The 72,089-nt window shown below is 35.8% G+C and overlaps 2 protein-coding genes across 4 annotated transcripts; both read right to left on the minus strand.

The window, feature by feature from the left end:
* Positions 1–11,611: 11,611 nt before the first annotated feature.
* Positions 11,612–40,858, minus strand: CUNH21orf91 (chromosome unknown C21orf91 homolog). Of its 3 annotated transcripts, none has more exons than XM_048803525.1 (5): positions 40,748–40,858; positions 39,572–39,705; positions 19,017–19,553; positions 18,029–18,091; positions 11,612–16,190 (listed from the first exon to the last, which is right to left on the minus strand). In XM_048803525.1, the coding sequence occupies exons 2-5, from the start codon at positions 39,696–39,698 to the stop codon at positions 16,024–16,026; spliced, it is 894 nt and encodes a 297-aa protein (XP_048659482.1). In that variant the 5' UTR covers positions 39,699–39,705; positions 40,748–40,858; the 3' UTR covers positions 11,612–16,023. The 3 variants fall into 3 exon arrangements, with proteins under 3 accessions (XP_048659482.1, XP_015334142.1, XP_048659483.1); XM_015478656.2 differs by lacking the exon at positions 40,748–40,858 and adding an exon at positions 40,319–40,562; XM_048803526.1 differs by lacking the exons at positions 18,029–18,091; positions 40,748–40,858 and adding an exon at positions 40,319–40,567.
* A 28,192-nt stretch (positions 40,859–69,050) lies between these two features.
* Positions 69,051–69,308, minus strand: LOC107136236 (ATP synthase subunit ATP5MJ, mitochondrial-like). Its single transcript, XM_048803241.1, has one exon. The coding sequence runs from the start codon at positions 69,245–69,247 to the stop codon at positions 69,065–69,067; it is 183 nt and encodes a 60-aa protein (XP_048659198.1). The 5' UTR covers positions 69,248–69,308; the 3' UTR covers positions 69,051–69,064.
* Positions 69,309–72,089: the final 2,781 nt, after the last annotated feature.

Consider the following 72,089-nt stretch of genomic DNA (forward strand, 5'->3'; position numbering starts at 1 on the left):
CAATGCTAGGAGATTAGATAAGCAAGATTATCTCTAAAATAAACCTCTATTTTTTAAAATGATCTGTTACTCCAGCCAGTTTAATGGCTATCAAAATTTGGAAAGAGCATATTCATAAATTCACTTCATTCTCTCAGCATTAATTTAATGGCACCCATTAACTACAGTCCCTGTGCAAGGGGTGAGAATATGAAGACTAAGAGATATTGTCCTTGCCTTTAGGGCATTTTCAGTCTTTGACTGAGATGGACCCTAAACAAATATTTGCCAAAATAGAGTTGAAGCAAAGTGTTATAGGAGCATGGAAATTTGGGGAAAACCTTGCCAAGAACATTACTCACTTAAAATAAGTCTTATAAAGAAAAAGAGAATTTCTGGGGAGAGATGAGAGGGAAGGGTATTCTATAAACCTCGATAGAGCTTACATAGGAATAGAGAAGGACTAACGGCATGGTTTGAACAAGTACCTAAATGTTCATATGTTGGAAACGTAATCCTCAAACCCATATGATAACAGTAAAGGAAGACTTTTGGGAGGTACTAAGGGTTAAATGAAGGCATCAATGTAATGGGACATGATGGTGCTATTGGCTTTATAAGAACAGGAAGAGAGACATGAGCTAGCACCCTTGCTCTGTTCTCTGCTACGTTATGATATAGTAAGAAGGACCTTACCAGATGCCAATGGCCATGCTCTTGGACTTCTCAGTCTCCAGAACTGTGAGCTAAATAAACCTCTACACTTTTTACAAATGACCAGGTCTTAGGTATTTTGATATAGCAATGGAAAATGGTTTATGACAGATATATTTGCAGTATTGATTAGAGAGAACATTTCATAGAAAAGTGTGGTCAGAATTGAACATGATGGTACAGAGCTTTGAATACCCTCTGGGAAGTTATGAACCCCATCCTCAGCCAAAAAAGTACCATCACACTTTATTTTATTTTATTTTTGCAGTGCTGGTGATTGAACTCAAGGCATAGTGCATACTAGGCAAATGTAATGCCACTGAGGTACACCTCTACCCCGTACTTTAACTTCTGCCTTACCAGTCTGGTCATAACCCATGTGCTTTTTCAAAGGTGGCCATGAAAAAAGTGGAAGCCCCAAGATTATCTACCCTTACCGTGTGATTTGTAATGCTCTGGAAGGACATGGAACATCTTTTGAAATAAATCTTGATCTATTTTGAGCCTCCCATGAGTTAATGAACTTTTGGGGTTGTGGCTTCACTTAGAATAGAGGATCATAGCTGAGTCTAATTTACATTTTTGGTACAATTTAGGTTTTTTAAACAAGGTCTGAGAAGTCCTTAGGTCTGCACAAACTCCCTCAGGCACCAACTTGGACCCCCTCCTCTGTGTTGGGCTAAGTTTTAAATTCTTTGTACCTCACTTTTTTCATCCATAGAATGGGGATAATAATTGTACCTATCTCATGGAAAAATTGTGAAAAGTAAAATGTGATAAGGCATATAAAACACTAGCAGGGGTGCTCTATAAATATTACCCCTTCCCCCAACATGGGTTGCTGTCTCTCTCTCTCTCTCTCTCTCTCTCTCTCTCTGGATATAGTCTTCATTCTCCTTTGACTGAGTAGCCCTTGGTTTACCCTAAAGGCATCTCTCTCTGAGATCACCCCGACTCCCCATTCTCCCTTGAATATGTATCTACTTCCCTAAATAAGCCACTGTCTATGCCTAAAACAAAAAACCCCAAAACAAAAAAACTCATCTTTCAATAAAACTCTGAATAAAATACTATCTACAAGTAATAAAATAGTATTTTATTACCTATATAATGAATAGTGTGACCAGCAATTTAGAGCTTCTTTCAAATTGTTAACATCTGAAAGTATAGGAATCAATGATTTGTGTTGAAAGCTATTAGGTGATTTTTAAAATTTATTTATTTATTTTTATTCTGTTGTTCTGTATTGAACCCAGGTCCTCTCTCATGCCAGGAAAGTGCTCTACCACAGAGCTTCATCCAAGCTCCATATTTTATTTATATAGACAGTCATGAGTTTACCCCATTATCTTTAGTTCCTGCTAGTCTCATAGGGTTCATTCTAGTTCTCTCCTTTTCTGTATTTGTAACTCTTTGAGGAATGAGAAACCAGGCTTCCATTATCCTTAATATATTTGCTTATTTGATCACCTTCCTGTACATAACCAATCTTTCATGGCGACTTCTGCCCCTTTCCCCCGCACATGCCCTCTTCAGCTCACTGAGGCTCTGACTTAAAAAACCCAGGTCTCCATCTCCCTCTGCTGCCCCCAGGGGTGTTCTCCTAATCCCACTCTGGATCTGACATTCTGCATCAAGCCAACCCTCTCACCTCATGGGAGATCTTGTCTCCTTCATCTCTGGTGACCCTTACCAACAGCCCTATCCCCTATACTCCTTTGGACACCTACTTTGTTAGTTGTACCTAATAGCTCTAAGACTGTATTGTTCCAGAAGGAAATGAGCAGCATAAGTGTTTGGGGTTTTCTTAGGGCATTTTGCTGGTACTATTTCTGACATCTCTAGTAATGACATTTTACCTAGGTCAAGAACTGATCAGAACCACTCAGCACACCCAGCCATGTGGCCAAACTGCAAGAGGCATGCAGACATGAATTCTTGCTTAGCAAGAATTCTCTTCCTGTTCATTAGCACAACAGGAAACCAAGCAGTGGGTAATTAGATAGGTTTTCCTTTCACTTCTAATGAGCATTAAGTTAGTGGTAATGACTAAGAGAAGGGCTACTTACCTAAGATTTTCAGTTTGTGTTTAAAAGTTCTATGTATCTAACTGGGTTTCCATTGCAAATTCATTCATGTATAAGATTGGAATTTGGCTTCTTAATGAGCTTCTTTGTTGCTCCAGCTACCTTAAACTTCTTCTCATTAGTTCCAGGATGCAATATAGAAATATATCATTTCTGCCCAAGAGATGCTTGTATTAATAAAGGACATTTGGGGCTTTTGTACATATCATTGTAATTTCCTTCTGTTGACACAGAAAATCTTAACCACACCATGCACAAGCCTTTGAACATACAACTACAAGAAATAATTGTTGTAGCTCCTCTGTTTTGAAGACTTAGTTAGAAGCAGCAAGGTATGCATTTTCTTTTTTCTTTTTTTTCCCCGCTAGGTAATAGCAATGGACATTCATACACTTTGACATTTCCTTGTTATGAATTTTGCTGAGACTGGCTTTTTGATGTAAGGAGGCACTGCTGTATTCAGGTTCTAATGATTTGACTTGTTCCCATAGTTTTTGCTGTTTGCCTTTCAGAATAAAGACAACTAAGATAATTCTTGATTCAGTACAAAACTTGCACTGCCTCTCTTGGCTATTTCTGTGGTCCATCAGTGTGGAGAAATAGACTACAAGTCCATTAGACAGAAGATCTTGTGTGACAAAAATAAAAACTAGAAACCTAGTTGGAGACGGTCTCATGTCATGGGAGCTCTGGAAATAGAATCAGGAGATTTTGTGATTTTGTCCTTATCTCTGAGACTAACAGTGCAGAATGTTTGAAAGTTTCTTAAGTGACTTAGGCCACCTGACGTATTAAAGTAGATAAGCAATTTAAAACTGTGCTTTGTAGGCACCCAGGGCACTGTAGATCTCTCAGATCTGCCTCAATGGCTTCTGGTGGCAGGTCAGTAAACTGGGAGGATAGTCACTGAGAGGGATATGAATGGGTCCTTGCCCTAGGAATCTCCCTTGTCTTTTAAATAAAGCAGCAGCTTTGTTTTCATATGTATTATGTATTAGTTGGTCCAGAAGGATGTTCTTTTAAGAAAGGCCTCTGTTATAAGAAAATCAAATTGAACCAGTTCAGAACCACAGACTCTGAAAGACCCCTCTAGCTCTAGTTAGTGGTTTCCTGTGATATTTATATATCTCACATGCTGGTTTATTTTATCCTGTGAGATGAGACCAAAGCGTCAATCTGGAACATGAATTCTTTCCATTTTGATGAAAAGCAGTGGTTCCCTGTAGGATGTAGGAATATTGTCCCATATGTGGTTCACACCAGTTATGAAGATGAGAAGAGACAGAAGCAGCTAAAGAAATGTGATTTTGCATGTCACTAGTTCTACTCTCCTGCATTTTCTTTTAAGTGCAGCAAACTTCTTTGATCTCTCGGTAGAGTAGCAGCAGCAGCAACAGCAGCACAAAGGGCCCCCACATTTTTCTGTTGCTTTTGTGCAGAACAGTTTGGAAGCAAGAGTAGAGGGAAACTTAGCAGGAGGTCCAGATGCTGCCTCTTCTAACTTCAGAGCTATCTAATCAGGACTGCAAGGAACAAACGCACCCACAGTAAGACTGCCAGCAGCTTAGTTGTTTACCCAGTGAGACTTGGAGAGTTTTGGAGCTCTTCTAACATCACAGACTATGTACATTTGTTTCAAGGGAATGCGTGCTTTGAGCTGGTGGTGGTGATGAATAGTATCTTTCTGACACAGACTAACTCTCTTATGTATGTCCTTTGTGCGGTGGAGATAAGGAGGAGTAAGAGATGAACATGGCAAACATTCAGTGTGAACAACCTTTGATAATTTACCTAAAATTTTTTGGTATTGAGTCTATTTAGAGCAGTATATTCATTACTTTTTATATAAAACTAGACTTCAAATTAATTTAGTATTGAACATGAGAAAAAAATCAGATAAATGTTTTATTTGTCTTTGTTAATGAAGAACTGTTAAAAAATAACAAGAAGCCCTGTTAGAATATATAAAAAAATCCAGGGTACTATGAGTCTGTTGAATACATTTCCTTCTTTAAAGATTATAAAGTCTGCTGGAGGGTGTGGGGAGTGCTGCTTAGAGACAGCTGTCTAAAATAAATAATGCCAGATCTGTGGTTTACAGACTTGTCAAATTCATGGAGTATTAAAGTTGAAAGGAGAGACTCACTGTCATGGTCAATTTTATGTGTCACGTGGACTATGCTGTGGTGCTGCCTGTTTGGTCAAACACCAGTCTAGATGTGCATGGAAGTATTTTTAAAAGACATGATTAACATTTAAGTCAGTAGACTTAGTAAAGCAGATTTCCCTCCACAATATATGTGAGCCTCATCTAGTTGGTTGAAGACCTCGAGAGAAGAAAACTGAGGTCCCTAAGCAGGAAGGAAGTCTGCCTCCAAACTGTTTTGGACTCAGTATTGCAACATTAATGCTTGCTAGAATCTCCATCTTGCCTGCAGATTTGAGACTTGCCATATGAACCTCTCTTTCTCGATATATATGTGTATATATGTATATGGTGTGTGAGTATGTATACACACACACACACACACACACACACATATAGTCTGTTTCTTTGAAAATTCCTGACACATAGGATCGTGCTTTTAATTTGACCAAGGACTTAAAATTTTTAAAAAATCTAAAACAGCAAATAATAAACCAAATAAAAAAATATGAAGACCTATCATCCATTGTCATCTTCCCTATAATAGGAAAGATGTAATCTCAGAATAAAGGAAAACTCTGTTGATTAAATAAAGTATGTTCTAGTAAACAGTTACCACACCACCTTCACACTTCTCATTTTCCGTGCACAGGTGGAAATGTCACTTAACCAGCCATTAGGAATTGGGTTCTTGGGGACCCATCTTCTGATGGTGTGTCAGAACCATCCATGCCACTGTTAGTCCTGAGAGAGCATCACTCCAAATAGTTTCCCCTGATATAAGAATGTAGAAGAATAACAAGTTGTCAAAACTTTTATAGTGCTTTTTCTTCCCTTTCTGCAACCTACATGCTCAAAAATAGTATGTGGAGAATTGTGTAGCTTATGTACTAGGTTGACCCAGCTGTCTTTTTTGCTATAGCTGATAATAGAAAGATCTTGCTGTAACAAGCTTCTTCAAGGAAACCACACTTCCTTTGTGCCTAGTGGCTCAGTACTGCTGTTTCTGCAGGTGCTGGGGTGATTTTCCACTGCAAATTTCTTAACATTCATATTATCTGTAGAATGTGATTGCCGGAAGTTCCCCTAAGGATCAAGTTCACTTCCATTTTCAGCAGATGAGAGCACAGAAGGGAAAAGAGGTAGAAAGGTGCCCAGTGTGGCAGAGAAGGATTAGAACTGAACTTCCTGAGTGTGAGGCTGGCAATCCCCTTGCTCATTAGAACTTCCTTTTCTGCCTTCCTTACTTTTCAATTCAATTGCTCTTTTCCCCTAAAATGGCATGCCTCCTTTTACATTGCCTTTTCTTTGCTTTGAAGTTATAGATCTGAAACTCTGAGGTTGGCTGTGTCTTGGCTTTCATCCACATTCTGTATGCTGACCTATAATCTTACAATCTTCTCCAATTTAGGTCAAGTTTTTCCAGAATTTTATTTGGTAAATCTTGATACTTAACTGACCTATAAGGGCTTGGCCTTTGAAACAGTCTTAGTTCACTTTTGTCTCTATAGCGGGCAAATGAAATTATTACTTGAAATGAATTAAGTTAAAGCTACAGAATTCTGATTTTTCTCCACACACCATTTATACTAGCTCTTCAAATTTCTCATTTTTCCAGCACTTGCAATTTCATCTATTGAGTAGGGTTTCTGTGGATATTCTCGAGCCACACATTTATCTGAGTCTCAGTTTAGTTTACTCCAATTAAAAATATACAACAAAATATGAACGCAAATTTAGAGAACTTCATCCATTGGTGATTCATAGACCTTAGTTCCCACCTTTTCTGAACAGTCCAGCAAATTTCCTGTGGTAATCTGGGCTCCTCTCACTACTCCGGAAGAAACTGTGAAGCCCTTCACCATTTCCCTGAGCCTCTGACTCCATTAGCTCTTCCTTTTCTGCCACAGAAAATAAAGGCAATCAAGTAAGGATTTTCTCAACCTTCTCTCCAATGAATTTCCTTCAAATACACTCATCTGCAGTTTTACCTTCTTCTCAATGTCAAAGCCTGAGGTGATCCTAAACCTCATTCAAAGACAAGTCATTCTAGGGGGGATGTCCAACTCTGGCTCTTCAGGTCTTGATTCTTTTTAACTATTGCGACCTCTTCATCTTTAGCCTTTCTGCTATATCTGTCATCTTAGTATTTACTCATGCTTAAGTACTTTCCAACTTAAAAAAACAAACAAACAAAAAACTTGGACCCACATCCCGACTGCCTGAACTTTACTTTGGCTAAACTTCTTAAAAGAGATCCTACCCCAAATCCAGAGAGATCATCTGTACCCACAATTAAAAAAAAATATATAGTTGTAGATGAATGGCATGCCTTTAGTTTATTTCCTTAGTTTTGGTGCTGAGGATTGAACCCAGTGCCTCACACTTGCTAGGCAAGCGTTCTGCTTTTGAATCCCAGCCCCAGCACCCACACTTCTATCCATTGTGATCCAATTTTGTTCCCAGAGATCTTTTAAACTGTTCTTAGTAAATTCTTGGTTGATAAATCCAATGTACATTTTTCAATTGTGATTTTTTTTATTTGTAATTTTTTGGTGGGATCCTTTAGTTGACCAACAATCTTATTGGCTTCTATGTCCCCTGGATCCAAAATTTGTAGGGTTTGGTGGAGTGCCTGGCACATAATGCTTTGATGAATCGAAATGGAAAAAAAAATATGGATCAGATGGCATAGGCTATAATATCTTGCTTGAAAGATCTTTGAATAGAAAAGCAGTATCACATTCTTTTGGAAAGTGAACTATAGGGCAATGGATGGTTTGAAGCACTGGTTTGCTAAGTGCTGTGTGGAACCAATTAAAGGAAAAATTCTTGGACTTCACTCCTGACCTACTGATTCAGAAAATCTGGAGGTGAGGCCCATTAATGTGCATATTTGATGAAACACAAAATTTAGGGAATCACTGGTTTAGAGGAGAAATGAAAACAGCTATTAAAAGCTATAAAGTCTGGAAGGTGAAATAGAGTGAGGTACGTGCAGAGAATATGTAGTAGTTAACCACTTACTGAAAGGGGGCTCAGACATTTTGGGGGATTGGGGTTGGGGAGCTACTGATTTAGAGGACAGGAAGCCCCCGTACTATCTATGAAATCTGTCATTCACTCATTCATTCAATAGATGGTTACTGGAAGGCTTGGTATTACCAAAATCCCAGGCCGAACCCTGCATGATCATCACTGTTCTATTAGACCACTCCTTCCAAGATCCTTGTAGATAGAAACTGAGCAATTTTAGTTATTAGTAGCAGACAGTGGGGTTTCTCTAAGACACATCTCCTGTGAACACAGAATACTCAACAACCAAACTTAACATCTGCCATTACCAAGAGGTTTAATTTTTCTTCACAAAAAGTTTCAGCTGATCCAATAGGCAGTCATGAGGCCCTGAAGGAGTTTAGATATCCAGTGGCTCTCAGTAGTACAGTTCTACAAACCAGTTTCCTAAGATCTCCGAGGTAGGAGTGTACTAGATATAGAATAGAACTCTTGATTGTAAGCTAGAGAAAGCCAACTAGTTGATTTAGGCTGAAAAGAAATGTAATCAATGGACAAAAACCAATCAGAAAGCTGGGAAACCACAGGAAAAATGGCACCTAATCAGTTAGGTTCATAGTCAAATATACACATAGCAATGGCTACTATTCAACACCAGATGCCAGCTCACCTATGGCCTCACTGAATGTGGATAGTGGCTATTGTGCCCTATTGATAATTAGAACTGATGCTTTCAACATAGACTCCTGCTTATCCAGTTTTTTTTTCTTTCCCTCTTCACTAGACAGAGAATGATGTCCCATATGCAAAGGAGGTTGGGATAGCAAATTTTTGCTTCTAGAGGTGGTTTGGTGGATTGTGCCATCCAACCTATGGGATGGGATTCATATGTGGAGGAATGATTATTATTATTATTATTAATTAAGAAAGAAAATCCACTGATGTAAACCTGCAGGTCATAAGCAATTTTCAAGTTAGAAGGAACTTAGCACATCATTTAGATCAGACTCCAAAAGTAAACCCCCTTAAAATGCTTTTTAAAAACCAATATCAGTAAATTATATAAAAGGGCATTTTTTTCTGTCTATAGCTGCCCCCTCCTATTTTATTCAAACTTACACTTGCTTGTCATCCTCTAAGATACCTACAAAAAAAATCTGAGTTCTATTGTGACATTAAACAAATGAAAAAAACAAACTATTTTAATAGTTTTAAAAATTTCTAGAAGGCTGAGCAACTGAGCAGGAACAAAATTTAGTGAATCCAAGCTTAGAAAAGTCTAGCTGAATTTCCTTTAATGTCACAGAGTAGTTAGAGCTAAATAGGAGAACTTTGTGGTCTGCTATCAACATTTTTTTTTTTTTCAAACCAGACTCTTGGTCTCCATTTCCTGAAAAACAAAGTACTACGACTTAAAAGTTTGAAGAGATTTTCCAGGGTTAAGATTCTTCTAGCAAGAAAACATAGGGGAAACACTTGATTGGCATAGGTAATGATTAACTGGATAGGAACTTTTGGGCAGGCACAGTGTGTCTGGAGGTGGATCACTGGGGGCATCCCTTTGGGGTTTATATTTTGTCTATGGTGAGCAGAGCTGTTTCTTGGTGGCCATGTCCTGAGCTGCTTTCATCCCCCATGCCCTTCTGCCTTGATCTGTCCCAGAGCAGTGGAGTTGGCCCTCTAGGGACTGAGATCTCTGAAACTATGAGCCCTTAATAAACTTTTCTCCTCTAATTGTTCCTGTCAGGTCTTTTGGTCATAGTAATGAAAAAGCTTACTAAAACATGATCTGAATAGATACTTCTCAAAAGTATAAATGGTCAATAAAAATATATAAAAAAATGCTCCATATTTTTAGCTGTCAGGGAATGTGAGTCAAAAACTGTACTGAGATTCCAACCTACTACAGTTAGAATGGCTATTACGAGAACTAGAACTGCCCCCCAACCCCCAAATCACAAATGCTGATAAGGGTGTGGAGAAAAATGCTTATATACTGTTGGTGAGAATGGGAGTATGATAATTAGTACATGCACTATGGGGAACAGTATTGGGGTTCCTCAAAAACTAAAAGTATAACTACCACATGATCCAGTTATTCTACTCCCTGGTTACATATCCAAAGGAAATGAAGTCAGCATATAAAAGCAATACCCATATACCCATGTTTATTGTGTTACTATTCACAGTGGCCAAGATCAGCAATCAGCCTTCTTGTCCATTAGATGAACAAATAAAGAAAATAAGGTATATATATAAACAATGATGTACAACTCATCATAAAGAATGAAATCCTGCCATTTGCAGGCAAATGGATAGAATTGGAAGACATGTTAAGTGAAATAAACCAGGGCGAGTTTTGCATGTTTTCTTTCCCAAAACAACAATCAATTAATCAAAAAGACCTGAAAGCAGCAAAGGGACTCTTAGGTTAGGAAAGGGGTATAGGAGAGGGTAGAAGGGAGGGTAGACACGAAAAAAACATGATATATGCTTATATGGAAATGCCACAGTTAAACCTATTAATTTGTATAATTAATCTCTGTTAATAATTACAATTTTTTTTTCTATTAAATGTTTCAATTCTCAAATATTTATTCATAATCTGCCTCTGATCTTTTGAAGATTTACCTAGTTTTAAATTGTTACCACAAACACATCATATAAAAATAACTTGAAGTATTATTAAAAGGGCAATTTGTTATATCCAGATTCATAATGCTAATACCACACAAAGAATATTAAAAATAGATCAAGATCTCAAATATTTTATTTTCCTATTTTTAATATTCTTTAAAAATCCAGTTAAAAAAAATTCCTAACAGTTTTATTCTTAGTAGTTCAAAGTGGAAACAACCCAAACACATCCATGAACTTCAGAGTGGAGAGAGGATAAACAGACTGATTTCAATACATTCATACAAAGGAACACCAGTCAGCAAAAAATGGGAATGCACTATTGATCTAACATGCACTACACTGAGCTAACATGAATGAATTTTAAGTGTACTTATACAGTATGTACTCTTTTGCCTCTGACTTTTTTCACTCATCTGTATGCTTTTGAAATTCATTCAAAGTCAGAGGCAAAGTACACTTAAAATTCTAAGGCAGGCACAGGAAAATTATGGTGATAGAGATCAGAACTATAGGCGGAGATGGAGTGAAACAATTAGAAAGGGGAGCAAAGGTAGTAATAACTGAATACCTATATACATTTGTTAAAACTCAAAACAATGTCCTTAAAACATCACACACTAATTTATTTATTTTGCAGTTTGTACTTGCCTAACACATTATTAGGCAAATACTCTCCACTGAACTTCTCCCCTAGCCCTGCACTCCAATTTAAAAAATTACACATATATCCAGTAAGTCACAGGAATCCTTTGAATCTTTATTTCCTGCTTCTGAAATCTTGGGACACAGGGACTATCAAGTATCAAAGACAATGTAGAAAGAAAAAATATAATGTAAGAGTCTCATAAGCCTTATTTTTTGGGCACAGGAGTTGGGGATGGAGCCCATGGCCTTGCACATGCCAGATAAGCACTCTAATGTTGAACTATGTCTCCAGCAAGACAATTCTAAGTTAGACTCCCTAAACATGAAACATAACTCTCATTACAAGTCAACTTTTAAAAAAATAGGCACTCTTAAATACATGCGCTGAAGGTAGCAGATAACAAAATATTTATTTTATTGTAAAATTAAAAATAGTAGACAAGCATATATACAGTTCCAAAGCAGAATACAAATATATAAATTATTGCAATTTTCAAAGAAAATATAACAAATAATGTCTAAATAAACTTTTTTGAAACAAACCTAGTTTTAACCATAGCAGTTTCATTTTCTTTTTTCAAATGTCTCAGCACAATTTTGTAAAATATATTTGTAACATCAAGCAAGATTAGCTCAATGATCATAGTATATGTTACTCAGATTTAAAGCAAGATTTATACATACAGACACATTATAAAAGTAGAAATGGCATTCAACAGCAATTACTACCAAATACTTTCTAAATTGCCTCTTTTGAAAGTAGTAGGATAGGGAAAAAAAATTAGACAAGTTTGAACGAATCTAAACCACTCTTTAGTGCACTTGGGGGAAGTTTAATTAACACTTTTTTTTGGGAAAGGGTAATATTCATCTCCATGATTTTTTGTTGTTGCACTTTGGTAAGTTTAAAATTCAAAATCAGTGAGATGCACTTCTAATATGAACTAAACTAAAAACAGCAGAGAAAGTTATGTTATAAACTAGGTGTTAAAAAAATTAATGGTACCAACTTGCAATAATATGATTCACAGCAAAGTAATCATATAACCATAGCCTGAAGTTGCTTAATAGGTTAGCCTACACCATAACAATGACAAATGTGAAAGGCAAATATGGAGATGCAAGATGGAACCTCAATACCCCAAACACAGAATTGTAGCCCTCCTCCTTTGTGCCAAATCCCATTATCTTATTACTCTGGTAAATAAATGCTCCTTTATCCCATTACCACTTAACTTCACAAACATAACTTGTTGAGAGCTTTATCTCTTACTAAGTTTTACCACAGATTTCCTCAAATAATCATTTCCACAAATCTGAAGTGAAAAATGCAATCATATACTGAAATCAAATCAGTTATGTTTGCTTTACAGTCACATCTGAACAGATGGTATCTGAAAATCTTATAGAATATTAAACTCAATATGTACTTAAAATACTCAAATATCTTATTTTAGCATAAGCAATAATAATATGTCTATAAATGAACTGGCAAAAGTCATAAAATATAACACTACAAGGATTTTACACAATATTCCATTTAAAAGTTTTCATGTACATCTAACTTTACAGTTATTAAACTGAACCTAATAGACTATACAAATAGTTTAAAATTTCTACTTAACTTTAGAGCTCATACATTTTTTATGACATTTTACAATGTTAACAATGAAAGCAGACTTCCTCTAAAATGAAACAATAAAATCAAAATAGGTAAACTTTAACACAAAAATAGATCTAAAAAACTTATTTAAAAAAACTAGCAAAAACTGATAAGTCTCAACAGTGTAAACACCAAGGTAAACAATTATTTAAAAAAACCCAAAACACTTTAAACCATTTTCAATGGCAGAAATACTGTAAAACAAAACCAAGAAATCTAACAAGATGACAATAAAATATATTTCGATTATATTTTTTAATAATTTTCCAACATGAACTTTCTATTTAAAAATAACTCTTAAATGCATATAAAAATGGGCACTTTATGGTAAAATGAACACGTACTTTGAAAAACTAAGAACATCTCTTTGCTCTGATATCAGCATATGGGAAAGAAACTACATAATGGAATAGAACATCATTTGGCTGCCTGAATCATGTTATTGGTATCTCAAGTGCATGTCTTTTTAAGGACTTAGATATTAATACCAGGATCAATGGATAAGATGATGAATCTCAAAAGTAAATATTACAACAATTTAAACACTTTATTTAGTTACTCATCTTTTTGTGATGCTGGGTATCAAATCCAAGGCCTTACCACATTTGACTTCCAGTTTTCTAAAACTCAATTTGTCTAATTATGAAACTAATACAAAAAAAAAAAAGCTCTGAAAATGTCAGTAATGTCTCACTAGCAGTGTTTTTTTTTTTTTTTGCCATTTTTGAAACTGAAGCCATACGTGAGATATTTTTCTAAACTTTCTCAAAATGTACTAACAACTGTACAAAGCAGCCAAATATGGAATTTGTGATTTCATGTTCTCTCAAGTTATAATTCAACTCTGTTCCTGAACCTTATTTTAGCATACAATACTTGCATATTCAATCAACAAAGGATGAGAATATATAAGTTTACCAAATATTTGGATAGACTGCTATGCAAAATATTTCAAAATTTTTTTCCTAGAAGTTCATCTGAGTAAGTACTAGTGTGAATACCAGCACCATAGACAGTTTAGGAGCACCCTTCCCTTGAAAACAAGCTTAAGCTGAACTATCTAAATGGAATAAATAGAAGTCCTCAATTAAACCTTAGTACATGCACAATCCTACCCAAACATTCTGAACTCATTAGTAAAAGCTATGTATTTGCCAAAAAACTCTAAGGGATAAGCAAACATTTCCTTTGGATAACACTACTGTATTTAGGACTGTACCATATGGCTCATATTCTGGAAATATGCTACTACTGATATGAAATGCAACACATCCCAAACTTTCATGACTGTCCCAAAGTTATCTAAACAGAAGCCCATATATGTGCAACTACTCAGGCTGGTAACATTCTTAATGAATTATGCCAAAAAAGAGTAAAGTCAAATTTAAAAATGTAACCATAATAACTAAGCACTAAAATACTAACTGGCATAATCAGCACAAGTCTTTAGTCAACGTATACATTTGGATATTTTCATATTGCACATATTCAATTTAAAGCTTATTAAAACTAAGGCAATGCATCCACATTCCTACTCCCTGGATTTTAAATTCATTCTGGATGACTCAAAGAATTGAGAGAAACTGAAAGAATATTTCAAGAGCTCCCTATAAAAAGCTTGACAGTTATGTCATATTTTAAAGAAAAATAAAATCAATGAGATTAGCAATTATTATCCTCAGTCCAGTTTCATACATCTTAGCATTATAGAAAGTTCCCTTCAATGAGACTGAAGAATATCTTTGTGTACTTAAATACTGTTTGTGTTTAAGACTAAAATCTGACCCAACCTAGGATAAGCTGCCAAATTTAAGCAGAAGTCATTCATATCTTTATGTATGAGGCTGCTGAGTGAATAGACAGACTTCTCTGTAGATTCTTTCAACCAAAGGATCTACCTCATAAATACATTCTAAGCACCAGCTGAAAATAGAATTTAGAATCCACTGGTATTTTGCATTGATGATAGTATTTGCTGTAATACATTATTAAAACTATCTAGCTGCTTGATAGTTTTAACTTAACATCTATTAGTTAACAACTCTTTGGAAACATCATAGGCAGCTTATAAGCATAACCTTCTAAACATGGGATTATTGAATTAGAAGCTTTATTTTTCTAATGTCAAGCAATGTTATCTTAGATTCTAAAATTTAGAAAAACACCTTACAAAGCTTTCTTGGAACACTAATTTCAATGACACTGATAACAGAATTCGGACAATTTAAGAATTCTTGAAATTATGTGAAGTGGGAAATAAGTTTTTTCCAAAACAGCACACTTTCAAATTGAAGATATTACTTTTGACTTGGAAGTGAGGCTTGACTTACTCTTATCTAAATTTTAACACAATGAAGTCATTAGAATGAAAGTAATAATAAAGTAGAAAAGGTTTTCACTTCTATGGAGGCAAAATTAGATTAGTATTTTCTTCCTAAGCCATCTCAGAACTACTTTTGTTAGAAAATAATAATGTATTTTATATACTTGGATATTTATTTTAAAAAGTTATTCTTATTTTCATAAGTTATTAGAAGTTAAAACAACTCAATTAGATAGATTTCTACTCCAAAATACATTTATCTTTGGAAGGAAAGATAACAACTGTAAAAACATCATATTTAAGAGAATAAAATGAAGTGATCTGAAATATAGGTGAGCATATTCACACATATAAGTGTAAATACACAAAGCCATTCAAATACACATTTACAAAGAGAATGAAAATAGCATTTTTATATATAAAAATTTTTATATTAAAATATTGCTCATAGTAAATAAGAGGTGCTTATTATGAATTCCATTTCCCTTTTAAAATTATCTTTAGTAATTCAGGCTAATATATGGAGTTTGTTAATCTATTGTTTTGACAATAAAATCACACTGTAACAGTATATTTAAACATACACGTGATAAAAGTTAGGGAGAGGCATTTAGTGATTATGAGAAAGATTCCCAAAATGAAGCCAAATGATTATCCTAGAAGACTAGGTTATAATGATCTGCTTTATTAGACAAAGATGTTAAATACTGTGCCTTAAGCTTTGCAAATTTAATGACCATAAAAAAATGGACCGTAACCTTCTTTAAAACTTCAAGTTGCATTCTTGGCAGACTGATAAAAAATAATTAGTTCAGTTGTTTATGGGTAGGTGTGTCTTCATTCCTGTTCGTCCTACTTGTAGGCATGGTAACTTGGAATAGTTCTTGAGGAGCTGTTCAATGGCGACATGACGCACATGGAGCTCTGAAGATAAAGAATCTTTTTCTTGTACTTGATGTGTTAACTCTTCAAATACTTCTGTAGAGATTTTAAAAAATTGCCTTTTTAGTACACAGAAAACTAAAGCTAATCCTATGACTTATATTTTCAAAATATATAAGTACTCTGAAAGGAATGCATTGGGAAAATTTAAGCAATGAAATTGAATTGACTTCAAGGAAAGAGCTGGGTTCTCAAAGATTATTTAGTTCTGATCATCCTTGGAAGTCTCTGTAGTTTGAAACTTAAAAGAGTCATAAGCAATAACTACAGACCCACACAGCAGAAATGGTGGTTACCATTATAGCTGAGCCACTTCTCAATTAGGATCTCTAAATAGGTTTCACCAATACGCAATAAAATTTATGTGTGCATAGAAAGTGCCCATTAATAACCAGGTCTGGAAACTTCTCTAAGAGGCTTTGGAATCAGATTATCTAAATTTTCAAATTCTTAGTCCTACTATTATGTACCTCAAGCAAGTAATTTACAGCTTTCTATTTCAAATTTCTTTTATGTTTAAGATTGAAAATAATAGTGCTGGGGCACTGTGGCTTATGCCTGTAACCCTAGCAGCTCAGGAGACTGAGACAGGAACATTGCAAGTTCAAAGCCAGCCTCACCAACTTAGTGAGACCCTGTATCAAAATAAAAAATAAAATGGGCTGGGGATGGTTAAGTGCCCTCGGTTCAATTCCTCATTAAAAAAAAAAAGAAAGTAAACACTAAACAGGGTTACTGCCAGGATGAAATGAGATCATATTTGTAAAATACACAGAATAAGTACTTGATGAATACAAATTGCTATTACTATCATCATCATCATAATCACTCTCAGTCTATAGTTAAGACTATTAGCTTTGGAGTTAAAAATGGTTTAGAATCCTTGATCTGTTACTGATTGAATGGCATAACTTTGTAAAAAATGGCTGAAAGTCTCCAAAGTGCAATATCCTCACCTAAATGGGAACAAATTATAAAGAAAAAAAGAGGGAGATAATTGGGTAATTAGAGCTTTATTAACTCTTGGTGTTAACATCATATTTGATGATGGTAAGGAATTATTAGCATTTTTAAAAGGTATGAGATAATAAGATTGTAGGGTTTTTCTTCTTTAATAAAAGTCATCTTTTAGGGAAAATCCTGGAGTGTTTATGGACAAACAATATGTTTTCTGGGACTTATTTTTAAAATAATCCACGCTGGAGAGGAAGTGGGGCAAGAGGAATGGATACAGTAGAAATGAAGAAAAATTAGCTATGCATTGATAATAGCTGAAGCTGGTAAAGATGGGTAAAATTTCACTATGCTGGTGTCACTACATTTATATGTTTTAAAAATTGTTCATAATTAAAATAAAACAAGCCAGGCACTGTGGCACATTTCTGTAATCTCAGGGGCTTGGGAGACTGAGACAGAAGAATTGCTAGTTCAAAGCCAGCTTAAACAACATAGGAGGGCCCTAAGCAACTTGGTGAGATCCTATCTCCAAAAAAGGGAAGGGGATGTGGCTGAGTGGTTAAGCACCCTGGGTTCAATCCCTGGTATCCAAAACAAAACAAAAATCAGGGCTAATATTATCTGCCTTAAAGAACTATCAGGGAGCACATCCACAATCCCTGGCACAGTAGTTCATAATCAGTAAAATGTTAGTAACAGGTTAACTCTAGTCTCCATTTTTAATTAGAAAAGAAAAGGACCTATTTCCCCTGCAGTTCATAAAGAAGTTGTTTTCTTATTCTCTTTGCTCTGTAAACTAAAAAATTTAAATTTCTATTTTCCAAATATAAATGCTGCTAAAGCCAATGGTGTCTTGTCACAGAGGATTTCTGATTCAAAATTTTCATGTGAAAAAACATTTAAGAATGATTCTTTACCCTGGATTTGTTGCCGGAGCTTTGCATTCAGTTGCTCTACCTCATCAAGAGTCATCAAATTCACTGAAACATGAAAATACATTCATTGTTACCACTACAATATAATTTGCCTAATATAATAATATTAGTTGCCTAATTAGTTGCCTAATACGGTATCCTATTTTAAAAAATTGCAGTTATCTGCCAACGTAACATTAAAGAGTACCCCAGGATTCATTCATTAGCTCTTATAATATGGAGAACTTTTCAAATACACCTACCAGCAAAAACCACATTTGACATCTGTAGCAGTAACAACCCCTCCAGCAGAAGCAAAAGTTTCACAAAAAATATTTAATAGTAGGTCTGTTGAATTGTGGTATCTCCAATTCTATTTTAGGTTTTAAAAAGTGCTAGTCTTTACCCATCAAGTCCCTTCTGACTCTAAGTATCTGATTCAAAGTCAATTAATATTACCTTAGTTTCTGTGATTTTTATTCATATAAATAGTTACTTTTTCTAATTTTTAAATAAATGCATACATTATTTTTTAGCCTTTAGTAAAAATGTCATATTTTTGCTTTTAAATGCCACCCCCAGTCAGTCTGGTATTGATTAGCAATGTGACAATGTGTATTAGCCAATAGTTGAGGCTATACTTCTGAACTATATGAACCCTGAACTTGCCAATTGAGTTTGCTGATTCCATTCAATTTAATCATTAAAATAGCAAAACAAATGATAGAGAACTCCCAAACATCAACATGTGAGACATACACATGACTATTCTAAAGCATAGTGTTTTATAAGCTGCTTTAAATACAAATCATTTTTGCTAAGGTGAATCTTTTATTAAATACTATGCTTAACCAATCTGTGGTTCTAAATCAAAATTCTTGACACATCCCTCATTTATAAAACTGCAAAAACCCAAACAAAACCCCTCCAAAACAACCAAACAATACATCCACCCCAAACTTCTGTTTACCTTTCTTCCCATTTCACTTACATTCCTCTCTGCTGTAATGTAGACTCTGGGTCTGGCCATTAGCGTCTGGACTTGAGAGAGTCTCTTCTTTTTTTTGTGCCTGGTTGTGACTGTGAGGCCATAACACGCTGTCATGGCATAAGGTGGCACCTGAATCTTGTAACACAGCAAGGCCAAAGTCTGTATTTTCCCTCTGCTCCAAAATTGTTTGTGTACAATTTGAGATGGCACCTGTACTTCCATCTATCCATTTTGCAGAATATTTTGGTACTTGAGAGTCAAACTGTGGGAGTAATTTTTTATCTGTTTTATGCCTAAAATTAAACAGATGATGTTGGGGATTTTTAGAACATTCGGAATCTGATTCCAGGTCTTTATTCTGTGCATACTGTACAATCCAGTTTATCTTCTTACTCAAAATAGTTTTAACTCCTTCATAAGTACTTTTGGTAAGTTTAGATCGAGAACAATCCTGGTTTGCAATTAAATGGTATTTTTCAAAGCAGTCTTTATGGCCCCTTAATGACTTGGTGTGCAAAAGATTAGATTTTGGTACTCCTATAGGAAAAAAAGAAAGAAACGTTTATGTTTATAAGCTACTTTAAATACAAATCTTAGTAAAACAGTCCCTTATAGCTTATAAATTAGAGGAAAAATGCTACAGAATATTGGCATTAATAATATAAAATGTGGCCTAATAACTTGTGTTTCAATTTAACTATATATTCAGTAATATTCTTATTAAAAAAACAATGTCTTCCTAAGAACTTAATGATTCAATTTTAATCCTAGTCCACCAAGAGTCATTACAAAAAACATTACTGAACCCAGAAGTTTATTCTTCTTTTGGGTGTAGGGTACTGGAGATTGAACTCAGGGGTACTTAACCACTGAGCCACATCCCTAGCACTTTTCTGTATTTTATTTAGAGATAGGGTCTTGCTGAGTTGCTTAGGGCCTCTTTAAGTTGCTGAGGCTGGTTTTGAACTAGTGATCCTACTGCCTCAGCCTCCTAAGCTGCTGGAATTACAGGTGTGTGCCACTGTGCATGGCCAGAACTTTATTCTCATTGACTCCTGGCCTTTTCATCAATGCTTTCCTTACAAATCTTCCTGAAGTGCACACCTGCAAAAGTTTCTTTTATAAGGCTCAATATCAGAAATGCTCAAGCCCCTCCTCCCCCAAACAAAAGGTAAATCATGTTCTTAAATTACTAGTTCTGTTTTTATTGGAGAGATAACCAGAACCAGAAAATATACAATAAAAGTCTTAAAAAGTTAATAAACTGTTTGTCAAGTTAAAAAAAAAAGAAAGAAAAATGAAAGCATATTAATATTATAATATTAATATTTTCACATTTTCATTTTATAGTAAAACTTTCAAGATAATTTTATCTTCAAGAAGAAATGCATTATACACAATTATTATTTATATAGCTGTAAGCTCAATCAGCCAAGATTCAGTAACCAGTACAATTCAATTCACAAAAATTCATTATATACCATAAATAATGAAGTTATTTATATTATATACCATAAATAATGAAATTATTTATATTCCACTTTATATTTCCTAATAAACTATTCTAACTTGATTTTTAAAATTTAGAATACATTTTCAAACATATAACAAATACATAATCATATGCTAAATTATCTATCAGTTCCTTCAAAAGTTATCTTAAGCTATGTGAGCATACCTCCTGAACATTAATATTATAGCCACATATGAACAGCTGTTCTCATGAGGTACATTCAAACATCCGAACTTTGTTTTTTCCAATGTGCATAAAAATTGTTAAATAATTTCATAAGACTTTCCTACTTATTCGGTAAGCACAAGTTTTATTTACTACTTTGCTGGTGACGATGTGGGGAAAAAGATACACTCATACATTGCTGGTAGGACTACAAATTAATACAACCACATTCCATAAAGCTGTATGAGGATTCCTCAAAAGATTAGGAATAGAACCACCATATGATCCAGCTATCCCACTTGTGGGTATTTATCCAAAAGAACTAAAATGAGCATACTACGGTGATACAGGCACATCAATGTTTAAAGCAGTGCAATTCATAATAGCCAAGTCATGGAACCAGTCCAGGTGTCTATGAACAGATGAATGGATTATGAAAATGTGGCATATATACACAATGGATTTTTATTAGCCATAAAGAAGAATGAAATTATAGCATTTGCTAGTAAATGGATGGAAAAGGAGAACATCATGCCAAATGAAATAAACCAGATCCAGAAAGTTAAGGGTTGAATGTTTTCTCTATTATGGGGAAGCTAGAACAAAATAAGGGAAAACAGTGGGGGCAGGAAGGACAGAGCCCAAAGAAATTAGAAGGGAGATCAGTGAGGCAGAGGAAGGGGATCCAAAGGAGGCATGAGGTATAGGAAAAAATGAGCACTTGTGAAATGAAACTGACCAACTTGTACTCTGTATCTATATGAACGTACCACAGTGAATTACACATTATATCTCTAGAGGAAGAAGAATAGCGTGTGGGAAGTAAGGCAAGTATTGAGGACAGAAATGGAGCAATTATATTCCACAAATATATGATTATGTCCAAATGATCCCCAATATATGACTATAATGCATCAATAAACTTTTTTCTATTTTTAAAATTTTATTTATTCTAATTTTTTATATATGAATGCAATTCAATTCATAGTACACACACATACAGAGGACAATTTTTCATGTCTCTGGTTGTACACAAAGTAGAGTCACACCACTCGTATCTTCATACGTGTACTTGGGGTAATGACGTCCATCTCATTCCACCAACTTTCCTACTACACCCATGCCCCCTCCCTTCTCCTCCTTTCCCTTTGCACTATTTAAAGTTCCTCCATTCCTCTGATCCAACCCCCCAATCCCATTATGGCTCAGTATCCTCATATCAGAGAAAACACTCAGCTGTTGAGAGCCACAGCCGAAGGGGCCCCAGCAAACTTCCAGCTGCCGGCTGATGATTGGCTCACAGCGGCCCCAGCAACATCTAGCTGATTGGCTCCTCTGCGGTGATGCTCATTGGGCTGTTTCCCTGCCCTTTCAGACCACGGAGCTGCTCATTGGGGGACTTTTTTGGCTCCGCCCACGTGACCCAGCCAATCGGCCTCAAGAGCAGGAGGATTGTGGGAGGTGGGGAGAAGCTTGTGTGGGAGAGAGAGGCTTGTGGAAAGCTGGTGGTGGCAGTTGAGGCTCTGAGGGTTTTTCCTGAGAGGCTGTTTTGTTTGGCGTGTGTGGTTCTAAAAATAAAGTTAGTTTCTTTTGACAAGTGGCTCCTGATTGTGCCCAGCCAGACTGCGGCACTCAGCATTTGGTTTTTTGAGATTGGCTTACTTCACTTGGCATTATATTCTCCAATTCCACTCATTTACCTGCAAATGCCATGATTTTATTCTTTTAATGCTGAATAATATTCCATTGTGTATAAATACCACATTTTCTTTATCCATTAATCTACTGAATACAGAATAGAGAACACAGAGACTAACCCACATAATTATAGTTATCTTATATTAGACAAAGGCACTAAAAATGCTCATTGGAGAAAAGATAGCCTCTTTAACAAATGGTGCTGGAAAACTGGAAATCCATATGCAACAAAATGAAATTAAGCCCCTGTCTCTCACCATACACAAAACTCAACTCAAACTGGACCAAGGACCTAGGAATTAAACCAGAGATCCTGCATCTAATAGAAGAAAAAGTAGGTCCAAATCTCCATCATGTCAGATTGGGCCCTGACATCCTTAATAAGACTCCTATAGTGCAAGAATTAAAATCAAGAATCAATAAGTGGGATGGATTCAAACTAAAAAGCTTCTCAGAAAAAGAAACAATCAGTGAGGTGAACAGAAAGCCTACAGAATGGGAGCAAATTTTTACCACATGCACATCAGATAGAGCACTAATCTCTAGGATATATAAAGAACTCAAAAAAACACCAAAAAAAAAAAAAAAACCCAATCAATAAATGGGCCAAAGAACTGAACAGATACTTCTCAAAAGATGATATACAATCAACAAATATATGAAAAAATGTTTAACATCTTTAGCAATTAGAGAAACGCAAATCAAAACTACTCTAAGATTCTATTTCACTCCAGTCAGAATGGCAGCTATTAAGAATACGAACAACAATAAGTGTTGGCGAGGATGTGGGGAAAAAGGCACACTCATACATTGGTGGTGGGACTGCAAACTGGTGCAGCCAATATGGAAAGAAGTATGGAGATTCCTTGGAAAACTGGGAATGGAACCACCATTTGACCCAGCTATCCCACTCCTTGGTCTATACCCAAGGGAGCATGCTACAGGGATGCAGTACATCAATGTTCATAGCAGCACAATTTACACTAACTAAATTGTAGGTCCAATATGAAAATTTTAAAAGATGTTTTTCTATCTACCTTAATAGATTTTTCTCCCATAAACCTAGCAATTACAACATCTTAAATCATTCAATTCCTCCATTCCCTGCAAATTGGAGTCATCATCATCATCTGTCTAGTTCCCACCTTCTCTAAGAATCCTTCTCTAACCAATACATCTTGGATAGTTTATTTAACAACTGCCTCTTTATTAGAGTTATCTCTTGTTACTAGGAAAGTTCTGTTTAAGAGGGGACCATATCTATTTTCCACATATGCATTCTCAGTGTTATTGTGTCTGGCACATAGCAGGTACTCAAGAAAAAGCAACTGTATTAGAAAAAAATTAAAACTATGTTTTAAAAAATCCCAAACAAACCTTATTACCAATTATCATTTACGGTCTACTACAATGAAGTTTTGCCAGTACTAGGAAGAATGTGCAGTTCTACCAGGCTGCTCAGAGAATAATTAAGAGCATCTTTAAGTAAAGGTACACCTATGTTTAAGCTGACATATTTTTAAATAGAAATTTACAGACAGTGCAAATATAAAGAGGGCTGTTTAAAAATGTACACTGTAATTCATTCTTTGAGATTTGCACCTCTAACTTCTTTAGCTATATCAATTATACTAACGTTTTCAAACAACTTAATTTTAAAGTTCAATTTGGACATGTTTGTTTTCTAAATATACTTTAAAATATCCCATGCAGTAGAGAAAACAAAAGAAAAAATTTTAAAAATACACTACTTCATATAACAAATTACTTTTTAGTCTAAAAAAATAATGTAAGTTCAATTTACAACAGTAATATACATGTCACTTTTTAAATTGAATTCTTGAAGCTATATTTTTTCCACTTCATCATTTCAAATTAATATGGGAGAAACAACCATTGCTATTATTAGAGATCTCAGTGAGTTTCTCAACTCACTTTTCTATTTTAATTGCATTTACAAGTGTAAATAGCTCTCAGCACTAATTTGTTTCTTAAGCAGCTTTTGAAAAGGAATGAATTTAAATGTAATTAAATGAATGGATACTTTTGAGGAACTGAATTATAAGGAATTTCCAAACAGTTCAAAGATTTCTTTACAATAAAAATTCTGAAGGCCAATGTCACATAGTAATTATTATGAAAATTTCCTTAAAACATGCCTGAAAGATACCCATGTCACTTTTTTGGTGAAAAGGTCATTACTATTAGAGAACCAATACCTTACTTGGCAACCATACTGATGTATTTTTTTTTAAGGTACTAGGTTCTTCTGGATAAAAGATTTTAGAAATTTCTGTATGAACAGTGGCATTTTACAAAGTTAAGCTGTTCATATTGAACAGTTATTTTTTCTCAGATTTTTTTTATATAAACCACTTATATACTTTGAAAACCCTCCCACTAACCCATCTGGCATGCTATCCCCACATTGGTATTCTTTAACTCTTTAAGGTAATTCTTTTATGTAAACTTAGTTAAACCCAGAGAAACTCAAAGGCTACTAAAATGTAAATAATTATCTTTAATTACCACTGTTACTCTTAAAATTAAGAGTATTTCTATACTTATATTTAATATGCCTATTGCAGTAATGCAACTTTTTTTCCTAATAAAGATGATACTCCAAATAGCACAAAAAAGTCATAAATACAAAAACACTTAAAAACTTCTATCAGATATCCTATTATCCTCTGTCTTTTATCCCTAATCTCCCGAAGATCTTATTTAAAATATGGAGGTAATAAAGTAAGCAAATGTAATCTTTCCTGATGGTTCACCAGCTAGTCCTGTCAATGGCACTCTCAGCACTGTCTCTACACTGATGCTGCATAGTTTTATACTTCACATTCCTGAATCACACCATCTGACTGCCTTATGCATGTTTAGTTGTTATCAACCAGACTTTATTTTGAATTTAATTATTCTATCTTCCAATCAAAGGAATGGTCTTATATACTTTGGTGCTCCACAGGTAGACTGAATATGAACAGTAGCTGGTTGTAAAGTTGTAAGATACATGTATCACAGCATGTCAACTTTAACCTCAAACTCTGAGCAGAATTAGAGAATTGGCAGCATGGGTTTTCCAAATGGTGGGTTTGTATGTTCTTCCTTGATGTTTAAACATGGCAAGAAAATTAAGTTGTGATTTAAGTTTGTTAACATGCTGCGAAAAAGTTTTAAGTATACTGCCATCAAATATCATAAACATTTGTACAATTTATGTAGAAATAAACTGCTTCAAAATCTTTTATATGGAAATTCACATTTTACCCAGCTGAAATAATTTCCCAAGATGTGAAGTGTTTTTCTTTTTGTGATAATCTTAGTTCCTAAGAAAGGGAATATAAGCATCTGCATTTACAGGAGTTGCCCATATTAAGAAGTATTATTGTGCTTCTTTAAACAAGCATTGTTTATAAAAATGGGAGGAGGGCCAAACAGTTACAGTAGGAAAGACTAAAAGCACTAAAAGATTACTTTATTCTCTTGAGCAAATAACCATTTCTTATAAAAGGAATATAGGAAAAGCCCTATTAGGTATAGGTGGCACACTCACAGCCTATGGACTGGATCCATACTGCAGACAAGTTTTGTTTGGCCTCCACGTGTCTTAAAGAAAATAAACATTAGGTTCATATACAATTCTCAGTTTTTTGTTTTATCTTTATAATCAAAATCAGAGATCTGGCAGCCAATAGGTTGTACTAAAGAGCGCTACCAAAAGAAAATAGAGCAAGTGTTCTTCAATTCAAAACAGTTCTTATCACTCTCTTAATAAATGTCATATAACTAATTTCATGGGCTCTTGAGCCACGCCAGGCCACCTGTCCTGTACTAGGACTATATATTGATATCTCTATGGATTGCTGCAGTTAAATACTGCTTGTATGAGTGATGCTTTGATACCCAGTTTGACGAAACTACTATGCATCTGATGAGCAAGCAATAGCCATGCCATGATTCAGGAAAAGCTCTCACCATCTTATCTATTGCCAATAACTAACTGTTAGTGGGATGATGTTCAAATTGTCTATCCTATCATGGAACTAAATATGGTAGACCAAAAGTGGGAAGGCAAGATTGGAATGCCTACTTCTGAATCCAAAATAGGATAGATTTATGCTTCTTGGAAAATTTTATCAGCTGTTCTATGCAATTTAGAGAGTACTACAGTAAAGGAGTGCCACATTCTTTTCCCTCCAGACCTTTACTAACTCAAGAGCCACTTAAATGACTAAATAGAGTCTGCCATGTTCAAGTACCCAACATACTGTTTGAAAGTAAAAGGTAATTGTTTATTTCTGCCCTAGTAGCAGATGGAATTATTGGCAAGCACACCAAGCCAATAAACAGATGGGTCCAGCAACTTGCTTTTCCACATGTGAGAAGTATTGCCTTAAAGAAAGATATGCCAACAAGTGGTCACTAGACAGAAGATTTCAGCTTAGGGATGTCTGTAGGGATGTTCAAGTTTCTGTATATGTTATGAGAAGGATCAAATAGTTAATCAAATCAGCTTAATCCAATAAATGAATTGGAAGGGCCATTGTCAGTGAGCTAAGAATTCAGACAGATAATATTAAAAAGAAAAACCTTAATCTCAAATAACCAAGAAAGCCGTAGAACTGGGTTATTTTATTGACAGGATATATAAACTTCAAATGACTTGTTAAAACAATAACAACAAAAAACATCTATCTCGGTGAATTCTACTTTTTTATTCTAACAGTTGGAAAGTTGAGGAAACAAACCTACATAACAACTGTTTATTATTAAAACGGTATAAAAAAATAACAATTCATACTCAAGTCTACTCCCTAATTTAGCTACCCGTTTTTAAACTAGCAACATCCAAAAGAGCTTTATGTGATGATGGACATGACATATTCTATATCTGAGCTAACCAATAAAGTAGCTTGCAGTCACAAGTGACTATTAGCATTTGAAATACAGTGCATATGACTTAGGAACTCAAGTTTTAATTTAATTTAAATAACCACATCCTGGCTAGGCTACTAAATCGGACAGGGCAGCTCGTATATAGTTAACTGATAAACAAAAGGCTATTGGAAAGCGAACATGGATGTAAACCATTACCATGTCTTTAATATAAGATTAATATAAGATACTAAGCTCTTAGCAACACAGAATATAAAAGGCTAAATATTTTTTGCAGTATTAAAATACATCATATTTAGACTATAATTTTTTAAGTAGCACAATAATTTAAATTATACTACAAAAATTTTAAGCCAATAATTCAATTGACCTAAGTAACCTTCTCTATAATTCACTTTTCCATTATGCAGCTTTAATTCAGTGCACTGATACTTATTCTAAAATAATTTTAACATGAAGTTGTTATAAAAGACTCCTAAAAAAGCTACTCAAATTAACTATGATAGGATTGATTTATTAGTTATAAATATCCACTTAAATGTGACATACAGAGACACTAACTACACTGTAGGAAAAACAAGAGTTTATTAATGGTAAATAAAGTCAAAGACAAATGTTATTTAAACAAAACATAGCCCTAAAAATACCTCATAATAATATGATGAATGGAGGTGAACCATTATGACAATGTAAATTTACGGGTTCCAAATCAAGAAATGTGATAATTGGATTAATTCTTTGCCTTTCATCTCCTCAACTGCTATCTGCTCAGTTAATATTCTGAGAAACTGAGAAACTGATTTTCTTATAGATAAGAGAAACAAAAGGAAAAGCTGATCCAAAACTATTAATTCAACTTCTTCACATATATAATCACTTATCCTGAAATTCTAGGTAAATGTTCTTCAGGATAAGTATTTTATAACAGCATTTAATAAAGAGATAAGTGAATTTTAGCTAGTGAAGTTGAGGTACTTCTAATTCAATTACTATTCTAGGTAATAAATAGTAAAAATTAAAGCTAATTTGAAAAAAATCATTACAACTTACCAATCACTAGTAAGAAAACTAAGCTAAAACGAGAAAAAGAAATAACCAAGGAATCATTGCAAAAAGATAAAATAGAAATAAGAAATTGCAGTGCAGGTCAAAGTGAACTACATAAATGTAATGATATAACAACATACACTTTAGCTGATCTTTATTTCAATCATATTTTTATAAGCATTTCTTTTAATTACACTAACTATACACAAAGACAAGGATTTGAAACTATTATTGGGGCAAGAATATACTGATTCATAACCAGGAATCTGAATTCTACTTTTAATTGGCATTAATATCCTTAAATACTGTGATTCTTTTGTCATAAATATCATAGCAATTCTAGAGTAAAAAGAACTTTGATCTAAATACGGGGATTACAAAATTAAGATGAAGTATTTCTGATAACAGAATAGCTTTTTTTTTCTAATTTTTTACTGTTATATTACAATTATACATAAAAGTGAATTCATTATGCCATACTTGTACATGCACATAATTTTATCCCTCTCCTTCTCCCTCCCCATCCACTCTACTGTTTTCCCTTCTATTATTATTATTATTTCAATTAGTGCTTAATTTTATGGGTGTATATATATGTATGCGTGCAAGATTCATTGTGCTATATTCATATGTGGGCAAAGATAATTAATTAGTAGATTTGCAATGAATCCTTTTGTAAACAACAGATTACATGCTATCAATTTAGTAGTAATAGAAGACATTAAAACAAATGATGCTTGTAAAATGGGACATGACTGACCTATAAGCTTAGTTGTGGATATTTAAGCCACAACACAATAGGAATTTAACCAGACAAGCAAAAAAATACCATGTAAGAAAGTTTTAGTACTGGTAAATTGGAAGTATAAACTAAACAGTCATCACAAATGATATACTGTTAAACGAATTATGAATGAGATTCAACCTTAAAAAAAAACTGATGTAAAATTTTATCTACTGACATGAAAAAGATGTTCCTTAGATATTAAATGAAAAAGCTGGTTATTTAGTGGCATAAATGCTTAATTTTATTTTTTAAATACAATTTACCTTCTCTTTACATGCCCTATTGCCAAAAATTTAGAAGCAGAACACACCAAAAATATTGAGATCATTAGTAAGTATGTATGATTAGGAGTCTCTATATTCATTTTGCATCCTATATTTTGATTGTCATGTAATAGGTATACTTTGTGTTTTCAATGAAATAAAGAAACTTTATTTTGGGAAAACAAAATTTTTATCATTTTAAGTAGTGAAAGTGAAAATTTAAAACATTACTAAGGTGCCCATGAAGAAATACATTTTGGTTTGGAAAAAAACAAATTGTTCCTTAGTCCAAGAGAAACTAGACTTTAGGTACTATACTGTGTGTTCCAGTGAATTAAGTGAACCAAAAATTAAGAAACTGAATCAGAGAAGATTCACCCTAAAAAAACTTAAAATATCTTAAAAATCTGAATTTTTTTTGATTGTGAAAATTTGTTTAGACTAACAATGTGTCTAGCAAAGAAAAGTATTTAACCCTCAAATGAAAGCTGTCCCCCTCCTTCAAAGTAAACTCATAAACACAGTAGGGCTTTATTTGCCAATTCTTGTTGGATACACAAATACTGCAGGAGTATTATAGAACGCTTTTTGCTGTAGTAAAGAAGAAACAGGAAAACTGAGGGAATTTCCCCCATTTAATAAAGTACATCAGTAGCGGCTGATTGAACACACAAACTGGTAATGGTAATCTTTTAAATAAATTCCTCAGTAAAGTCCAGAGTACGCAAGGAACTGAATCTCAAGGGTTTTTCTCATTTGTGGGTGTGCTTGTGTAGGGGAAAGATGTTAAATGAACACAATGCATTGCACGATTAAAAAACTGGTGAAAGCACTTGGTAGGTACCTGGTACAGAAGGAAAATGAAGGAAGCCAGAGAAGAAAAACCTACTGAAAACCACAGAAGGGCTAACTCAACATCAATTTAAACCTCCTCAGTGTCTAATACTTGTTAATGGAGAAGTTGTTCAATATATCATCCAAATAATAGCAATACCTTCAGTAATATTTCACCTTTTCAGACAAGATGAAAAGCCTCTGTACTTCGATTTGAATACTAACATTTGCCTCACATCCTATATATATATATATGTATATTTATATAGTTCCTATAGTCATCATTTTTTCTTATCTCTACAGCAGCCCTGTGACATAGGCAATGGTCTTATTTATGATTCTTTCTTTTTCAATAACATACTCCAAAAGCAAGCAGTTGCATATGAGGAGGAAGGAAAAGAGAGGGAACTAGATAATCAAAGTAGAGAAGTCAGAACGAAGGGAAAGGAAAGAGCAGAGCATGAATGGCTTGTAGAGCGTCTTTCTAGGGGATGATAAATAATGAAGATGGTCTCTTTAGGGAGTTAATAGCTTAAACTGAAGAAAATGGTAAGAAAAATAAATGTCATGATCAGATTTTTATTTTAAGACCTTTCTGATTATAGTGAGAGGACCTAAATATGTGAGGTAGGGATAAGGGATAGAGGATAAAGTCAGTGAAAGCAATAAGCGGTTTTGTAGGAAACACTGGTAAGAAGGAATAACCCTGTACTGAGGTATAGCAGAAGGAATAACAGACAAGGAACAGATTGGAGAGAATCAAGAGTCAGAGACAGATTACATGGAGAGGGTAAGGGGGAAGGAAAGAGTGAGGGTGACAGGGCTGCTGCTAGTCCATATCATTTTGCAAACTGGAAAACTATCCTCTGTCAATGTATACAGCTTGAAAAGCACAGCTTAGACTAGATGTCAGTGCTACTCAACTCATCACTACACCTACACAACTCAACGTGTTAAGTCTTTAAGAACCTGGTCCATATATCACCTGCATTTAAGTGTCTGCTGGGATTCCTGTTAAAATGTAAATTCCTAAAGTTAACTCTAGATTTCAAATGAATCAAAATCTCTGGGAGATGGGGCTCCATGTGAACTGATGATAATGGAAATAAAAAATGAGAGCAGGTATAGAAGTAAGGAGATACATTTAGTTTAAGAAATTTAAATTTAAGATACCTCCAAATATCTACTTGGAGAGGTCTAGCAGTAAGTTGCATATAAAACTCTGGTGCCTAGATGAACTATTTGCCTGGCAAAACAAGTTTGTGGCATTTCAGCTAACTTCACCAAGCTTGCAAATGTATAGTTGAAGACATGGCAGTAAAAGAAATATATTACTACAGGATAGGGACAGAATTCAAAGAAGGACCTAAAGTAGGAAATGAATGTAGGAAAATAACAGAAAAGTGGGGAGAAATAGAGTTCAGAGTTACTTTATCATGGAATCCATGGAGTCCAGTATTTCAAGAAAGAGCAAAATGTTAAATGTCAGACTTTGAAAACTGCAAGAACATGAAAAGTATTTATGGTGTTGATAGCTAGGAGATTACCAAAGCAAGAGACTGGCAAATTATAGGAGGCTGATGACTAAGTTGGAAGGAGAGAAAGAAGATACTGAACAATGCTCTTTCAAGTTTTATGGTTTGAGGGAGGAAAAGGAAGATTTTTTTCTTTTCTTTTAAATATGGGATACGTGAGCATTTTTGCTACTCTAATCATCCTTTTGAGCAATATGCTAGGTTATATAGAAGATTCTCGCAGATAAACTGTTTACTTAGATTATAATCTATATGGAAACCACATCACACTCTTGAGGTCATTCAAAACAAATTTTTTGGATATTCCATAGAATGTATATTAATTAAATAACTGCACAGGTAGAATTATTTTAAAATTATGTATCTCTAACGATCCAAATTTTGTTCCTTACTTCACTGTAATTCATTTTCAATTTTGCCTAGACTTTATTTCTGAAATTCTTGAGAGTCCATGAAATTTTCTTTGGGAACAGAAATGATTTAAGTCCTTTGGCTTTCTGCAATCAAGAGACTCTGAGTTTGAACATCTAAACTATAATTTTGGACTAGTTCTACACTTTCCTTATTCATGAAATTGGGATAACATAGCACCTGTCTCATATAATTGTATTAAAAATGAAATAAAATAATGCATATAAAGTATATAATACATGGCCAACAATACCTCACTATGATTTGGATAAGGCATTTATCTAAAGTACAAATTCCTTCAGTATTTATTTAGAACAGATTAGAAGTACCTTCTCCCAACTAGAGGGTGGGACCTCACTTCTATAAGAGATAAACCTCTTTGTCTTCTTTCTTCAGGGGCCATTGTCATTTACATGTGCTTGAGAAATTACTTTTTACTCCTGAGCAGCTTATTTCTCTTTGTCAATTCTCCAGGAACAGTATTATAAATCATTTCAATCATGAAAAATGTATCCTTTGCTGGGAATAATTCTGTCTCAAGTATTAAAGCCTTTCAATCTTGATATAATCTGTTTTCATATCTCACAAAACAGTTTTTTTCATTTTCTGTCATTTACTGGGATGAATAAACTGTGACTTTGAACCAGAATGTCATTTTTATACATTCAATAAATCCTTTATTTAAAATTATGATATTCTTATTAACACCTATTCTGGGTTATATGTTCTGCATACTTGTTTTAACTTTATACTACTCTACTGTGGTGTCCAGAAATAGTTACAGTGTATCAAATGAATCTAGAAAACTCATTCTAAAGATAGCCCTGCCAAAATTATTTGCTCTATGTTTGGGGCAAAATGCTGTTTTTTATTCTCCTGATTAAATAAGGTAACCAGATATCACTACTGGTATCAATACTGGCTATTATTATATTTCTCTTCTGATTATGAGATAAAACTCTTCCACTAGTAAGGTTCACAAAACTTAATAGATTCTAGAAAGATCTCATGGGATTTGGTAAATGAACGAAAGAATTTCACAGTGGACAAGTTTAAAGGAAGAAACTCAAAATGGCAGTTCTCTAAAGTCTCCTTTAGATTAATTCATTTATCAAATAGTCTTTCATTACTCTCTGACAGTCCTAGCACCATGGCTGATCATATACTAGTAAATAAAATAAACTCTAATCCATAGTCTTATGGAACTGCAAACACCAGAGGGGACAGTGTATTAAATGAACATGTAAGAAAATTACTATGTGTTAGACAGCCCTTTACCTTCTCTTCTCCATACATCATTTTTAACCTCAATATGGAATGAGTAGAATAATAATGTCTATTTAGATATGCAGTTTGAGGTACTCATGGACTACACAAGATGTCTACATCTTGATAGCTTGAGAAGGAGATGAAGTAGAAGGTGATCTACTAGATACTATATATAGACAGGGTCACAAAAGACCAGGGAGAGTGAGTCTGGAAGACCAGGACAGAACATGCCATGCCAATACTACCTTTTCTTTCTTTCTTTTTATTTTTTTTGGAAACCAGGAGTAATCAGAGGCATTGGGAAAACCAAGGTGGTTTACAACTTTATTTATCTGAGTGCCTTCATTTTACCATATATAAATGAGGATGATAATATTCTTTCTTACTTCTTATCCCTGATGGGAGAGCTCTATATATTAGCTATGATAAATGATCAATTATACTTAAAAATCAGTTTTTAAGGTAAGGTTTTCAACCTTCCTGTTTATCTCTACAGGCATTTTTGCTATATGTTATCATTTCCTGTTGAAAACTTAGATGGGCCAACCTGACTGAATAATGCATGTAAGTAACTTGCTCAACATCACACAGTAAATGGGGAATCAAATAGGAGAGCTCTATATATTAGCTATGAAGAGATTTTCTAATTTTATAAAATATGAGAACTTAATTATGCTTAATTACACAAGTTTCTGACAATAAAGAAAGGGGGTTCTCTTTATGGGCAGTAGCATTAATCATTACATTTATGTACTGAGATGGGTTAAAAATTTAAAATTTGACCCAACTTTCTGGCAACAAGTCCACTCAAGGTCTGTTTGCATGCTCTTTCTCAGAATATAATCCCTTATTTTGCTAAGATCACTTTCCGTTCAAACAGTAAAAATAAAGATTCATCAGAGCACTTATGGTTGGTCTTAGTTGTAGCTCAAATAGTTTGCCTCCAATGTAAGATATCCTTTAATTACTAAAAAGGCCTCTTTGTCGCCAATTTCGTGAGTGCCCTACTCAATATCCATTGTTCCTTTCTTAGTAAAACACTGATTTAATTTGGAGCAGCTTCTCTTGTATTAAGAGCAGTGAAATGGGGAATTACAAGGGACTTTAAGGAAAAGCTTCTTTTAGATACAGGAGTGAATGTGTTATCTCTTTTTTTTTTTTTTGGAATAAGGAAGCAATGGCTAGAGTTCCAGTAGCCAGTAACCTGAAAGATCGAAATCGGGTATTAAAGGAAGGTAGAAGAGAAAAAAATATATGTATTTCTTACATAAGAAATACAAATATTCATTTTTTTCCATTATATTTGGATTTCCTGTTACATACTGACCTAATTCCTAACAGATATATCTTCAAAACCAAAATTTGTGTATGATTTAAACTTGTTTTTACCAGATTTTGTTAGCTTATTTTCAATTACTTTTCTTTTAAAATATTTTAATTTAATAATAATTTAAACTTATCACCAATTCAGCCCATGTTCCACTTTTATCCCTTCTGTCCAAATAATCAAGTTTTACTATTAGAACCATTTAAAAAGTACTCAAATGTATTTAAAGTGACAATCAGAGGCATTTAAGGAGAAAAATAAACCTTTCAGTATTTAATTCCAAGTATATAAAAGAAAACCAAGATAAAGGTCAGAATTTGTTAGGCTTCATATTTAAAATGCTACTTTAAGTTAAAATATGATGTTGTCATTATATGATGAGAAACAAGAGAAAGACTGAATTTGCTATTTACAGTTTAGGGTGGGCCCTTTTACTTACATGCAAAGATGATATGTCAGAAGTAGGACACAGAGAAAGACTCACAGATCTTAATCAGTAAATAACCAGTTCTGACTTCCAAATTAAGTCAAATTTAACACTAAGATTCAAACTGATTCCTGACTATTAACCATGACCAGTATACAGTCAAAATCAGAGAAGTAAGGAAGAATAAAAGCCACTAGGTGCGGTGGTGCATACCAGTATTCCCAGAGACTCAGGAGGCTGAGGCAGAAAGATCACAAGTTGCAGATCAGCCTTAACTTATCTCAAAATAAAAAAATAAAAGAATGAGGACACAGCTTAGTGGAAAAGTGCCCCTGGGTTCAATCCACAGCACTGCCAAAAAAATAAAATAAAAAAAAATAATAATAAAAAGTGTGTTTACCTGTGCCTTAAACAAGAGAAAACACCTACAAATTTGTATTGCTGAAAAGATTACTAAGGAGCTGAATTTGCTTCTGCTTCCTGGAAAGAACACTTAGAATGAAAGAAGTCCAAGATGGACTACACAGAGAGTGGCCAGAAATATGCTAGCTCATCAACTAGCAAGGTCAACTTACACTGAAAACTTTGTTTGCTTGATATAATAGGAATCAGTCCAATCTTCTAAAAGAGATTTTCTCCATAGAAAAGAAAGCAAGTTAATTATCAGAAAAAGTAAAAATGATCTTAGAACTATTTGCATAATTTTCTGACACAAAATGAAAGTAGAAAATATGAAGTTACAGTATTAAACCCTGGATTTTCCCCCTCTGGTCTCTCTCATTTCTGACTGTTACATTATATTTGAGTTTATTATTGGCTGCTGACTATTCTAGGCTGCCTTGCTCTCTGCCTCAGCTAAGGGAATAGTAGTGAATAGCTTCAGAGATTTTACCACGGTGATCTAGATGTGTATATGGTCATTAACATGTATGAAAAAATGTGGTGTCTCATGTCAAGATTAGCCCATAGGTAATAGGAAGTTTAGAGTGTCTTAGTGCCAAGGTTAGGCCACAGGGATTAGAAAGTTTATGCATCTGTCTCCTCATCTTAAAAGTTGACAAATTACGCTAATAATGAATTATAGGCTTAAAAAAAAATCAACTTTGAGAACATTTAAAAACATTTGTCAAAATCCATTTTTTAGATCCTTGAAACATATCATCTATGGTTGGAAGTACATAAAAGTTAGATACCCCATTCCTTTTAACTACTGTGAAGTCACAGAAAAAAAAGACAACTTAGAGCCATGCCCAGAATACAGAATCTCTGCAATAAGATCAGACTGTCTTTTGTTGTTACTCTTTTCTTCCTTTGTTTTGGCTTCATAAACCTATGCAAACACATAGCTTTTAAACAAGAAGCCAGTTGATTAGTAGGAGACTGGTGTAATTTGATGTAAATCCAAAAAGTATAAACTATTATTTTTATTTATTACAAATGTGTGGACTCAAAACTATCTTAACTGTTAACATTCCTCAAAATAATTTATTTTTACTAAGCCTCATTGTGGAAAAAACGAAAAGCAGAATTATTTAGCTCAAACTTAGCAGTTATTAAACCACAAAACCAGGTGACTATGGTATTACCATACTACAAAGAAAATTATACCAAATTACTAGTTAAATGTCATGTTTTAAGAGCGAGAGTGACTTTTGACTGGCATTGTGTTGAGAATTTAGCAGTTGAAAAAACTCTTTGAAAAGGTATTCTAGGAGCGTTTTTTGGTTTTGTTTTGTTTTGTGGTGCTGGAGTCTTGAGCAAGCTAGGCAAATGCTCTACCACTGAGCCACATTCCAAGCCCCCCAAAAGTTTTCCTAATGAAGAATATAAGCAATAATAATCTGGTATGTGATTGCTTTACCACTCTTTTTCTAATTTTTAAAAACCTGTAAACTGATATAAAAAGTGAAAATCCACAAAATATAGAGCTGGAAACAAACACTAGATACCTTGAGAAGAAATTTAAACTATTTTTTCCTCACAAAAGTTAAACTGGCATTTTAATACACAATATCTAAAATACACATAGAATATCAAATGAAGTAGTTTAAGTTCAAAATGAGAATGGTTTTTGTCTTTCAAACTGTAACAGTATTACTTCAAAAACATAGGACTTATGCTTACATATCAAAAGCTGAAATGTTTACAAAGATGACACCTGAGGATAGTTTGTATATTTTCTATATAATGATTGAGAACCAGTTAAAAGGCATATTTAAAAAGGCTAGAAAATCAATTATGAAAATTTAGGTTTTGCAAAAAAGTTTTAATATAATGTGAACCCCTCTAATGATGACTTAGCAGGAAGCACTGGTTAGGAAAAGCTGGCAGAACAAACAGCAAGTATAACGAACTGTAATTCAGAAGGACAGGTTTCTAACATCAGTCTTAAAATTAAAATAACTATTGATAGTAAATAAATGGATTATATACACTAGAACCAGATGGCCATGCATCAAAGCCCAGGACTGTCAATTATTAGCTGTATGACTTCAAAGTCCATTTCTTAGGTCTCTAAGGTTCAGTTCCATCACATTTAAAAAGAATAATCACAGTAGTCATTCCAGAGCTATTCTGAGCAAGATAATCCATGTAAGGTGCTTAGTATAATACCTGGTACAGAAGTTTTCAAAGTAAATGCCTGACATAAAACAATAGCCTACCATCACCACTACAATAATCTTTAGCAGTTCCAACTGTCTTGCCCTCAGTTTCCTCAGATGTAAAACACGGGGTTTGGGCTGGATAATTTCTAATGTCTCTGCTTATCTAAATGTGAAATTCTACAACACATTGGTATATCCAGGGCCAACTCTATTTCCAAAGAATATTAATTTTATATCTTTTACTCTACTATGATTAAGAAAATAGTAATTTAAATGCTATAGAACACTACTTTTACATCATCCTTTTGAAATTAGTTATAATTACTACATTCATTAAAGCCAAAGTTATAGGTATTCTATATAACTCACAGGAAATCATGATGCTCATCACATACTATTTGGTGACTACACCATTTCTGAATAACAAGTCCTAACAGGAATTTCAAGGTACATAATCATAGTGTGTGTGTGTGTGTGTGTGTGGTGTGTGTTCACTATAAGAACATTTCAGGGTTGGGGTTGTGGAACACTGGTCTAGCATGTGTGAGGCACTGGGTTCGATTCTCAGCACCACATAAAAATAAAAGTCTAGCAACAACTAATAAAATATTTTTTTTAAAGGGAGAGAGAGAGAGATAGGGAATTTTAATATTTATTTTATTTAGTTTTCAGCAGACACAACATGTTTATTTGTATGTGAAGCTGAGGACCGAACCCAGGATGCATGCATGCCAGGCGAGCGCACTACCGCTTGAGCCACATCCCCAGCCCCTAATAAAATATTAAAAAAAAAAAATTTTCATATCTCTTAATAAACAGAAGAAATAAAGATTAGGAAAAATTTCAACAGTCCAGGAAAAAGGAACTGCTAATATTTAGAAATAGTCCACACACAATCTAAAGGTCTAATAAAAATCCTCCTACTGATAATCTATCGGTTAAAAGTCAAAATTTAAATTTTAGGGAAATTTTTATTTTTGCAGGAATATTAATTTTTTTTTTTAGTGCAACTAAAAAATATCTAAAAGGATTGAAAGTTTTAATATAACAATGTCAAGATTAAGGAAACATATCTCACGTTTCCTGGAAGCAAATGATTGATATCCATAGACACATTAATTGTGGACCAATACAAATACCTTCAATAAGAGATTTTTTAAATCTCTAGAGAACTTTTTTCTCAGGTATCTAAGTAATATTATTAAGAAATTTTATAAACCTTTTTAATTTTTAAAAATTACCAAGTGTGTGTGTGTGTGTGTGTGTGTGATCACTGAAAAGAGTTTATCAAAAATTTCAGAAACAGGGTGCATGAATACAAATGGCAACAAACTAAAAAAAAAAAAAAAAGAAACATTTTTCCAGATGATGGAAACACTAAGGGAAGAGTTCGAGCTCACTTCTTTCAGGTACTAGCATGGTAGGACCTAATTACATTAGCTCATCAATTAAATGGTATGCTAGTTCTTAATACACACAAGGGAATGCACACACACATTTAATAAGATCTCAACCAGAAAACATGTTTAGGAGGCAACATCCATACCTTGCTTTTATATTGACAAAGAGGGGACTGGTATGCAGGTGTTTAAAAACAAAGCTCTCTCTTACATTCATCATTTCAGCTTCATTTCCCTTTTAATCTCCACACTTTATACTTAGCACAATTTCCAATCATTCAATAAATGTTAATTTTACCTTATAACCAGTTCAGCATAAAGTAGTTGTGTAAAATTCATGTCACAAATTTAAATCTATACTATGTTCTTACCTTCAATATTTAGCTCAAAACAAATGTGGCAAAAGGAGAGTGTTTCTTTGTCTGTTCCCAGTTTACAAACGCTGCAAATATTGTCATCATCCAAATCAATGTTTACAAACTGCTCCTCTTCGTTCATACTGCCCCTATTAAGAAACAGGAAAGTTATACAATTTCGAGAACTTGACATTATGGCATGCAATATCTGACAACTTCTAGGAAACAAGAAAGGTGCTCTCCCCAACAGCCCCATCACACAAGCATCGCCATACTTGTAGTTCAATATCATACTTTTAATGTGGAAAACCACAAAGCCAAGTAAAAGCCTGGCCACAGGTGACACTACATCCATCCATCCACCCACCCCCTTCCCATATTTCACTGGGCTATGGGGATCTAAAGGCAAAAGCTCTGCGGGTATTCTAGTCCTCCCTCTTCGTCCCCAGACCTTGAATAATCATACTTAGCGCGGTCTTTCAGCCCGCGTTCTGTCAACCAACTTAACCCTGTTAAAAGCAGAAAAAGGACCCTGCTCCAGGCACTGCTTTGCTAACTTCATTGTGGGAACCTTAGAGGCGTTTTGCTAACTCGGCGTAGCGAGGCTTCCCATCGAAGGTCTGCGGCAGGGAAAGGCACGTGGGAAGGTGAATACCCGGGGAAGACGGGCCCCGTCCCGGATGCTCGCACCCAAAGTCTGACGGCGACCAGTGAGGCACGGCAGAAGGGACCCTAGTTGGGGTCAGGGCGGGAGAAGGGTACCGGAGCCCGGCTGCCGGGAGCGCCTGTCCACTCGCCCCGGGTTTCCTCCCACTCGGAAGGCTTCCGAGGGCCACAGCAGCCCGTCCGTCAGTCTCAGCGTCTCGGGAACCGGGTCACCATCCGGCCTCCAGCACTGGGGGCGCACGCCCGTCCCTCAGACAGCCTGGACCCACGTCGGTCTTTCGGTCCTTAGGGGCACTCGGCGCGCAGCAGCGATAGGGGCTATGGGACGAGGGGCTCGAAGGAGGCAGGACGACCCGGGAGNCCGGCGCCATGCGGGGCATGCTGCGGGGAAGAACGGCGTGACGCGGGGTAAAGCCCTGCGCTCGCAGGAGGGCCGCTGGCCAGCTGCTCCCATGCTACACCGACGACACACCTTTGACTCGAGTTTTATAGTGGTCGTAGGTCTGCTTGCCGGGGTCTCCTTACCGTTCAAAGGAAAGTGGCTCCTCACACACCCCTCTTCGAAGTGCATAGATAGATAAGCCCGTTACTACCTCCCCCTTCAGCGTAGTGGAAACTACTGCCCTGGGGCGCGGGCTGCCGCGGTGGGGGCCTGGAAAGTGATGGGTGAGTGGGAGAAAGGGACCGAGATGCGTGGGTTGTGGCACTTGAATTGAAATCAGGAGACTAAAGCGAAATACTACCACTGAACTTCCAATTAGATGCCCGTTAACTTACATAACGAGGGAAAACTTCATATTTTACGTATCTTGATTTAAGCGTAGTTTAAGTACAGAAGCTTCTTCGTTGAATATTCATTTTTGATGGGGCGCCCCTTTCCCGTAATATGGTACATTCCTTTCAAACCCCCGGGAGTAATCCCGAAGCCCCAACTCTCTCATGTTTAGGTCCTGCCTCTTTCTCAAACTCTGCTGGACTTTTAAATTCTTTCTTCTTTTTTTTTTTTTTTTAAGGTTACAGTTCTTGTAATACTTTGGCGTATGTTTTCTATTGTGTGTTCACAACAGCCTAGGAAGGAAAAAACGGGAACTGTTTTCTCATTTTGCAGCCTACAGTGACTAACCCAAGTCGTCACCGTTACAAACTGAGCTAGGATTTGAACTCAAACTCAAGACCACTGCTTTCCACAGCATCATAAGCACCTGTTTCGTTTATATTCACCAAAGGAAAGGGAGCTGGGTTGACAATTTACATGTAAATATTCTTGAACTGGTAGAGAGTGGATTCCATACATCTTAGAAACTTATGGACTAAACAGCGCTTGATGACAGGGCTCGAATACCTCAGGAAATGATCTGCTACTAGAGTGTAGTCAATAAAACAACATGGACATCACCAGATATCCTGTTACAAATGCAGAATCTTAGGTCCTACCCCAAATTTCTTCAATCAGAACCTTCAGTTTAACAAGATTCCCAGGTTATTCCTATGCTTATTGAAGTCTGAGATACACTAACTGAAAGAGAAACATCTATGTTATTTTTATTTGAATTTCTCATTGTAGGTTAGTGTGACTATAAATCTTTCATGGTTTTAAAAAAAGTGATTCAGTAAAAATTTTCCAAAATTATTAGTAATTTACTTATATTGAAGTTTTTGATTCTTAGTTATGTTTGTACAGTTTACTTGCTCTCTTTAAAACTCTTTTTTTAAAAAAAGCATATAATAAATTTACAGAAGTAAAATTTTCACATTTTGAAAACACAGTTTGATGAGTTTTGACAAAAGAATACACTACTGTAATCACAACCACAATCAAAATATAGAACATTTATACAATCCAGAAATTCCTTTCTCCCCCTTCCTATCAAACTCCCCCAACAGAGAATCTAATTTGTATCACTAAAATTTTTTAACCTGTTCTAAAATTTCATATATATAAGTTAAACTGTGGGTGGGGGGAGGGAGAGGGAGTCGGAGCAGGATTGAGAAAGTAAGTTTTTGGACTAGAACTGCTATGAACTTTCATGTACAAATCTTTTTATGTACTTAATTTCTTTTTCTCTTGGGTAAATAACTAGGAGAGCTATTGATAGGTCATGTGGTAAGTTTATGTTTAATTTTACCTTCTTTTTTTACAATGCTGGGTATTAAACTCAGGGTTTCGCATTTGCTAGACAATGGCTTTGCCCAACCCTATATGTTCACTTTCAAACTGCCAAACTCTTTTCTAAAGTGGTTATATCAATTTATACATTGATTGTTAATGTCTTCCCAATTAATTGATCTGTTGTTCCTAAAAATGAAAAATAAATTATCTCTGGTAACATTCCTTCTCCTGAAATCTACTTTCTCTGATATTAATATAGATACTTCTGCTTTCTTATGATTGGTGTTTACTTATGTATTTTGCTATTCTTTTTAGCTTTACCCCCAGGTGTCCTTTCATTAATGTATATTAATGTATATATTTTTGTAGACAACATAGTTTCATCTTGGTTTTTGTTTGTTTATTTGTTTGTTTTCTCAGTTCTGGGAATCCAACCCTAGGGCCTCACACATACTAGGCAAGTGCTGTAAGTACTGTTCCACTGAGCTAGCTACACATCCAGATCTGATTTTTTTTTTTTTTTTAAAGAATGGGTCATACAGGGCTGGGACTATAGCTCAGTTGTAGAACGCTTGTCTTGCAGGTGTGAGGCCCTAGGTTTGATCTTTGGCACCACATGAAAATATTAAATAAATAAAGATAGTGTGTCCATCTACAACTAAAAAAGAAAAAAAAAGGCGGGGGGGGGGTCTTATTTCAGCTGCCAAGGATGGCCTTGAACTAAAGACTCAAGTGATACTTCTGCCTCAGGCTCCCAGGTAACTGGAGACTATAGGCATTTTGTTTTATTTTGGTTTTGTTTGTTAGTTTTTTAGGCAGTACTGGGAATTTTATCAAGGGTTACTTTACTACAGAGCCACATCCCCAGTTGTTTTTTGAAAAAAATATTTTGGAAAGGGCCTATGTTATTGAGGCTGGCCTCAAATTTATGATCGTCCTTCCTTAGCCTCTCCAGTTGCTGAGATTACAAGAGTGTGCCACTGTGCCTGGCTCCTTTCCTCTCTTTGCCTTCTTTAGATTAGTGCCGCAGTCTGGCTGGGCACAAATCACCAGCCACTGAAGCAGGAACAAACTTTATTTTTAAACTGCAGGAAAACACTTCACACAGCTCCCGGGGAATCCTCCCGAACGCCACGAGGCTTGTCCAGGAACCCCCAGCCGGAAAATTCTCTCCCGGAAATCCCTCCTCCTGCACTTCCCCAACCAATGGGAACTCTCAGGGAATCCCCGGAAATCCCCATGAGAACTCCAAAATAGTGCGAGAACTCAAAAGTTGCGGCAGAGGAGGATAGTAATGTCTCGCCTGTCAATCAATACTGTTGGCAGAATGCCAGGGGCCATATAGACTCGGCCGTGGCTCTCAGCAGATTAGCTGAGATTTTTTCTTCTTAGTATTTTCTCTCCTTTTTAAAGTATTATATATACATATTTACATATATATATATATATATATATATATATATATATAATACTACATATAATATACATGTATAAATGTATCCATTTATTTTTGGTTTATTATAGGGTTTAATCCATTTTTACAAAAATTTATCACAGCTTACCTGAAATAATACAACACTTCATGTAAAATATAATAACATTCTTATTTTCTCCACTCTCCTCATTTATTGTCATGTTTCACTTTACATATTATAGACTCCAAATATATTATTATATTTTCTTAATTGACTGTCTTTTAAGTAAATTTTAAAAGAGAATGAAATATCTTTTATATTTACCCATATATTACCAGTTCCAGTGTTCTTCATTCCTTTGTATATATTCAGATTGATCTGTTATCATTTTCTTTCACCCAAAGGGCTTCCTTTATCATTTCTTGTATCATCAAGGTTTTCTCAGATAAGCAGAAACTGAAATAAATTATTACTAGTAGAAATAATAAATTCTTTTAGCTTCTGTCATCTGAAAGACCTTGATTTCACCTTTGTTTTCAAAGGCTACATCATCTAACTATAGAATTCTAGGAATATAGTCCCCACCCCTTTAACCTTTTAATAATGTCATTCCGTCTTTTTGGGGTTTGCACTGTTTCTGATGAGAAGTCAACAGTAGTTCTTAACTTTTCCCCTTGTATTTGTCCCTTTTTTTTTTGTCTGTCTACTTGAAGATTTTCCTTTTCATCATTATTATTGCTAATTTCATTATGATGCATTTTGAATTGTTTTCTAGTATTTATCTTATTTGAGGTTTATTGAACCTCTTAGATATAGGCTTTTTTTTTTAATCAAGCCTAAGAATATTTTTATTTTACTTTATTTTAGTTTGGGATTTCAGTTACACATATGTTTGTGACCAACTCAGAGATTACTCAAGATTTGTTTTATTTCTCAGTATTTCCTCTCTATACTTCAGTGACTGATCTTTAATTCTATAGTTATACTTTTCAAAAATAGAAATTCCGTTTATTTCTATTTGTTAGTTTTAATTTCTTTCTTCAGCACCTTCATGTTTTTCTTTAAACCATGACATACATTTAAAATAGCTATTTTGGAATCCTTATCTGCAAATTCCATCATCTTCAATGCTGTTGCCTATTTCTGTGGATAGATTTGTTTTACCTACTGGTTATTGGTATATTTTTCTGCTGCTTATCTGGTATGCTTTGATGGATACTCACGTTGTAAATGTGACATTGGTGTCCAAAAAGATCATACCCCTATCTCTGCTTCCTGTGAATATGTTTATAACATATTAAAAGGTAGGTGAAAGCCCAGTCTAATCATATGAATTCTTAAAGGCAGAGATTTTTTTCTCCTCTAACCAAGCTCAGAGAGCAGCAGTAGAAGCTAAGTCAAAGCAACTGGAAACATTAGAGGGAATTGATCCTTTATTACTCTGTGACAAAGATTAGCCTCTACCTTGGAGAAAGACTTGCATCTACACCTTAGGCAAAGACTGACTCTACCCAACAGTCAGAAAAGTTCCACCTCAGTTCTAAAACTGCAAGGAAATGAATTCAATCCACAATGTGAAAGGGGTAGGAAACTAATTCCAACACTCTTCCAACACCTTGATTTTGGCCTTGTGAAATTCTGTTTATTTTATTTATTTTTTGGTACTGGGGATTGAACTCAGGGGCACACAACCACTGAATCACATCCTCAGCCCTATTTTGTATTTTATTTAGAGACAGGATTCACTGATTGCTTAGAGCCTTGTGTTTTGCTGAGGCTGTCTTTGAATTCAATCCTCCTGCCCCAGCCTCCCAAGCTGCTGGGATTACAGGTGTGAGCCACTATGCCTTGTGAAATTCTGAACATAAAATTAAACTTAACCACTCTATACTACATTTCTTAGCTACAGAACTGTGAAATAATAAGCAGGTTGTTTTAAGTCAAAATTGTGTTTGTTATGGCAGCATTAAAAGAGGGCTAGGCTTTGTTTTCGAGGCTATTATTCTACTAGTGATGAGCTTGAACCCTTCAAGGCTTGTTTTTATTTTTATTTTACTTATTTATTTATGCTAAGCGGCTCAGTCTACCACGGAGCCACATCCCCACTTCTTCAGCCTGTTTATAAATTTAGTTTGTAAAGATCTAGACTGTTGTGTTGTTGTAAGGGTATTTTAGTCCTATCCTTAAGGAGTGGCTTCCTGGGCTCTCTATTGTGTGTCACAGATGTTCAATAAAGATTCTATGCAGATTCTACACTCTTGCTGAATAAAACTCAAGTGACTCATGCTCCTGTGGGTTTTGGTAGGTGTTCAGTTCACAGTTCCCCAGTAATTGTCCTTTCCCTTGTGGTTAATTTTTGCCTACCTTCTTGGAGTCTCTCACCCCACACATGCATAGTTCAGTCTTTCAGTGAAAGTCTTAAAATTCTGAAAGTTTCTATGTATAGTTCTTCCTTTCTAGTGCTATGTATTGCAAATTCCAGTTACTTCATACTCTCCAAGCTGAACCTTTTTGTCCTTAGCTCATATGTCCTTATATGGACCAGAGTCTGAAAATACCTCCAGGCATAACAAAAAGGCAATTGTAAGATATATCTCATTTGTTCCTTTCTATTAAGAATCACATGTTCCTATGGCCTATGCTTTGGTGTCAAAAATAGGTGTTTCGGGCTGGGGATGTGGCTCAAGTGGTAGCGCGCTCGCCTGGCATGCGTGTGGCCCAGGTTTGATCCTCAGCACCACATACAAACAAAGATGTTGTGCCCGCCGATAACTAAAACAAAATAAATATTAAAATTCTCTCTCTCTCTCTTTCTTCCTCTCTCACTCTCTCTTAAAAAAAAAAAATAGGTGTTTCATATATTTTGACCAGTTTTCTTTTCTGGTACTCCTTACTCCATTCTGGCTGGAATCCCCTGATCTTATGTAAATTGATCTTTTATCTGTTTTTAAGTCCATCCCTCAGAGTCTGCATCTGAAACAAATGCAGATGACATACTCTTCTAAAAAAATCATGATGGCCTTGTGCCCTTCTCATAACAGTAATAACATAAATCTATTTAGCATCTAGGCAGTTATAGATAGCTTTCAAGTTTACTGTTGTTTTGGTGAAGCCTCATTTATTTACTTGTATAGTCAAAAATTGTATCTTTAACCACAGTCCTTTCTAATCTAATTATTCAGTGCAGTGTGCAAAAAAAAAAGTGTGTTCTCAAAAAGTGAGGCAGTATACAGGGGCTGGGGATGTGGCTCAAGTGGTAGTGCGCTCACCTGGCATGTGTGCAGCCTGGGTTCGATCCTCAGGACCACATACAAACAAAGATGTTGTGTCCGCCAAAAAACTAGAAAATAAATATTAAAAAAAAAATTCTCTCTTTCTCTCTCTCTCTCTCTCTCTTATACAAAGATTACAAAAATTAGTTCTTGACTTAAAAAAAACTTTACCTTACCTTTTGGTTTAATTCAGCTAGGAATCCTTTCAGATAGATGTAAGTCAACAGAAAAATCAGCAGTATCTGAATCAAATGAGGGTTTATTTGTTTCACAGAACAAGATCAAGGGAACCAAATGCTGTCAGTTGTCATTGTTGTCAAGACTACCCTCTCTGCAACCTATCTTGTCTTTCCTTCCAGGTCACTGTCCTACAATTAGGCAGCATATTTTCTTCCAGGGCAGAAAACAGGAATAGAAGATCTGAGAAAAGCAGGGAGGGGAAGCTGTATCTCCCCCTTTGCCAGGAAGGAAAGGCTTTCCTAAGAGACACTAGTAGATTTTTGCTTATATATGATCACTGAAACTGTTTGACCTTTGGTGACAATGGGCTTTGGGAAAATGAGTATCTTTTTCAGCCACCATGACAGAAAGCAAGAGATTTTGCAAATAAGCTATCCGTGTATGCTGGAGAGGTCATACAATTTTCATGTTTACTTGTGTGATGGTGAATATCATTTTCATCATCAAAAGTCCAAATCAAATGAATGAGTGCTACAAAAATTTCTCCAACTTTCCTACTTTTCTGGATTTCCATAACTTGCTGATGCTGCTACTATTTATTTTTTATGGCAGGGTTCCATTTTTAAATAAAAGACTTTAGTATATTCAATATCTCCATTTACTTATTTCTTTGCTTCATGTGTTATCTCATCCTTTTGTGTTGGGAGATGTACTGCTTCCATTTAGCTAGGAAGATTGGCATATACAGAACCAGGCTTACAGTCTTCAGTTACTATGACCTTAAAACTATGGAAAACTCAAGGTGTTTGGAAAATCAGTTGCATTATTATTTCCACTTCCTTATTCTCTATCATGTGATCTTATAGCTAATTAAAGTGAAAAGAACATATTACCTTATTCAGGAGGGATAGTAAGTGACATAGTAATGAACAGAGACCTTAAATGTATTGTATAGTTTAGCTTGGATTCTTTTGCCCCTGTTGCCTATCAAGAACTTTACCAAGGTATTTGCTGGTCCAAGGCAGATGGGATATATGTGGGAAGGACCAGGGCCCAATCTGTAGCTTAAGGCTATGTAGACCTAGCTGACTTTTAGAGCTACAATAGATGTTTGCTGTTGAAGCACTGAATTGTGGGTTATTTACTGCACCAACAACTGAATGATACAGTGAGATTCTGAGAGGCTAAATTAATTTATTTAATTCATATGCTTATCCCTGAATCAATTTTAGTGATTCTGACTTTAATTGGCCAGGTTTGATTATTTTTCCATCTCTGCCCCTGTCCCCAAATATCTGAAGTTGGATCAGGAATGGATGTATAGAGATTAAAGTTCAATATTTTCATGTGGAAGAAGAGTGGACATTGTTACCAGAGAAAGTATGTTGGTTTGAAATGTAGTAAGTGGGAAAAAAAAAATCTATGTGTCATAATCTACACCAGTGGTGTAGCCACATTAATTTTCATTATTCAATTTTAAGTTGGATGTGCAACAATTGTGTTATTAATTTGCATTAATTTTAATACTTACTTAGTATCTCATAATTTTGGGTTGCATCATTAGGTTTTATGGTTTGCATCTGGAATTGCCCCAAAGGCTCGTATATTGAAGGCTTTGTCCTCAATGTGGCAATATTCAAAGATGGAGTGATTGGATCATGAGGGTTGTGACCTCATCAGTGGATGAATTCATTGATAGCTAAATGAACTACTAGGAGACAGTGGATGCTTTGGAGAAGAGTCCCAGTTGGAGGAAGTAAGTCACTGGGGACATGTCCTGGAAGGGTATTTCTTGGGCCCTGCCCCTTCCTGACTGTCTCTGTGCTTTCTGGCTGTCATGAGCTGAGCAGCTTTCCTTCATGACACCGTTTAGTCATAATGTTCTGCTTTGTGATCAGTCCATCATGGATGGAAGCCTCTGAAAACATGAGGTAAAATAACTTTTTCCAGTTGAGTGTGGTGACACCTGTAATCGCAGTGGCTAGGGAGGCTAAGGCAGGAGGATGGTGAGTTCAAAGCCAGCCTCAGCAAAAGCAAGGCGATAGATAAGCAACTCAGCAAGACTCTGTCTCTAAATAAAGTACAAAATAGAGGTGGGAATAAAAAACAACAATAACAATTTTTTTCTCTCTGAGTTACCCCCCCCCCTCAGGTATTTATAACAGTGACAAAAACCTGACTAAAACATTAGGATTAGGTTTTGCTGCAATTAATATAAAACCCCCAAATAACAGTGACTTAAAGAGATAGGATTTATTTATTTGTTGTTCAGGGATCTAATCCAGGCGTGTTCTACCTCAGAGGTACATCTCCAGCCCTTTTTATTTCTTACTTTGAAACAGGTGTTGCTAATTTGCTGAAGCTGACCTCAGATTTGTGATCCTGTTGCTTCAGTCTCCTGAGAAGCTGGGATTACAGGCATGAACAATTGTACCCATCCAAGTCGTTATTTTTTTCTCTTGCTTTAAGTCTAGGTGTGGGCAGTCTGGGCAGGTTTGCTCTGGTCCACAAAGTTCTCAGGTATATTTGTTGCTTCTAGTTTTCTCATGGCCATCCCTAGTTTTGTGAGTCTCATTTTTTAATGCAAGTAGTTCCTTTCATTAGAACTGTTTTCTTAACAGCAGTGGGTCGGGGGACTGGGAAACTGAGAATATATACCAGTTGCCTTTAAGGATACTTCTCATAAGCTTTCACATAATTTCTCTGGGTAGTTGAAAAGGAGACTTGAAGATCATGCCTTTATTCCAGGCATCCATATGTCCAGCTAAAAATCATGGATATTGAAAGAGACTACAAGCAATCTCTGTTGCGGTGCTCGATAAATAGTTTTCAAATGAAGGTGTGAGTGATTGAATCAATATTAAAATTAAAATTGGTTAATAAAAAATGAAGACTTAATTTTCAATCATAGATTCAAAATCACCTTAATAAATTTGAGGTTAAAATACCTATTTAAACACTCTCATTTTTAATAAGCAAGAAAGCAGTAACTATTTGTTTTAGAATTTTTTTATTTCCAGTTGACTTGAACAGTGTGGTAGGCTTATTTCAATTTTGTTGATCCATTTTCTAAAAATCTAATCCTTTCAGGATTCTATACAGGGAGTCAAGTGCTGCTCTTTTGAAATCCTTAATGCTAAAGAAAATATCACTGTTAAAATTATGACTTTTGTTAAGCTTAGACAAGCATCACTTGGAAAGTTAGGGATACAAATATTTGCATTAAAGGGACTTACCATCTATAGTTTTCGTAATGCTGATATTATGAGTAGGCTGTCTGCTGATCCATTATTCTGTTGTATAAGCAGAACAAACCAAACCTATTTCCAGGCTCTGGATAAATTCTGTGTTGGCATTTCCAGGTAAAGATTGGGAGTTAACTGCCTTGCTATTGATTTCTTTCTTTTCCCACTGGGGACCAAATCCAGTCTTTAATAATGTACACGATTTCCACTGTTCAATTCAAGGTGATAAAAGGGAAGTTTAGGGTTGATGTAGCTGAAGTTAGAAGGGGGTCTGTTTCATAATATTTTACCAGAGGTTTATTTTCCATTTCTTTGTATAAATATCAAATGTCTGGGTGTGAATACTTAAACTAGAAATTGAAATCCAGACATATTTCAGAGTTAACTATTGGTGTGTGCCCATTGAGCTAGGCATAAAATTTAAGGTTTCATTGTAGTTCAGAAAGAGTTGTTGGTGAGAGAAGATAACATTAAAGGGTAAGTGAAAAAGAATACAATGTTTTTGTTTTTTTGAATTTCTAGAACAATTAATACCTTTTCAAAAATTAAATAAATTAAAATCTAAATAATTTCCCTCAAGAAATCATATATTAAATGTATAAATGTGAGATACTGTGCCAGGTGTTATTTATAAAGTAAAAAGCAAAGCAGAATTTATTTTATAGAGAAATTTACCATTTTTTTTGTAAGTGACAGGTATTAAGTAATGGCATTTGGAATGGAGTTTTTAATGGCACTGAAATATATTTGCATTTCAATTGCTGTACCACTGTAAAGATGTCTAGTACCACATTGGCAAGTAACATTGTTATTTCCTGTTTTTTTTTCAGTGTTTTGTTAAATCTTACATGTTAAGTATAGAGATAATTTATTATCTATAATATGGGAAGAGGTGATCAATGAATAGCATAGCTAAATAGAAGTAAGAAGTTCTGATGTGTTATTGCAGAGCAGCATGACTAAAGACAACAATATATTATGTTTAAAAAAGCTAGAAGAAAGGATTTTTAAAGAAAAAAAAAAAGAAAGGATTTTTAAAGTTTCCATCATAAAGATATGGTAAATGATTGAGGAGATAAGTATGTTTAACCTGACTTACCATTACACAGTGTATGCATGTATCAAAGCATCACATGGTACTCCATGAATATGTACAATTTTCATGTTTTTATGTATGAGTTAAAATACATTTAATTTAAATTTTAAAGGGAGGGGTTCTATCATAATATTTTTAAAAAGCCTAGAAAAATGTAAGGTTTAAGAACTAAAATCTCTTAAGCTATTTTTTGGGGAAAAAAAAAACTTTCTAAAGAGTATTTCTAAAGAGTATTATATTTTTTTTTTTGCCATCTTTAAACATACAGAAGACAATTTCTGCAGTAGCCAAATTTTATGTTAGTAAATATGTTTTTATAAACAAAGTCTTAGAAAATCAGTGACTTAATGAACAAGGAGATGATTTCTTGGTTAAGGACCGATGCTCCAGGTTATTAGCAGCTCTACATGGTGATTTAAGGGTTCATCCTTCAACCAGCTTGTGGCTCTTTTGTCTCCTAGGACTCTGGTCTCAAGTTCAAGTCTAGGCCATTATATTCATATTTCAGCCAGTGTAAAGGAGAAAAGTTGGAGGAGGCAAAACTCTCTTAAAGTTTTCAGTCTTGAAGAGGTGGGGCACATATCACATTCAGGTTTCATTGCTGAGCATTTAATCACATGATTACATAAGTCTACAAGGGAGACCAGGAAATGCTCCCTAATTATGTGCCAGGAATGAAAAGCAAATGAATTTTGGTGGATGTTCAGCCATCTCTTCCATTGTCTACAATTCTGGCCATCAAGTTTCTATGTGTGTCTTTCTTCTCACACTTTTTTTTTTCTCCAAGCAAGACATAAATGAAACTTTCCCCCTTTCCCCCAAAAGAAACAACTCAAAGTTCCGTCTCCTTGGTGTATCTAGCTCAAAGTCCACAATCCCTGGGTAATGTTCATTCCTCTCACTGAGGTTCCCGATGGAGCTCCTAGTTGTCTGGTAACCTATTAACTGAAGGTAAGATACCTTCCCCTCCATGTCACTCCTCTCCCTCCACTAGAATAAATGGTGGATTAGGCACAGTATAATTATAACTAATGCTCTTATTCAGAAAAGGCAAGAATAAGAAATGTAGCACTCACTTGTCCATATCACTGATAGAAACCAGCTCTAAGACGTTAGTCTCAAAGACCTCCATCCTGGAAGTGGAAGACATTTCTTGAATGGATCCTGTTTCTGTTCTCTGAAAGGACATTTTTTGTCTTAACCACATCTGAAAAGGGGTTTGGGATTTGTTACCCTTAGGGGCTACATATTTTGCAGCTCTTTTTGCAGGCGTAGGGTCATTGCTATATTATTCTTACGCTCTTAGAGTTTTTAACAACAGTTTCCTCAGTTATAGTATGCTCCTACTTATTTATTTCCATTGGACTTTTAAGTATAACCCAAATTCTTTCTGGATATCTTCTACACAGCATTTCAGTTTGTGACTTCATGTTCTTTTCCCATCATGCTCTTTCATTTTAATGGTGGATATCTGAATAATTCAGCTTGGCTAATTAGCAATAGCCCAACTTTTCCTTATTCAGAATCCAGGCCCAGTCAGCTTTTTAGAGGGAGGAATGCTTAATCTTTGGCATTTTCCTCTTCATTATCATTATTTTCTTAGGACATCTTTCCTTATCACTCCATATAAAACTTCCATTTGGATTCTTACCTTATCCTGATTTTCTTGAATAACACACACACACACACACACACACACACACACACACCCCTAATTATTTATTATACTTAATGTGTATTATCTGACTTCCTCCTCTGGAATGTAAATTCACTGAGGTTTAGAAGTTTTATTTTATTTTCTGAAATCTCCCAAAGAAAGAGAACTGTGACTATTGTGTAGAGTATGGTAGAGTCTCAACAAATATTTCTTGAATTAATGATTTCAGAAAGTGCTACATATGGTGTAAGTTAACCATGCAAATACTGCAGGTTATAGCCTTTGATTTCTCTCCCTTGTAAATAGAATTCCCACTTTGTTCATATTGTAGAGTAGGGCAAAGGAACTGTATCTTTTATACCTAGTACTAGAAGGGAAGCTGAATGTACCCAGCTCTTATTTATTTATTTATTTATTTATTTTATAATTTAAGGTCAAATGAAAAATGCTCAGGATGAATCTTAATCTCTTAAAAGTATGTCATTTAATATTAGATTTACTGGCCTCTTTTTAAATACTAGGTTTATCTAGAGAAAAGTTTTATCTAAAAACTTAAGAAAAAGTAGTGACATAGGGTAGTACTGTGATTTCTGACAAACTTACCAAGTACATGAATTTATATGTCCATTGAAACTGTTCAGGAGCAATTTTTTATTTGCTTTATGTATTTAAAGTTTGTGTCAAATACTTTTAACTCTGTCTCTACTTTGTCTCTCTGTTGAAAAATGATTTTGGCATTTCCATTCTTTGTTTCTCTCTATGCTGTGATTACCAAGTTCTCTTATGGCATTTGAACATTTCCTTTGTTAGCTTTAGATTTGTGAAATTATGACATATGATGGCTACAGGGAATTAATCAGATAGAGGGGAGAAATTATGATTTTCACCTTTGATACATGTAAACCATTAGTTTAGAAAGGGTAACCATTTATGTATATATTTGTAGGGAAAAACCCCCAAAGATTGTGAAAAATGCAGAGGAAATAATACTAGCAGCCCTACCTGTACTAAAGCATATTTTTTATTTTTGTAGTGCTTTCCTCTAAGGAGATCAAAGATACTTTAAATATTCCTTATGTTAATTCTTGCTATTGTATTAGAGCAGATGACATCTCCACTCTATACTGTGGCATTGAAAAGTGACTTAGAGTAAAACTCATCCATGGTGACAGAGATAAACATGACTCTAACAGCAGTGAATGTCCTATCAATCATGAAAGGCAAATTCATTCACTACCACTCTGTATTAGGCATTTGTGTTGTGTACAGACTTATTGCAATGCTCAACAGGGTGTCTCTAAAAATTCTGACTCACAGGACTTCCATAGGGCATATTTGACATCAGATTCTATTAGAAGGTTATAGGGCAGCATCAGGCATTCCCCCTCAGCAAGACTTCATGCAGGAGTCCTCATGCCAGGCGGCTAATCTCTGGCTGCCAAGTGGACAGTTCAGGTGCAAGAAGATGAGACACATATATGTAGTCCATCTTTCTCAAACAGGAAAGTTTATGTCTTATAACAACATTTGAAGTGTCAATTCCAGAGTCCTTGCAAGCAGCCTTGCTATGAGGGTCATTGCATTCAGAGAGCCCAAAGCTATGATTTCCCACCAGGTATTTATAGTTCATCTATAGCTTCTCTCCTGCCAGATACAATTTGTCATTTTTTATCATAAGAAATATTGGTGCTGAGTAGCACCACTTCCAACTTACCATTTTCAGGTTTCCAGGGAAACAGTGCTATAAAGTTAACTCAAGGTCAAGTTTGTTCATAAAGGACAAAAGATTTTGTTGATCCTTTACCCACAGTTATTTGGTCTCTTCTATACTCTTAGGATGAGTTCTGAGATTTGGCAGATGAACTTACTCATCAAATGACACATTTTCTTTGGACCTTAAGAAAAATGAAGTGGGAGACATTTAATTCTACAACTAACAAAAATATTTCCAATATTATTGTCTTAAAATAAAATTTGGTAATATTATATTTTGTGTTGACAACTATAGGTAGAGAAATAATTAATTCTTGGTAGTAAAGAAAAGAACCTCACTATTGGAAATTTCCATTGTATTAAAGCATTGTGGTCCTGAGTGCAACAATCCCATGTATAATCTTGACTCTGCACTTATACCTAAAAAGATAAAAGGACAGATCTTTCTTGGTAGACAGGAAATATGGCACACCCCAACAGAATTTCTCTCAGTGTTTTTCCAGCAGAATGCGTTGTGATTTTTAAGTTTATAAAATGTACATCTCAACTTCTGAACATTTTAAAAACTCAAAATGGTGTGCATTTTTGAGGTAAAATTTGCGTGTGATGAAACATACCAATTGTTAATATACTATTCAATAACAAATGAATACACTACTATCATTACAATCAGTGGAAGTCATATTGTTGCCAATACCAATGTGGACCACACTATTGTCGAGATATAAAGCATTTCTATCACTTTAGTAAAATCCTTGTTTCCTGCTTGGATTCCACCCGAGATAATTTTTCTGATTTATATCAATATAAATTAGTTTTACCTGTTTTGAATTTATGTAGATGGAGTCATTAAGTATGTATTTGCTATGGTTTGGATAAGGGTCTCCCAAATGCCCCGTGTTAAAGGCTTTATCACTAAGCTGTAATGCTGTGTCACGAGCCATCCATGGGCTGTGTGTGAATTTGTGTGAATTGTGTTGCGCATAGTAGCCTCTTGAGGGGACAGGCCTGGCTCTGCCAACTCCTAGTCAGGGATTGAACGCAAGATGCAGGTTCGCCTCCCCCTCTAGTTCTGCCTAAGTTTCCACACAGCACCTGAGATGGGTATGACTCACCAAGATGTCACTCAATCTGCTGACCATGGGACATCACAAAGCAAGACTCCACCTTTGAAGTTTTATCCCTCTCTGATGCCCCTGCTATAAATAAAGGGATTCTGGGTGCAAGCACTCTCTTCTTTCCTGTGTTCTTTCCAGTTTGGAAGCTGACCCTTAAGGTTGAAGAGCTGTCTGTCCCTCCCTTGATCTGAAAAACTTATATCTGTATTCTAGGATTTTTCGCCACTTTCTGAGCTTAATGTTGCAGCCAGCTCTTTTAAACCCAGTTCATCTGGTCTTTAAAAAGAGGTGGTAGAACCTTAAAGAGGTAGACCTAATGGAAGAAAGTTAAGCAACTAGGGGCAGGCTTTGGAAGGAGATATTGGAACACTGGCTCTTTCTGCTCTTTCACTTTCCAGCCACAGTGAGGTGAGGAGCTCCCTCTGCTAGTATTCCCACCAGGCTGTTCTTCTATCTTGTGGAAGTCAAGCCCTTGTCCCAGAGTGGTGGATCCAGGCAAGCTGGAGTGCAGGTGGCAAGCACAGGCCATGTCAATGAGGAGCCCACCATGTTGGTATGGGCCTGAAGCACAATGAGCCAGGGCTGAAGCAAGCCGGGGCACGTCTTCCTGTTGCACTGAGGCAGCCTGACCTGGCCAGGTGCGGACACCTGCTCTGCACAGCACCACAGTCCTGAACCCCTGAGCATCCATGATCCCATGACCTCAACCTCCTGCTTTCCCATGAGAGGTGAAAAAATGGAAATGAAGCAGAACAGGATGGAAGTTCAGACTCAAGAGTTAATCAATAGCAATAGTGATTTTCACAACCCTAGTTGGCATAAATTTTGACCAATAATGTTAGCATTTTTCCAAACTCTAATTAGTAAAAATTTGGACCCAAGTGCTATGTAAACCCCTAGAATAGCATACTTAGGTGGCAACCCTTATGGGCTCCCCTTTGACATTGAAAGAGTCCTGTTTCCATTCTTCATGATTTAATAAATTCTATGCCTTTCACTATTGCCTTTTTTTTCAGTTTTTTTACATGACAGTAGAGTATATTTTGAAATATTATACATAAACAGAATAAGTATAACTTGTTCCAATTGGGATCCCATTATTGTGGTTATACATGATGTGGAATTAGGTCATGTATTTATGAGGATAGGAAAGATATATCTGAGTCATTCTACTGTCTTTCTTATTACCATTCCTCCTCTCTTCCCTTCATTCCCTCTTGTCTAATCCAATGAACTTCTTATCTTCCCCTCCCTTGTTGTGGGTTAGCATCCATATATCAGAGAGAACATTCTGCCTTTGGTTTTGGGGCTTATTTCATTTAGCATGATATTCTCCAGTTCCTATTTACTGGCAAATGCCATAATTTCATTCTTCTTCATGGCTAAGTAATATTACATTGTGTATACATTTCACATTTTCTCTATCCATTCATCTTATTGATGGGCATCTAGTTTGATTCCATTGTTTGGCTATTGTAAATTGAGCTGCTATTAACGTTGAAGTGGCTGTGTCACTGTAGTATGCTGATTTTAAGTCCTCTGTGTATAAACTGAGGAGTGGGATAACAGGGTCAAATGGTGATTCTATTTTAAGTTTTCTGAGGAATCACCATACTGCTTTCCAGAGTGGTTGTACCAATTTGCAGTCCTACCAGCAATGTATAAGTGAATCTCTTTCCCTAAATCCTCACCAACATTTATTGCTGCTTATGTTCTCCATCATTGCCATTCTGACTTGGGTGAGATGGAATCTCCATGTAGTTTTGATTCACATTTCTCTAATTGCTAGAGAGGTTCAGTTCCTTAGCCTTTTATTGCTTGGGCTGTTTTTTGTTTTTTTTGTTTTTTTTTTTGTGTGTGTGTGTGTGTTTTGTCACTCTTGCCTTCTGTTGTCCCACGAATCTTATTCTTCAGATTTGGGGAGAAAAGAACTTGGAAAGAAGTTGGCAGTGAGTAGCTGGGGTCTGTTGCAACATGGGAGGGCACAGCCCGCCACCTAGATCTGTAACATGCTGCTGGATAGCAGCGGAGAAGAACCTGGCCTTACCACCTGTGACCCTGGGAATGGTTGCCGATAGGCCTACTGTGACCAGCTGCCCACACAACAAGTGTCTTTCTCTGTTGAAGAGGGCTCCAGCTTTCAAAGATCTCACCTACCAGCAGAAGCAGAGATTGGAGTTTTGTCTCAAACTCCAGTTTCATTACTACAGTCTCAAAAGCAATGGAACCAGTTGACCCGGGATGGAAACTTCTAAAACTATGAGCCAAAATTATCCTCTTATCTTTTTTTTTTTAGTTTTATTGATTTTATTTTTTTTTAAATATACGACAGAGGAATGCACTACAATTCTTATTACACATATAGAGTACAATTTTTCATATATTTGTATATAGAGTATGTTTATGCCAATTTATGCCTTTATACATGTACTTTGTGGTTTTTTTTGCATTACAATTCTTATTACACATATATACCACAATTTTTCATATCTCTGTTTATATATAAAGTGTGTTGACACCCATTTCGAGTCTTCATACATGTACTTTGGATAATGATGTCCATCACATTCCACTGTCCTTGCTAATCCCCTGCCCTCTCCCTTTTCCTCACATCCCTCTTCCCTATCTGCTCCCTCTCCCTACCCCACTATGAGTCAGTCTCCTTATATCAGAGAAAACATTGGGCATTTGTTTTTTGGGGATTGGCTAACTTCACTTAGCATCATCTTCTCCAATGCCATCCATTTACCTGCAAATGCTATGATTTTATTCTCTTTTAATGCTGAGTAAAATTCTATTGTGTATGTATGCCACATTTTTTTTATCCATTCATCCATTGAAGGGCATCTAGGTTGACTCCACAGATTAGCTACTGTGAATTGTGCTGCTATAAACATTGATGTGGCTGTAGTATGCTGTTTTTAAGTCCTTTGGGTATAGTCCGAGGAGAGGGATAGCGGGGTCAAATGGTGGTTCCATTCCCAGTTTTCCAAGGAATCTCCATATTGATTTCCATATTTGCTATACCAATTTGCAGTCCCACCAGCAATGTATGAGTGTACCTTTTTCCCCACATCCTCGCCAACACTTATAGTTGTTTATCTTCATAATAGCTGCCATTCTGACAGGAGTGAGATGATATCTTAGAGTAGTTTTGATTTGCATTTCTCTGATTGCTAGAGATGATGAGCATTTTTTCATATATTTGTTGATTGATTGTATATCCTCTTCTGAGAAATGCCTGTTCAGTTCCTTGGCCCATTTGTTGATTGGGTTATTTGTTTTTTCAGTGCTTAGCTTTTTGAGTTCTTTATATACCCTAGAGATTAGTGCTCTATCTGATGTGTGAGGGGTAAAAATTTGCTCCCAGGATGTAGGCTCTCTGTTCACCTCACAGATTGTTTCTTTTGCTGAGAAAAAACTTTTTAGTTTGATTCTATCCCATTTATTGATTCTTGGTTTTAATTCTTGTGCTATAGGAGTCTTATTAAGAAAGTTGGGGCCTAATCCCACATGATGAAGATTAGGGCCTACTTTTTCTTCTATTATGCACAGAGTCTCTGGTTTAATTCCTAGATCCTTGAGTTAAGTTTTGTGCATGGTGAGAGATAGGGGTTTAATTTCATTTTGTTGCATATGGATTTCCAGTTTTCCCAGCACCATTTGTTGAAGATGCTATCTTTTGTCCAGTGCATGGTTTTGGCAACTTTGTCTAATATAAGATAATTGTAATTTTGTGGGTTAGTCTCTGTGTCCTCTATTCTGTACCATTGGTCTACCCGTCTGTTTTGGTGCCAATACTATGCTGTTTTTGTTACTATTGCTCTGTAGTATAGTTTAAGGTCTACTATAGCTATGCCACCTGCTTCACTCTTCCTTCTAATGATTGCTTTACCTATTTTGGGTCTCTTATTTTTACAGATGAATTTCATGACTGCTTTTTCTATTTCTATGAGGAATGCCATTGAGATTTTGATGGGAATTGCATTAAATCTGTATAGTGCTTTTGGTAGTATGGTCATTTTGATAATATTAATTCTGCCTATCCAAGAGCAAGGTAGATCTTTCCATATTCTAAGGTCTTCTTTGATTTCTTTCTGTAGGGTTCTGTAGTTTTCACTGTATAGATCTTTCACCTCTTTCATTAAGTTGATTCCCAAGTATCTTTTTTTTTTTTTAGGTTATTGTGAATGGGGTAGTTTTCCTCCTTCTCAGAGGCTTTGTCACTGATATACAGAAATGCCTGTGATTTATGGGTGTTGATTTTATATCCTGCTACTTTGCTGAATTCATTTACTAGTTCTAGAAGTTTTCTGGTGTAGTTTTTTGGGTCTTCTACATAGAATAGAATTATATCTTCAGCAAATAGTGCTAATTTAAGTTCTTCTTTTCCTATATATATAATCCTTTTGTCTTTTGAAGTTGATTATCTCAGGTATTTTTGCTACAGTAGAAAAAAATAACAGTATGCATTTGAGTCCATTTTTTTTTGCTCAGTGTTAACATTTCTGTGATTCATTTATGCTATTGTATGTATCAGTAGTTCATCCACCAGCATATAAATGTATTATAGTTTATTTGTTTGAAACTTGTTTTTGGATAGTGATGCTATTCCCAGTATGCTTTCTTGTGGGGACTGTCTGTGCTTTGGGGATGTTTAGCAGTATCTCTGGTTTCTACCTACTAAATGCTAGTGCATGTCCTCAAATTGTGACAACCCAAACTACTTCCAGCTACTGCTGACTGTCCCCTGAGTAACAGACTACGCTCCACATCCCCAATTAAGAAGGACTGATGTAGAATTTATCCTAACAATACATCCATTTCAATAGTTAATGATCTTCTCTGAGTTCTTTAGACTTCAGCTGACACAAGAATGGATTGGAAATCTTTGACTTGCTGAAGAATATTGACTAGAATCACCTGATGACACAAACACAGATTAAATTAAAATTAGAACATGCTTCACAGGGGCAGTCCAGGGAGGAGAAAAATAGTAATTCACTTTGTTAATGTCAATTTAGTGTTGAATCATTTCAATCAATGATTTATTATGTTCTTTTCATTTTTAAAATAACACACGCCATAGTTCCCCAAAGAGAGATCTTAATCCTTTAAAAATCCAGTAAACTTCTTTATAATTGTTAAAGTATCATTTTTTATAGGCCCTAAAGTGATACATGCAAAACAGGCATTCTATTTTCCCTTAATTGACCTTAATTTCTATCATATGCCCTATTTCCTTTATGGTAGAAAACTAAATCTAGTTATTTACAGGTGAACTTAGCTTTTATAATGCTTTCTTGTTCACTTCAAGATTAAAACCATCTCACTTCTGAAGTTTACTTTTCTCTCTTCTTCAGGGTGTTAGTCCTGTTTCCAGTGTAATTTTTGAAAGGCTGGAGATATGGGATTGAGGATGGTCAGGTAGGAAGTTGGTCATGGCAGTTGTCATTCTTTCAAAATCTACTTCCTTAAATCTCTGAGATTATAAAAGTCTCATGCTTGCATTTGGGTTGAGAATTCAAGTCCCTTTCACCCTCAGCCATGTCTTCCAAGTAAATTCTAAGCCTTGTTTGTGGAAGCAAGGAAAGTTTATTTGTCCACTTCTGAGGTAGGGTCAGAGCTGTCATCAGAGCCTTTTTGTCCCTTGATGTAACACAGAATCACATCTAAATACTGGCCCAATATCATTATTATTTAGAGATCCATACTACAATGTCTGCCCTGATGCTGGAGTACCAAGTTAACGCACTATATCTAAAGCACCAAACTCTCCTTCAACTTTTCTTCCCAGGCTACACACCTAGGGATAGGGTTATTTTCTAGTTATCATTGCATATGCACATAAGCCTTTTGCTGCTACTCCATGAATTCTTTGCATCCTACTCAAAAGGCTCTTACCTGCTGGGTATTGGAGCTTGCATGGGGAGAAGCACGTGACTTATTTCTGCGAGCACTCTTCCAATGTCTTTGCTGTCCTACAGCATTGCTTTTGAAGCTAATAGCAAAGAATATGTCATCCTTTTATTCTGTTCTGCAGCAATGTTTCCTGAGTTAGAGAATGCCTCAGAAAGAATAGGGATGAGGGAATGGTCTTAGGGCCACAAGAAAATTACCATTTAAACAACAATTTAAAACAAATAAACACGTACTTCATCTTTTTGTTACTTGACATATGACACAGTTCTTCCTTTCTTTTTTTCCCCTAGAATTAATTAGATTCCAGATCTTAGTTTTATCACTTACATCCAGCTCTTCTTTTCCATTGCCATGGATACCTTCTTCTATGTGCATACCCAGCACTTCACAAAAGCCTGCCAGCTAGGCTGTGTCTCACTTTCTGTTTTGCATCCCACACACTGACTCCATATGAGTCCTACTAATAAGTCGTACAAAAGCCTTCAATGGAACCATATTGTCTCTGAGATAAGTTACACTGACATGCTCCATAATCAGACACCAACCTATTTTATAAAATTAATCTCCCATTTCTTCCATAAGATCCCTACTTTATTTGTGTAGAAGCAAGACCTGAGGGCTTACTATGTTGCAGGCATCATGCCAGATACTAGAGAATGAATGAAAGATTTCAGTCATTGTGACTCAAGGATTCTTCGTGATGAGAACAGTGATCCGAGGACCTAAAGAAACAGTGGGAGTTCTAATGACTTTGCTAGGTTTCATGCATCTGTATGCATTTTATAATTTGGTCAGGGCTGGTAAAAAGGGAACTCTGGAAATAGTTCTCAAGGGAGCTGAAGAAGGAGGTATTAAGAGAGAGGAGGAGGAGGACTGTGTTTCAGGCATGGTTGCCAGCATCAGTAAGCTATGGAGACAAACCATATTATGATACATGGAATAGTATTTGGTTTTTGTTTTGATGACTTAGCTAGCATGAACATTTTGTATTGGAGGATTCTCTGTTTCATTGAACAGAACCCATCTGCACTGCAGAAAGTTAAGATGCCAATGTGAAGCTAGGGCTTGACTTAGGTTCCATCCATGAGACTTTAAATTGAGGTTAGTGATTCCAAATGTCATGGACCACACTAAATTCATTCTGGTGCTCCTGGTGGTGGCAAAGGGCAGTACTATGTCCACCATCCAGTGAGTCAGCAGTACAAACTCAAGTTTTGGGGTTCAGAGGGAGGGGTGTTGGAGTTTCCACTGGGCAGGTTCTGTGGCTTGATTTGAGACATTATAGTTTTTAGATTTTACTGTATAATAAGTCATCCCAAAATGAAATGGCAATTTACAAAGGGTAGCTTTTAGACAAAATTTTAGACAGGCTACTTTTTGACAAGGTCTCAACCGAGGCTTATAAAAATTGTAGATTCTCAGTGCTTGTGATTTTGCCCCTGCCATCCCATTCCATGAATGTACATGCACATACACACACTGAATGACTTGAATAAACAACAACATGCTTTCCAGTTCAAGGCCACATCCACAGAGTAGAATGTCCTGGCCCCCTTTAGATGTCTGCCTGGGAAAGTTGAAGGTTGCCATGAGAATTACTTTTTTTTTTTTTTTTTTTAACCCAAACCTGGTAATAGAGAGATGGGAGCTGAACTCCAGCTATTGCAACATGTTCCCTAAGAAACTTGCAAGTAAGGTCAATTCTTTCTCTCTCCCTTTGAGATGTAGATCTTCTACCACGTGTGGGAAGCCACCTCTGAGCTATTTGAGCGTCTTCTCTGGGCCTTGAGCCAAAGAGGTTTAGGTTGCAATCTATTGCAATCTATTTTGTGGCTCCTCCCACTGGATGGATTGTACAATGCAGTGACCTCTGTCTTTGTTCTGCTAGGGAGACCAATCTCATAGCTCCAGAGATAGGCTAACCAGTTGGAAACTGTACAGCCCACCTCCTACCTAATTTGGCAAAAGAGCATTCCATGGAAAAAACTTTGATGTTTCCCGCATATAAATAAAACAAACTCAGGCTCTTGCTCTCTCTTTCCAGTGCAGAAGCTTGACCCTTAAGGTTGAAGAGCTGCCCCATTCCCTCTTTCCAAAATTCCCTCTAGGCGAGACTTTGTGGAGAAGCTGCCTATCTGCTTTTTTGGTTTCATCCACAGAGCAGCCAGAAACAGGACTTCCTCTATTCCGCCATCTTGTAATCCCTCCCCCTTTCCAAAAGTACTTCCTGTGTCCTGTGGTTTCTTCACCATTTTCTCTTTCTTAGCTTTATTTTGCAGGTAGGTTACACGCAGAGGAAACTCAAATTCCATCACCAGCAGGAGTGTAGGGGAGAACCACCCATAACTGTCTTCTCAAGTATGTGAGAAAAGCTAATCTCTTTGAAATACAAATATTAAGAAAATAACTCCTGCTCACCTTTCCAGCCCTTTAGGTGACTTGCTCCAACTTATACCACTATGTCCTGTCCCGAAGACAAAATAAGTTTGCTTCTCCTTCATTTAAACAACAATTACCAAACTAAGTCTCTGCCCATTTCCGTCCCTTCCCTATTTCCTCATTATCCTTTTAAAAAGCTTAGTTATCTCTTCACAAATTGAAGTTGAGTTCATTTTGGTGCTGGACCTTCTTTCCCCTTGCCATGGTTATTATCTGAATAAGGTTTACCCTTTAAATCTATCTTTGACACATGATACCTCAGAGCTTTGTAGCCTGTTTAGCTCATGATTCTGTGGAAACAGCAATTTGAACTGCTTTTATCTGAGTAGCTCTGGGCTCATGTGTTTGAAACCAGCTGCTGGTCAGCAAGGCAGTTCTGTTTTTGTGGTTTGGGTGACTGTCAGCTGAGGTTTGGGAACAACTAAATTTCATATCCCTGTCAACCACCATGCCAGCCTGAGTTCTTTCAAAGGGCACCTGAACAGGGTTCCAAGAAGGAAAGTCTTCATGAAGACTGGAGAAATGATGCAGCTGTTTCTTCTGCTACTTTCTCTTGATCAAAGGAAGTTACAAGTCCACCCCAAATCAAAGAGTAAAAAAAAAAATGCACTCCACCTTTTGACAGAGGGGCTTTAAAGGCATGTTCCCATGGGATTGGTTATAGGAAGGGGAATAATGGCAGCCATATTCAAACTGTCTAAAAATGGTGTACTTGACTTTAGCCTCCTTTAATTGTTAATAAAATATTTTATGCTTACATTAGCCTAAGTTTTCTGTGACTTATAATTAAATATCTTGCTGAATATTCTGAGTCATACACACATTCTCTTTCTCTCCTTTATTTATTTATTTATATATATTTTTTTGTCTCTCTCTGTTCTTATAAAAATAACTTTACACAAAGTCTAGGGCAGTGCTGTACAATGGAAGTATAATAAATCACTAAAATAGTTTAAAATTTGTTGGTAGACCATATTATTAAAAGAAGACACAGGTGTATCAATGTTAATCATATATTCGATTCAACCCAATATAGAAGTATTACCATATCACCAAATCAGTATAAAAATTATTCACAAAATATGTTCTCTTTTCCCCTTACTTTTTGAAATGTTTTGCAGCTTACATTATTATCACCTCTCAATTTGGACTTGCACATTTTAAGTCCTCAGTAGCTTTATGTGACTACCCTTTCTAGAGCACTGTTTTGTCCAGAATGAGTTATTGCCAAGAACTAGAAAGCTGATTCACTAGTAAGCATTACTGAAGAGATTCAGAGAAGAGAACCATCATGAACCAACTGTGAAATTTTGTACCGGGCACTGTTGAAAGCACTTTATATAACATCTTCATTTAGTTTTTTCTCATAGCCAAATCTCGAAAAACCTTTGAGTGAAGGTAGGTTATTTGAAAGATGTTCCAGGAAGCCAATTATGGATGCATTATTGAGCCAGTTATTTCTATGGGTAATTGGTGCTTGATTTTAATGGGGACCCCTCAGGAAATTATATATAATGGGCTTCAGAATTGTCCTTCCAAGGAACAGAAAACTGGGGCATTTATTCATTGACTCCTCTTCCCCATTGACTGAGGGTGCTCACGCTTCCATGTTTCTGGATTGTCCTGCATAACGCTGAGGAATCATATCTTCAGAATGAGTTCTGAGGCAGAAAAACTGAACAACAAGGCAGACATTTGGATGATGTTTTGCCAGTATGCATGGAAATTTTCTGCCATCAGTTGGAATTGGAGTCATTGAAAGGCTAGGCTCATGGCAAAACTGCTGTTGTGTGTTCACTATACAACTGTCTTAGTCTTTGGGTTATTGTAAAAAAATGACATAAACTGGGTGGCTGATAAACAACAGAAACTTATTTCTTGCATGTTAGGGAGCTGGGAAATCCAAGATTAAGAGACCAATAGATTTAGTGTCCACTGAGGGCCCATTTCTTGACTCGTAGAATAGTACCATCTAGTAGTGTCTTACATGGTAGCAGGGATATACCCTGGTCCCTGTGGTCCCTTAAAGAGCACTGTTTTCCTTTATGAGTGTTCTACCCTCATGACATAATCACCTCTTGATATACTCACTTCTCAGTACACATTGGGGATTAGGATTCATCATATTAATTTTAGGGGAACACAAATATTTAGACCATAACAATAATACCTGCTAAGTAGACGTTATTATTCCCAATTTAAAGAAGAAACTGAAGATCGGAAAACCTCCAATGCCTATTCAAAGTGGTGTAATTCTCTTTCTATGCACATGACTTGAAGTCCACAAAAGACATATTTCAAGTGATTTTTCTCCTTTGACAAAAACCTGCAGAGACTTTTTTCTTTATTGCATATTACTTATTATTTGAGAAATTTATACAATTCCACAGTGTTCATTTTGCTTGAGCCATCTTTAACCAGAGTAACAAACATAAACCACAACATGGTCTTGTAAGAATGTGATAGTCTATTTTTAAAAAGGCACATTTGACACTGTGGTTGGTATCTAATAAATTTTGTAAACTCACTTATTTCCATCACTCACCACTGAATCTGTAGTGCAGATCTCATTTTCAAATCAATTATTACCACAACAGTTCCTTTATAAATGGATATCACAGACTGAACAGCTTCCAGTATCTAAAATAGTGGTTTTACAGCATAGTATTGGCACCAAAATAGGCTAAGTAGACCAATGGTACAGAATAGAGGACACAGAGACTAACCCACAAATATACAACTATCTTATATTAGACAAAGGTGCCAAAAGCACGCACTGGAGAAAGGATATCATCTTTAACAAATGGTGCTGGGAAAACTGGAAATCCATATGCAACAAAATGAAATTGAATCCATATCTCTCACCATACACAAAAGTTTACTCAAAATGGATCAAGGATCTAGAGATTAAACCAGAGTCTCTGTGTCTAATAGAATTGGGAATAGTCAGGGATGAGGGAGGCAGGATAAAAGGAGCCTTTTCTGTTTCTCTATTTGCTTATTGTTTTATTTGAATTTTAAAATACATAAACATGTATTATGTGTAATTTATGCAACTAAGTAATGTTAAAAGAAAATGCATGCATAGGCTATTGTTTCAGTTTTATCTCATGACTATTGCCTCTAATCTAACTTCCACGTCTAATTACATGTGGTAAGTATTCACTGGACATTCACAGAAGAAGGAAGGAATTCCTCAGAATTTCTCATGTTTTCATTAATTTCATTTTGCACTAGCTTTCTTGATGCTTACTCACAAAGTAAATTTTACTCTTAAATATGATTTATGCCAGTCAGACTCATTCCATGCTGTGAAGGTCATGATGCTTCAAAGGAAGATTTTTCAGAAATCACAATCATGAAAAGCTACGTGAAAAAAAAAAAAAAGAAGGAATCTTTTTGCAAAAAGAGGGAAACTCTGATTTTTAAAAATATTTCTTGGTACCTTACATGTTAATATGTATTTGAAACTACTTATATTATAAAAAAATCATAGTACTCTTTTGGAGTTTTATTTGGGGTCCTGCTTGGCCATTTCATTTGCAGATACCTCTCATCCCCACTTTTGGCTGAAGTGGTGTGGCGTTGACTGCCGCATTTTGACCGGCTAACCTCCTATTTTTAGGTCTGGTTCACTGAGCCAAATAGTGAGACTTGATTCAAGTTGAGGCAATCAGCTTGCCTCTGTGGGTTTTATCTAAGACAAAGACGCAGCCATGTGATGATGGTCTCTGGAACTATGAGCTGAGAAGAAGAGCAGCCACTTTGGGGTTCTGTGCTTCATTTGGCAAGCAGAGGGACCCAAGGCATTGATGCAGAAACCCAGAGAGAAAATATACACAAGTGAGAGGGTGTAGTGGCAGCCCCTTCTCCACAGAAAATCTTAATTAAGCTTCTCCAGAAATCTTCACCATAATTGATTTTAGGGCTATCAGCAAAAGAGTCTCTACAAAAGAGTTCAATGTAGGTAAACTTACTATTTTCACGTTTCTCTATTTTACTTGGCCACTGGCCTGGAGGAAATCAGTACTCCAGGTGCTGAACGCCCCTTTACTAGTTTTTCACAAACATTCATCCAGTATAGTAGTTTGTAGAAATGTGTTTGAAAATGCAAAATGTGATTTAAAAAACAAAAACAAAAACAAAAACAAGACAGATCCTTTATTTAACAAGGCCTCTGGCCTTGAGCTGGAGCTTCACAGAGATGTCTACATTTCTAAGATAAAAGAAGTTACCAAGGGGAGGGAGGGGGGAGGGTAGAGGATAGGAAAGGTAGCAGAATACAACAGTTACTAATAGGGCATTATGTAAAAATGTGGATGTGTAACTGATGTGATTCTGCAATCTGTATTTGGGGTAAAATTGGGAGTTCATAACCAACTTGAATCTAATGTATGAAATATGATATGTCAAGAGCTTTATAATGTTTTGAACAACCAATAAAAAAAAATTAAAAAAAAAAAAATAAAAAATAAAATCAGGGACACAACAAATATATNCTCCTCCTCCTCCTCCTCCTTTGGTGCATCTCACAGATCATTTATTCATGCCACATAGTAAGTGGTACTTATATAAGGTTATGGCAATGTTCTGTGTTCACAAAGCCTGCTTAGATTTACAGGCAGACCAAGGATTCTTTACTCAAGCTAGCTGGCTAAGTACTCAAGCAAGCTGGCTAATGATGACCATGAGCAGGTGCGGGACTTGAACCTTTCCAAGCTTTACTTCTTTTATCAGCACTCCTGATTTTATAAGCAATGAAGCTCATCAATCCCATTTCTACCCAAATCTCTTGGTAAACCTGGGTATAGTAGGGCTTCAAGGGGACCCAGTAGTTTTTAATAATGGTTTGAAACATCTCGTCAGAACCAATAGCTCAGGCTGCACTAGACAGCGAAGCTGATCTGAAAAGGTCACCGAGTGCGCAGTAAACCTTAGAACTTCTTAAGAAACAACTTTATTGAAATATAATTCACAAAGCACACAATTCAGTTATTTGAAGAGTACAATTCAATGGCTTTGAGTATATTTACAGAGTTGGGCAACTATTACCATAATCAAATTTAGAACATTCCCAGGGACAACCTTCACCTTACCATCCTCACCCTCAGGTGGCACAACATTAGCATATGTTCTAAACTGGGTCCTAAAGGTCCCCAAAGGATTGAACCACAGTGGCCCTCATTAATGAACTGTTGAATTGATCTTCCTACTCTTCCTTCTGAACTTCTTACAGATGCCTCTAGGGTCATTTTGAAACAAGAACAAAGGAAAGGCATTTAGTGTAGATTAGTGATCCAGTGGGATTTGGAAGATGAAAGCTGACTTGGGTCAGGGAAGATAGAGACTGCCTCTGGGGTATTGAAATGCTAATATCTCCAGAGCCCTTTACCCCTCCCCACTCCTTACCAAGGTTACCTGCCAACCAGAAACTGTTCCTCCCCAAAGGCTGTTAAAGAAGCACCTCCTGAGTAGCCCTTCCCCTTCCCATTTACTCCTCACCTTTAGGCTCATCCTCTGGCCAATGGTCACACACGCAGAATGGGGAAAGGAAAGAAGCAAAATAATGGGAGAAGAGGACAGGAGAATGACAACGACAACAACAACAACAACAACAAATATATATATCCCTGTCTTACAGATACCAGCTTTAGGTCCTCTTCTTCTTCCAGGGAAAAGTCTGTTTCTATCTTTAAATAAAACTTGCTTTGTACTATTGCCTTGGTGTTTCTCGGATATTCAATCTTCACATCTGGGGAAATGGAACTTGTTGACACTAGTAACAGTTTCACAAATGAACTGTTTAGTCCTATGTCTGTTCCTGGGAGGAGTATCTAAGAGAAAAATCTTTGCTTATATTCTTATTTCTCTTTTTTTTCTTTTAAAATATATTTTTGTCTTAACATATAGTAATTGTACACACTTATGGAGTTCAGGGCTACATTTTAATGCATGCATACAATTTGTACAATGATAACATCAGGTAATTGGCATACCTATTGCCACAGCCAGGTTAGCATTTCTTCAAGTTGGCATTCAAAATCTTTTTTACGAGCTATTTGGAAACATTCAGTAAATTGTCAACCATAGTCATTCTCCAGTGCTATAGAATATTAAAACCTGTTCCTCTTCTCCAGTTGTGCCTCTATGCCAAATAATCATCCTCTCTCCATCTCTCCTGTATTTTAATTTCTTAAGGTTATATTCCTTATCAGGGAAATATTAGGTCAAAGAGTGGAATTTTTTACACTTGATCTTAGCCAAAAGGCCGAGAAGCGATGGAATTTTTTAAAGTGACTTTGAGCATGCCATGTCAAAACCTCTGTCAATATAGGGAATCCTACTTTGTGTGTCTGAGTGGGAGGTAAGACTTTACTTTCTTCTGAAGACTCTGCAAAAACTTTGTTGGCCTCTTTTAAAACCAGAGCATGGGCATGTGACCCAAGTTTGGCTAAGCAGAAAGATCTGTCCCAGATTAAAAATTTGGAGGAAGTGGAGATGTGTTATGGTTTAGCTATGAGGTGCCCTTCCACCAAAAGTTCATGTAGCAGACAATGGGTTGATCCACAGATATGGGCAGTAATTGTAGGCTTGTGGGGTGTGACTGGAGGAAGTAGGTCACTGAGGCTGTAAACTATGGGGTTTCTATTTTGTCCCTGGTGAGTGGAGCTTGCTTTCTTTGCTTCCTGGTTGTCATATTTTGAGCTGTTTTTGTTTGCCCTTCCACCATGATATTTGCTTCACCTTAGGCCCAAAGCTGTGGAGTTTGCCAACCACAGACTGAACTTCTGAAGCTGGTAATAAAAATGAAACTTTTCTTCCTATAATTTGCTCTTGTCAGGTTTTTGGATCACAGTAACATAAAAGCTGACTAAAACAAGATGTAAAGAAGACAGAATAGGACAAAGACTTTCCCCTGTTGGTATTGGCTATTTTAGCAGCTTCCCGTTTCTGGAGACCTCATGGGTGGTGGTGCCAGCAGCAGTTACTTACATTCAGTGACCGCAGGGTGGGCCGCAAAACCTGCTGTGGTCAAGAGCTGTACTGCCCAGTAGAAATGTAATGTGAACCACAGACGCCACTTTCTAATAGCCTAGTAAAAAAATAGAAACAGATAAAAATAATTTAAAGAGCACATTTTATTTAATCCAAACATCCAAAATATGGTATTTAGTAATCTGAAGCAAAATAGATAGAATTGGAGGACATTATATTCAGTGACATAAACCAGACACAAGGACAAGTACTGAATGTTCTTTCTCATTTTTGGAAACTAGAATAGTCAACCTGAAAGGATCATAATTACTAGGGATTACTGTGTGTGTGTGTGCATGTGGGTGTGTACAGAAGCAGGATGGGAAAATAGTAGTTGGGTATGATCAGTGCATGATGTAAACCTGTATGAAGGTATCATACTGAATTTCATTCATATGTACAATTAATATATGTTAATAAGTGAATAAAATATTCACTTTCCTTCTCTTCCCACTGTGGGTGCAGAACACGACTTTGCTGTTACGTTTTTGATATGAGCTATCCCTCCAAAGCTACTGTGTTAATGCAGGAATGTTTGGAGGCAAAATTATTGGATTGTGAGAGCTATAATCTAACCAGTCCATCTTAGTTTGAATGGACTAAATGGGTGGTAACCATAGGCCAGTAGGATATGCCATCCATCATGGATGTAGCTAACAGGCTCC

Source organism: Marmota marmota, unplaced genomic scaffold (genome assembly GCF_001458135.2).
Source record: "Marmota marmota marmota unplaced genomic scaffold, marMar, whole genome shotgun sequence".
Lineage (NCBI taxonomy): Eukaryota > Metazoa > Chordata > Mammalia > Rodentia > Sciuridae > Marmota > Marmota marmota.

Coding starts and splice junctions, on each gene's coding strand:
- CUNH21orf91 (XM_048803525.1), bottom strand. CDS start 39,698: ATGAACGAAGAGGAGCAGTTTGTAAACATTGATTTGGATGATGACAAT. Junction 19,554..39,571: donor TTTTGAGCTAAATATTGAAG/GTAAGAACATAG, acceptor TTTTTCCTATAG/GAGTACCAAAATCTAATCTT. Junction 18,092..19,016: donor ACATTACAGCAGAGAGGAAT/GTAAGTGAAATG, acceptor TTCATGTTTCAG/TGAATTTGATGACTCTTGAT.
- LOC107136236 (XM_048803241.1), bottom strand. CDS start 69,247: ATGTTTCAAACCATTATTAAAAACTACTGGGTCCCCTTGAAGCCCTAC.